The 72,089-nt window shown below is 43.9% G+C and overlaps 1 protein-coding gene across 1 annotated transcript; it reads left to right on the top strand.

Annotated features, from left to right (window-relative positions):
• The first annotated feature begins 17,036 nt into the window (after nt 1-17,036).
• FBXO32 (F-box protein 32) lies at nt 17,037-49,384 on the top strand. The gene is made up of 9 exons (XM_086966187.1): nt 17,037-17,289; nt 24,118-24,230; nt 25,912-25,961; nt 27,129-27,221; nt 37,170-37,263; nt 38,270-38,454; nt 40,361-40,543; nt 41,158-41,301; nt 43,247-49,384. Exons 1-9 carry the CDS (start codon nt 17,177-17,179, stop codon nt 43,334-43,336), a joined length of 1,065 nt encoding a protein of 354 aa, XP_086822313.1. The 5' UTR covers nt 17,037-17,176; the 3' UTR covers nt 43,337-49,384.
• Nucleotides 49,385-72,089: the final 22,705 nt, after the last annotated feature.

The raw sequence follows: 72,089 nt of genomic DNA, 5'->3' as shown, positions 1-72,089 counted from the left end.
AGGGCAGGGAAATGCACATTTTCTAAAAGTAGAATAAACCAAAATCGATGCCAGTACTGAAAATGATTTGTCAATTATTCAATCACTGGTACCATTGCTAATCAGTCAAAGGTGCCATGAAACTTTAATTTCACAGGAATTTTATTATTTTAAAGTGTTTACTTATTTTTCAATACATATATGCAAATGCAAATAGATAATATATGACACAAATAATTGGTTTCTGGTTAATTGATGAGACATTTTGTTGCTTTTGTGGGTACATGCGTACTCTCCCTGGGGGTTGTGCCATTGTTGAATAATTACGAATTATTTTGGCGTAGCCCTCTGGGGAACCTTGTGAGTGTGTAGAGCTGGTTATGCTTCAGGAATGAATGGTGAATGGATGAAAGAGAAGTTGGTATGTTTGTGGTGTCTTTTATGAGAAGTTGTGCTATGTTTGAAGAATTCAATGTTGCTTATATGTTATTTGTGTCATGTATTATCTATTTGCATTTGTATATATGTATTGAAAAATAAGTAAAAGCTTTAAAATAATAAAATTCCTGTGAAATTAAAGTTTCATGGCACCTTTGACTGATTAGCAATGGCACCAGTGATTGAATAATTGACAAATAATGTTCAGTACTGGCATCGATTTTGGTTTATTCTATATTGACTCAGCCTTACTGAGTAGAGTCAAGGCCCTTTCTTTTTCCTTAACTTTCTAAAAGTGGCATTTTCAAAACTGTATTGAAAAACCTGACTATATCATTAAAGAGGGTTTATCATTATAATTTCTGAGACACCAAATATGATATAGTTACCTGCTCACAACTGGAAATTACAGCTTATTAAATGTAATAAGGAATCCCGAATGGTATCCTATGGGAGGATAAGGCATCACAGTAGTGAAAAGAGAATTTAGGAGTTCTTGACCACCAGGACATGTAAAACATAAGTATAAATCATAACACTTTACATAACCAGCACCCTGCCCTAGGGGCTATCTAGTGCTCATCTTAACAGTGACTTATATGTAATAAAAGGGGAGGTTAGGGCTTGGAAAGGGGGTTTAATGCCAAGTTGGCATGACAGTTAAAACTACATTCAGGCTGCAGTGACAGGCCTGAGGCATGTTTTAAGGGGCTAATTAAGTAGGTGGGACAAGGTGCTGCAGGCCCACTGGTAGCATTTAATTTACAGGCTCTTGGTATATGTTATACCACTCTACAAAAGACTTACAAGTAAATTCAAAATGCTTATAAGATTTATGTCTATCAAACCATGTTTAGGGGAGTGAACATTAGCACTTTAGCACTGGTTAGAGGTGTTAAGTGCACAGAGTCCTAAGGTCAACAAATACGAATTTCTGCAAACAGTGTGAAGGGAAGTAAGCAACAAGTTTGGGGGAAGACCACCCTAAGGTTGTCAGGCGCAACAGCAAGGCATTGCCACTCTTACAATTGAATCTACGAATTTCAATTTGGAGCACATTCCCTTTCCAGAGATCATATAATCTAGGTAGAATGCTCTTACCACACGGATATTGAAGCTCTCTCTCTTTAAAGAGAGACCACTATCTCTTAACTTCCTCAAAACTTGTCTTAACACTCTGTTAAGATTTACCTGAGCCTTTCCGTACACTTCGATTTCATCTTGGAAAAATATTAAATTTAATTAAATTAAACGTATATTGCGCACTAAATTCACAAATACCAAGGAGCTGAGGCCAAAGTGCTCCAAAGCCCTTGCAGAAGGGACCCGTCAAAAAAAGAAAGTAAAGTAATGAAGAATATGAAATGAAGAGCATCTGTTTGATGAGGACATAGAAAAAAAAATACAAGTTTTAAGTGTTTTCTGAATGAGGAGAAAGAATTGATATCTGCTATGAGGACTGACTGGAATGGCATTCCATAACTTAACAGCGGCGACAGAGAAGGAGCGTGCACCCCATCTAGGCTTTTGGAATTTAGGAACAGTAACTTTCCTGCTTGAAGATGATCTTAAGTACCTGGTTGGTCTGTACCAATGAAAAGATGACCTAATGGCAAGTGAGCCCTTGAGGTGTAGGGTTAAGTAGACTCTACTAAGTATGAGATGCACAGCCGCGATTTGAACCATCTGAAGTTTGTACTGAGAAGTGCTGTTAATATTGAGACACAGAGCATTACAGTAGTCTAATTGCAACACAATAGCCACTGATTTGCGCAGTTCCTCAGGAATTAAAGGGAAGATCTTCTTAAGAGATCTAATAATGAAAAAGTGGGTGCTCGTAATACGCTTTACCTGCAAATTAAAGTTGAGGGAGTTATCAAATAAAATCCCTGGGTTCTTTACTGATTCCATGGGGGCAGGGAGTGGCCCACAGGATTCCAGCCACTACAGCTCTGACCAGAAGTATTGCTGGGCATCAAATACCATGACTTCAGCCACATCAACATTTAGCTTGAGGAAGTCATCAATCATTCAGCTACTGATGCCAAACATACAATGTTTGAATGTGTTAGCCATCTCAGGTAGATTTTCAGTGTTGGGCACACTATTTTGTGTGTCACTGGCATGGGATAGGACCGGTAATTTAAAGGATCCCACGAAGGCTGCTAAGGGAGAGACATACAAATTGAAAGTGTGGAGCTAAGACAGGAGCCATGCAGCACTCCACATGGAAAGCTGAAGGCCCTGGCCCTACACTGGCCACAGCTTCCTATTTGAAGCGTCTCGACAAGTGAAGAATGGAGCAAATCTAAAGCTGTGGCCCCCACCCTTACTTGTTGTTGCCATTGGACCATGAGTATGGGCGAGACAGTGTTGAAAGCTGCAGAGAAGTCCAATAAGATCAGGACAGCAGTCCCGCCTTGAACAACCTGCATTCTAATAGAGTCAGTTACAGCAATAAGCGCAGAATCTGTGCTATAGCCGCTCCTAAAGCAGATCAGAGATGGGTCCAGAAGGTCTTGGAAGGTGATGATCTTGACTAACTCTTGATTCAGATGTTTCTCGAGAATTTTCGAGGGGGTGGAAAGCAACGAGATCGGACAAAAGTTCTTCAGATAATCAGGATCTCTGTGGGGCTTTTTAGGGAGAGGAATATTAATAACCTTGACTTTTGTGACACCTTCCAACATGGTCATCTGTAAATAAGCAGCAGCAGAAGCTAGTCCAAACTGCATTCTGTCAAACTTGTACACACCCAACTGTGTGATCAACAGGGTGAACTGTACAGAATCTTCATGCAGTAATGTGGTATACTGAGAATAAGCCCATTGCACTAAACTGATCAGCTCCACCGAGCAAAGCGAATGCCTCAGATATGTTAGGCAAATGGCTGCCTGTCTACCCAAATGTTTTTTTCAGATCTTTCTACATCCAAATATTTCTACCATTCTTGGCTGACAGGACCACTGGTGTTAACCACTGTGAAGCTTCAATCTCTTTGACCCTCAACTACAATAATCTATCCAATTTATCCCTCAGCCATGAAACCATTAAGTTAGGCACCCTCTCGAACTTGTGGACAACAGATTTACCATCCCATTTCAAGGCAATCTTAAACACAAAATCCTTGAAAATACCCAATTTTTATTCAGATTCATCACTGAACTCCCTAAAAATTTTACCATTGTCACTAAGACTGCAACCAACATTTCATTTTCTGGCGAGTTAGGGTTCATTGCAATATCCAGCCCAAACATTTATGTTTCCCTTTCCTTGAATACTATCCACATAACAGTAAACCCAATTACATCAATTTTCATGCCACAATAGGCTCTAGGGTTGACATGTAATTTGTACTTGTAAAGTACAAATACAAATACACATAAATAGCCAAAATTGTAACCTCTTTCTTACTTTTATCAGTCTTGCACTCAGGCATGACCAGACACCCATCACCAACCTCACCATATGCCTAGATTGCATGTAAAATTATCCTCTGGACATTGCTGGTCACCTACTCCACATTCAGCACTCTACACTCTTGCATGCATGTGCACAATGCCCACCCTTTCCACACTTCCTGCATGTCGCATTTCCCACAAAGCAATTGACTCTATTGGAGATGTTGCCCAGATTGCCAAACCCAAAACACCTGTACTTAGTTTCCCTACTTCTGCCTAGCTTAATGCTGTCATTATTCACTACTTGTTTCAAAGTTTTGTCTTCCTCATTATGCCCTTGGGTAGTCATTCTACTCATGCACTCTTTCCAAACCCTCATTGTGACTAGCGTGTATTGGGAAACATTTTCCCCTAAAAAAGACAGACATAGACATAGCCCTGCCTCCATTTTGACCATCTTTCCAATAGCACTTTGATCTGCTGCACAATATATATGTTGGAACTGGCCGCCTCTGCAGGGTCACCCCCAAACATTTTGCCTTCACCCCTTTTGTTTCCATGAATTTGTTTTTCTTGGCTTTAGGACTCCATGCACTTTTCCACTACTAACTAGTGCCAAAGTGGTTGTGCTTTCCCCCCTAATACATGGTAAAATTGGCCAACACACAATTGGCACATTTCATTTACTTGTAAGCCCGTAGTAAATAGAACTCCATGTCCCCAGGGCCTGTAAATTAAATGCTATTGATGGGCCTGCAGCAATCAGTATGCCACCCACTAAAGTAGTGCTTTAAAACATGTCTCAGACTTGCCACTGTAGCCTGTAGTGCAGTTTTAAGCTGCCATCTTGACCTGACAAAATAAACCTTTTGCCAGGCCTACACATTCCTTTTCAATAGTTATAAGTCACACCTAAAGTAGTCCCTAACAGCTCTTAGGGCAGGGTGCATGGTTTTTAAAAAGTAGAACATGTATACTTAAGTTTTACATGCCCTAGCAGTGAAAAACTCCTAAAGGCTTTATTTTCACTGTGGTAAGGTCTATCTCCCACATGGCAAACACTGGCTTACCTTATATTTAAAAAGTGTAACTTTGGATTGGGAGCAGGTTTGCTGTTTAGACTCCAATGAATTGTAATTTGAAACCCTCTTTAATGGTAAAGTCAGATTTTAAGTCACAGTTCTGAAAGTGGCACTTTTAGAAAGTTGGCATTTTCTTGTCTCTATCATTTGTGTCGTCTGTCACTATCCTAGGTCACTTGACTGTGAATTGCTAGCTATTGGGGTTTGTATATTCCCCCCAGGCAGTGATACAAAGGGGACTGGATGTGCGCAGGATGAGCAATACTGCAAAGATGGATGGTGGCAGGGCTGTACCCTGCCCCACTTAACACTTCAATGGAGTTTGCCTACAGCACACACAAAGGAACTTGACACCAGGTCTGCCCTGCCTTTTATCGCCCCTTCAGACAGTTTGGAGCCTTGACCAGGGGAAGGGTAAGATCCTTCTAGACCCAGTTGTGGAGATGGGACAAGGAGACCCCACCACACAAAAGCTGGCATCAGGTATAAATATTGTGCCACCAGAGCCCCTCATCAGAACACTCCTGGGCCTGTGGACATTACAGAAGATGGACTGCCCAGCTGCTGAAGGACTGCTTTGCTGTCTGAGAAGGAAGATTTGCCCTGCGTGCCTTCATCCCAGCCTACCCAGAGTGACTCCAACGGCGGGGTCATGACGGCTCTATACAGTATACAGAACGCACTCTTCAGAAAAGAGACGGCAGGGAATTCCGTCCTACATGGACGAAGCAGCCATCCAGCCTCCCTAGTTAAGAGTATCCCCTATGGGGAACTGTTGAGGATAAAGCGCAACAGTTCCCTGGAGAAAGATTTTACAGAGGCCGCACATAGAAGCGTAAAACGCTTCGAATCCCGCGGTTATTCTGGAACTGTACTCCAACAAGCTGAAGAGAAGGCGAAAGCCATTGATAGGCAAACCCTGCTGACTGAGAAAAGGACTGAAACAACTAAAGGTGGAAGTGGCATTATTAGACTGATAACAAACTATTCGGTGGCAGCGAATAGAGTCAGAGCCATTATGTCCAAAAATTGGGGGATCCTCAAATCTGACACAATAATTGGCAAAGATTTGCAAGAACACCCCATGATAACATTCAGGAAAATAAGATCACTGAAGGACAGGCTAGTCACAAGCCATCTGTCTAGGGAAAAGCCCAAAGGAGACCTGCACGCCATGCATGCGTCATACCCATGTGGGAAATGCAAGGCCTGCAGCAACAGCCAGAGGGTACTTACCTACCAGGTGCCACATAAGGACTCCAAGATTAAGATCAACAAGTTTATTACCTGTTCGACCACATTTGTGGTGTACTGTCTAAAGTGCCCCTGCGGACTTCGGTACGCGGGGAGTACCACCAAGGCAGTCAAGATAAGAATCCTTGAGCACCAAAGGGCCATCGTGAATAAGGATGAGAACTATCCGATGGCCCGGCATTTTGCCACTCACCATAACAGTGATAGGACTCTGCTTAGCTTCTTCAGTTTGGACTGTGTCCCACAAGATATAAGAGGTGGGGATCTGAAACGGAAGCTTAGGCGGTTGGAGTCAAGGTATATCATAGATCTCCAAACGAAGTCACCGGGAGGACTCAATGCAGGGGAAGAACTATTAACGCACCTATAGTAACAGTAATTGAAAGTATACGTGTTGAACTGTGTCACTGCCTGAGAATTGACTTATCTTTACAAATGCTTTAAGAAATGTTGTTGGTAACTGGTTTTTGACCCTTTATGATGAATTTAATGCTTAGGAGTTAATTTGATAGTGTAGTGCAGGGATATTGGTGATTATGATTTGTAGTTTCACTTAGTGGACCATTTAGGCCTTAATAATTAATTAATTTATCAGGGGTCTTATTGAACACAATTTCCTTTCTGAAACCTTGTTACCAACGGATATATTGATTATTAGTGCAATGGGAATCATGTGGATTTAATTGAATTCCGGTTCTATAATTGAGAATCCTTATGAATCTAGCCCATCTAAGGGCATAAATGCTAGCATCAGACTACTTATATATTGTTAGTCGGTAGATATGTATTGCTTTATTTAACATCATGAACATTGCCTTATTTTTTTTTTTTATTGTTTGAGTTATTCACCATTCAAAGATGGCGCTCATGAATTGTAAAATTATCCGTTTTCACTTTCATTTGTAATGCCTTATTTAACTTCTGACACTGACGAAGGCAAGTGCTGAAACGCGTCTGTTGATTTATATTTTGTGTGCAATAAACCGGGAAAAAGGTTTGACCTACTGCGAGTGCTGATTCTTGCTGGTTTTCGAACTACGGAGCTTCAATATATATATATATATATACACACACATATATAGATATAGACATATATACCTATATATATATAGATATATAGATAGATATATATATAGATAGATATAGATATAGATATAAATATATATATATACATTTCAAACTTCAGTACAGGGGACCAAGTCCCCAAGTCCCATAATGGCTGCCTGCAACATTTTTCACATGTTGCTGGCAGCCAGTCAGAGTGCTCGATCCCGCTAGAGTCAACGTCCCAAGGGAGCGAATTGACACCAGGGAAAAAAAAGCTCCCTGCTCCAATCAGGATGATCCATTTTTTTTATTGAGTTTGAGGGACTCTCACAAGAGTCCCTCGAACCCAACCATCGAGATATACAAATACTTTTAAACCTTCATTTTTCAAAAACTACTGAACAGATTTACACTAAATCACAAATGGCACAATATCTGAACCAAAACGTAGCTTCCTGACATATTTGGTGTAATTCCGTTCAGCAGTCTTTGCAATAGCACTGCCTAAAGACGTCTACGAAAAATGCATGCAGATTTTGTATTTTGGGACCCCACTTTTTTCTCAGCCCCCACTTGAACGATCACCCTGAAATTTTCCATGCACAAACTAGGCAAAAGAAGAGCAATTTTTGAACTGGGCTGTGTCGTCAAAACTGTTTGGATGTGACGTACCTACATAATTAAATTTTGTCTAACTGTATAATAATGAGTTTTATCCTTTTCCGTGCTCATGACGGCTCCACGCCATCATGAATCACGGGGGGGGCGCGTGTGCTAATGACAGCGTGGAGCCGTCATGCAACTGCCGCTCTGCCCACGCGGCACTAATTCCCCGCCTGTGCGGGCGAATTAGTGAGTGGGCGGGTTCATGATAGCTCCCCGCCGTAATGAGCACACGCCGCCTGTGACTCATGACGGCGTGGAGCCGTCATAAGTACGGGAGCACCATGCCCGCCCCCTAGCCCCGTCCGGGCCACGGCAGGATTCGCACCACGGCAAAAGTGATATAGAAATGCATTGACTCTGAGTCAGTCTATTGATGTACTCAATTTTCTTATGAGGCACATAACTGATTGAATTGTGTTATTGTCCACATAGGTACCATAGATGTTTTTGCCTGGTTTGATTTTGATATATGTATGACAAGTAGTTTTAAATGAACAAGTGGGAATCACTGTTCTCCTTTCTCCCTCAGGTACCCTGATTTCCATTGGCAAAATGTGTCATTTATTCTTAGGTATACCACATAGTTCCCACGCTTTTCTGTTTTTCCTTGCATTGTCGGAAAAATATGTCTCTTCAATACCATATTCATCTGTGTTCTGAAATGTCCTTCTTTTTTTTACGGACATTGTAAGATAGCCCTTGGTTCTCAAAATCATTTTCTATAAATGTTCCTTCCTCTGAAACCAAAATGTCAAACACTAATCCTAGTTTCTTAGATGGACCCACACTGATGTATGGGCAAGCATTTCTGCCTTATTTTCTATGGTAAAAGAGAATGTCGAGTTTCAGAGAGTGAACCCCAACTATACCACAGTAAACACAAATAAAAAGGCAAAATAAAGATCTGACCCAATTGCTTGATATGAAAGCCAAAACAATGACATAAGTTACTTGTTACTGGTTCCCAAACCATGTGCAGGTTGTGCTTTTGACGATACGTCAGATGTTAATTCCAGTAAGATATTTTCCTTCCTTTGCTACAAGAGGGATGTGTTGTAACACTGTGCTTTAATTAATGAGTACCTTAGATACAGCCCTAGTTGAAATTCTGTGTATACTTCATTAAAGAGCGGTAAGTCAAAATTTACCTCATTGTGCACTTGCCAAGGTATTGGTTTGTCCGACTGTAATGATACATGCCTGATTCATGCACCTCTGCTAGTAATGCACCTCAGTTGAGATGCAGCTTCTTATCTGGAGATGTGTCCTCTTGATCAACAGAGCTTATAGGCACAATACAGCTGCCCTGTGATCAAATCACCATTTATGCTCACGTACCCAGCAGCGTAGCGTGGGTTGCCAGCGCCCGGGGCAAGCCAAGTATCCTTCCAGTTTTCCGTTAAAATGTTGCGCCCCTAAAAATGCCCCTAAGAATTTTGCACCCTGGGCACCCACCCCTGTGCCCCTCCCCATGTTACACCACTGCATGTACCTGTCACATGTCAATCACGCATGTCAGGCAATGATGTCTATACTGTCCAGGGGAAGTAAGGCGCAAGGCACTTTGATGATTGCCACTACTCGCTCTGTGGTCTCTTTCTGCGACATTAAGGGAGGGCATCATTTGCAAATGCAATGGTTACAGCTGCTCGTGTTGCAAACATGCTCGCTCTTAAAGCTAACGGTGCGAAAACATGTCTGTTTACTGCTATCACTACCTTAAGTACCTAAAATGAATCACATTTCACAGTCCATCAGTACCACCTGGTGATCTTCCTTTGGGTAAAAGGAGTCACTCAGAGGTTGGGGACATTGATAAAGGCCCTGCTCGGCTCAACCACCCTTCACCTGTGTCATGCTCTCTCTTTCCCAAACCCAAAAACTCAGCAGGACAGCAAAATGGATCAGACAGATAAACGCCACCAATAAGCAGCTGGTTCTGAGGTCAGCGCCAACTGTCCAGAACCTCAGACAACCAGCTTTCTTAAAGACACAGTATATTCCAAGAACTTATGAAATGGAAGACAGACCACAGCATCATCTCTGTATTATTCCCGGGTGGAAATTCCGATTGACCAGTTGCACATAGGAACGCATCCACAGTGTACAGCAGCAAGGGTAATTCTAGATGTTATGGAGTCTGAGTAGAGAAAAAAAGTACTTTTTTTTCCAGTCCTCCATCTCTAACGATCTCCAACATTAAGCATTCTAGAATGTGGGCCTGATGATGTCAGCTGGGGCTTTGAGATACATTGTGACATCATTCACCTGAGGGTCCCTCTAAAGAAACACTTCCTGAAAATCATAGGCACTGCTTGACAGCATTTCTGTTTCCGAGATAAAACTGGAATCCAGTGAAACATTTTTCTGTAGCAGTTTGTAATAAAGACTGGTACAGGTATCTTAGTTCATAAGGTGTTTATTCCAAGCAGGTACAAGGAATAGGTATTCCTGCAACCAGGTCCAACAGATAACTGACTTCCCCACTATTCTGGAATACATAACACCAGTGATGTAACATTGAACACTTATCAAGTGATGTAACATAGAACTCCTATAGTAACTAAGGAGACAATGATGCAGGTATGCCACACAGTTCAGAACATACCAAAAATGCATTTGCTGCCAATGGATCTACTTCAACCCATGACTAATTGCTCAGCATGTATTTCCACCTAGAAATGGTATGAAGATTTTAGGGTGTTTCTTAATTCACTGCTGGAATCTTGCCCCCCTTGCTGCGCCCCATTTCAGCCAAAGGGTCTCTATGACTTGCTTGTGGATGCTTCAGCCCTACCACTATTAATGATACTATTAGTGCATTGTGACTTATACTGGGGAACTATGGAGGAATGGCCGTTGCAAATAGAGGTGACGGTGTAGCTGACAGTGCACCAGGCATAGGACCAGTGGGGCATAAGCGTGCGAGAGGTACACTGTATCACAATTATGGCTGTATTCTTTTAGTCAGTGAATGAGGGAAATATCAGGAATGTGGGTCTTGGTGTTTCTGTTGCATCTGTTTCTTTTAGCGCTCTTATTTTCCTCTAATTTGTTCTCACTGGTCTATGTAATACTAAAGTCAAGTGAAGTTTATTCTGGTTTGTACATTAACTATTCATTTGTTACTAGTTTTATTTTTTAACAATTTGCTTTCCAGGGAACTGTAACACTATGGCAATAAATGACAGGGAATTCGAAACTCATAAATGTTTTTTTTTTCAAACTTAACAATTATTTAGAATTTTACCAATACCTATACAGTCAGTCAGTCAACAAGCTTTATTCGAATTTAGTAGAAAAATTCATAAAAGCATACAGGGTAAAAAACACAATAAAAGCAGAGATCAATTATATTCATTACAAGGTCACTATCTGTACAAGGTTAACAACAAATCATTCTACTAATAAAATCATTTTTACATACAATTCATCGTAAACAAACCCTAGCAGCTTTGTTACAAAGGGGCAGATACGTAGTCCTGGGGTAAAAGTCATGCAGTTCCCATGTTCTGATTGGGCCATCTCCCATATGTGGCTGCCAACTTCGGAGATGTTGGATGACTCGAGGGTCCCTAAAGTTGACCAAAAACCAGGTCTCCCGGTATGTCCTTGGGGATAGATCCCAACCACCCTACCCTTCTAACATTTAAGATCGTTCCATCAATATTGGGTGGTAAGGGTCTATTCTTTGTCAACCAGAAAGACACCTTGTTTGCCAGGTCTGCTGGTCTTTCAATTTTGCTATTAGTGATCTTGGGCACGCCCGAGAGGATAGACACAAAGGGTGCTGCCTCCGGTGGTAGATCTATATGTTTAGCCCTTCTTTGCATGTTACCATAGTTTTGGAACTTCCCCTTTTTTGGCGTGAGTGGTTTAAAATGCCTGTCTCTGGGTGAAAGAGTCTGGGTTATAGGGGGGTTTGATGTGACTAATGTTTTAGATGTTTTGGGGGCAAGTGCATGAGTTTGTATGATATTACTTTGTACTGGGAGAATTGGGATATCGGTAGTGACTAGGGTCTCAACTTGATTATTTCCTTCAATTCTTTTAATGATTGTTAGGTTCGCCCTGGTGGTTTCCTCTATGGAGCAGAGCTTTTCCCCTATAGCCTCGATTCTTTTTTCCAATGGGGAAATTAAAGACCTGACCAGGAGTTCAATCTGGGCCAGTAGTTCAGATGGAGTAATGATTGTAGTCGGCTCCAGGTTTGAAGATACCTCAGATGTTATAGGGGTGTTGTTAATGCCTAAAAGGGGACTTTGATGCAATCTTTGTAGTTTAGCTAATCTTCCCCTCTGTTTAGGCCCTTTACGCTTTCTGTTTGGATAGGATACCTGAACATTTACTGGCCGTTGTGTAGTGTCTGTGGGTGTTGAAAGAGAGGGAGTACCAGAATGGCTTGAGTTTAGTTGAAAAGTGGTAATAGATTGGGGGCTGGTATTTCGCAAAGCACCTGCAGAAGCATTAGTTGAGTCATTCCCGTTTTCAACATTGGTATACACAGTTTTACAGAGCAGATTTAGTTCATCCAGTAAAGAAAAATGTTTTGTTTGTGTTTGGTCTTGTGGCTCCATAACTGAGTGGTTGCTGGATGTGGATTCTATACAGAGACTCTTTTCTACTCTTTCTATACCGGACTCGATAGCCGATGTGGTCCTAATTAAGTAATTGTCCAATGTCCCTTTCTGTTGCCCCCCCTGGGGGTTGTTATTCGTGCGAAGCCCTTTGTCAGTCATAATATAGATAGCTTTGTGGGAATAAATATATGACAGGGGGCTAAGCAAAAGCACACATACACCAATAGTCTGACAACGGGGAGGTAAAAGGATAGTCCAGTTAGGGATAACGAAGAAAGTATGGTGACAGTCACTTTGATGGATTAATTAGTTTATAGAACCTCTCTTTTACCTTGAGCAAAAGGCGAAAATCGAAAGGGGGTGGCCCGTCCCGTCCTCCTCGTGCCTCTGAGGGCCACAGAGGGCCCGCCCTTTGCCCGGGCTTAGCCCGGCGCTGTCCCGCGCGCGTCCCGCGACGCGGAGAGAGCCTCCTCTATTTCAGCGCCTCCGGGCGCGCAGGACCAGGAAGTGACCCGCTCTGCCTGCTGGGAGCTGTAGTTCGCCGGCGGCCGTGTAGATGGAAGACAACGGCGGCGGGGGGAACAAGCAGCGTGTGGGCACCAGCAGCGGCGTGTGGCGTGTCCCAGGTAAGGCTGACCGCAAAAGACCCCCCGCTCCTCAGTGGGAGCCTCCTCTATTTCAGCGCCTCCGGGCGCGCAGGACCAGGAAGTGACCCGCTCGGCCTGCTGGGAGCTGTAGTTCCCCGGCGGCCGTGTAGATGGAAGACAACGGCGGCGGGGGGGAACAAGCAGCGTGTGGGCCCCAGCAGCGGCGTGTGGCGTGTCCCAGGTAAGGCTGACCTCAAAAGACCCCCCCTATACAGTAAAATGTTGAAAATACCACAGCATATTTAAATTTTAAATCTCTCATTATTAACACAAATCAATACGAAACTATAGCAAGAAAATTAAACAGAATTACTATAAACGTATGTACTCTAAGATGATAATAAAAATAACTAAGTATTACAGAGTATATTTGGTCAGAGTTATATTTTGAGTTAAAAGTGTGTCCCTCAGCTCCTCCATAAAAAAGGTTTTTGAGAGATTACAGAAAAACAGACATCACCCTTAGAATATAACTACATTGTACCCCCGGAATGGAAAATATTGGTCTCTTTAAGGGAAAAAACTTGCATGTCTATCTATTTCAAGGGAGATTATTGATTTGTTTATTGTCCATCACTAAACAGTTGTTTCAGAAAGATGCTATGAAACATAAGCAGTCAGTGTTTTGCAAGAACAATGTACGCCCTCAATTTACGGCTAACCCTAAGCGCATACATTTCATGAAATACATTTACCACCTAACAACATCCCTGTGTGGTTTAAATCATGAATGTTTTTGCATTATTTACACAGCATGTTTTTAACATCTGATAGCATGGGGTATTTTTTCAGCACAACTGCTCCTATTCGTTCGTTGAATGTTGTGCACTGTTCCCTTCTTTTAAATTCTGATGATGCTGACCTGGTTTAAAAAAGTAGTTTTTTTCTGTTTTCCACATCAATTACCACACAGCTACTTTAAGAAAAAAAAATCATGCACTCATTAGAAAATCCATTGGACTGCCTGGTCTGTGTTGGTGTTGAAAGAGGGCACTAACCAACAGTAACCCCCTGCTTTCTACATCTGTTGAGTTTCTGTTGATAGAAAGTTCCTCCATTGATTCAAAATGTGGTTCCAACAGCTTTCTTTGCTTCTTCTTGGCTAATCCCAAGGTGCTCATTATCATCCGCACAAGAGCTCATCTACCGACCTTGAGGTCCTAACGCTGGTAATAGTCTTCCTATATTATTTTTCAATTCCCCTAAGCACAAGTGGGAAAATGACTTTGGTTCATCAAGGAAAGGGAGAGGTATGGCGCAGCGGCCAGGGCGGCAGACTCCGGAGTGCAGGGCTCACAGTTAGATCCTGGTGCCGGCGGCAACTCAGCTCAGCATCATGTGACTCTGGGAAAAATGTAATTTAATCGCCTCCAGTGCCTTGATACCCTTAAGGGGTGATATGTTCATGCTTTACAAAATTATGAATTATAAGGGAAAAAAACAGATGTTAACTTATTCTCTCATATCTGACCTTTTTTCTCAGTATCATTATGTTACATGCAAGTCAAGGAACATGTGTTTTTTTAAAGATATATCAGACCATTTAAATGTGTTTCTCATAAAGTCCTTTAGGGGTTCGCAACTGTGACCTCTAGACTGCAGCTTGCGAGCCCTGACAAGTTCCTTGTGACCCCTATCTTTCAGGGCAAAACGTGATTTTATTGGTTTGCTTCTTTCCAGAGCTGAATATGTTTCTAAGATTCCGCTTGTGTTTTATTTGTATTTTTGCCTTTGCTCGGTTTTTCCTGGAAAACAATACTTTCCACACATCTGTCCTGGAATTTGCTAAGACAGATATGGAAAGTCTTAGGGAAAACTTGCACTGTTCGCTTCACCAAGCTCACACTGGAACATCACTATCTGGGGAAGGGAGGCTTGTTGAGCCTGCCATGCCCTCTGTCTGCGATTACTTGAATTGAATGAGGTCATGTCATAAGCCACTGTTCAGAGGCACACACTTCGGCACTGTGTAAGTAGCAGGGATTAACAAGGAAGGCTTGAGGAAGATGTAAATGTAAATGTAAGATTACAAATGTTTCGTTTTTCATCTGTTAATGGCTGGAGATGACCATTTATTAGGAAAATATAATATTTTTGAGTGTACATTTTTCTATCCTTTCAAAATTGCTAAATGAATGACACGTGAAGCTGTGAATTACTGAGCAAACATGAAGTTTCAATTGAAGTGAGGACTGGACTGTATTGCAGTTAAAGATAACAACGAAATAGGCGCATTTGAGTAAAAAAGACTCATAATTATTGTACAACCTGTGGTGCTGCATACCTAAAAATGACACTAAAGCCCTCACTAAGAGTTTGCAATTTAATTCCAGTGAGGCTGATAATGTTGCAACTGAAATTGCAGGATCTGCTGAGAACACCTTCATTTTAATGGAAACTTGGGCCTAGATTTACTAACACTTCACGCTGGGTGTGTTTCTTTTGGACCACGAACTTGATGTGAAGCATTGTGGTCGGATTTACTTTCCAACACAAAACATGATTTACGTTGGAAACTTGCCTGAAGTAAAGAAAGACAGCTCTCTTCACTGCTTTGCGCATCTTTGTGTCAAGGGGGCGTACCGTGGATGGTACATGGGCATTCTCAGGCAAAAACTCTCCACATTTTTCCAACTTCACATGTGCTGCTCTGTTCAGAACACATACAAAGTTGGAAAAGTATTAAACCATAGTTTTTACACTACAAGGGTCCCCTGCCAGTACAAACCCTATGGCTGACAAGAAGTACACATGCTTTTCCTATTGTACAAGGGAGTGTGCGTTGGTGCATGGCAGCCTAAAGTGTGGCAGCGCAGAGACAGGAAAACACCACCATATCTCAGTAACTATGGTGCTATCCTGCTCTCTATTTTACGCCAGGTAGCAGAGCAACTTTGGTTGCTGCAATGCGTTGCGTGAAATGTTAGTAAAGCTGCCACTTGATGTTTGCTCAGTTTTTCACAGTTTTGGGGCCATCAATAATTTGCCAATTTTGACTGAATAGAAAAATGCACATTAAATATTTGTTTTAATTATTATTCATTCTAGTTTTTTTTCTAATTCACTGTTGTTAATGTCTTCAGGATCAAAGGTCACATGATGTCCCTTCTAGTGATATCATCGGGGGTCAAAGAGCATGTGATGTCACTTACTCTAAACCTGGCTTTTTAGGGAATCGATGTCCTTCTTTATTTATTTATGCGTTTTTATATAGTGCAAACTTGACACGAAAGTATCAGAGCGCTTTACAATAGGACCAGTTACATTACATAAGGACTTCAGCATACATGAATAATATAAACTATACGAAACAAATAAACTCTAAACTCACATAAGAAAGGTAGTAAATACATATGTCTACTACAGATATTCGCGGTTAGAGTTACATATATACAAGTTGCAAATTCCCTCAAGATTACATTTTAAGAAGAGTTGAGGATTGGACAAATATATGTTACATATTTCCTGGGTGTTTCACTGGCTTTGCATGAAGGTATATCCATTTCCAGGGCTGCTTAGTTACACACAAAAAAATAGAAAATTGTAAACCAAAGAGAGAAAGAGAGAATCTCTCCAAAGGGCAGGGAGATGCGGAGTGTAGACGTTCCAAGCAGCGCAGTACCAGTGCAAACAGCAGACGCGAGAAAGAATTACGAATAATTCATCCTGCCCCCTCCTACGCCGAGGGTTGATTGGCTGCGGAGATCCGGTTGCTTCTACCTGTGCTTTGTGTCTGATCGGTTCCTGACTGGCTCCTGCTGCAGACGAGCAGCTGCTCTTGAGGTGCAGAGTCGGGTAGCAACAGCAGCAGGGACCACGTGGTACAAAGTTTCCACTGGCGGATTTTGCAACAACAGAGATTAGTGCATCAACAAAGCCACGTGCTTGAGTCGGGGGCGGGCGGAGCAGCTCACATTTCCGGCAACAAAGGCAGCTGATATAAATGCAGCTTGGGGGAGCAGTCGGGCAGAAAATCAGATCTCAGCAGAGCGGAGAGATATCCCCGAGAGGGCGAGAGCCAGGCCGGGCCGAGGAGCGCGCAGCATCCCCCTCACACTCACCTCTCATCAGCATCCCTGAAGATGCCGTTCTTAGGGCAGGACTGGAGGTCCCCGGGGCAGAACTGGGTGAAAACCGATGACGGGTGGAAACGCTTTTTGGAAGAGAAAGTCAACTACATCAATGACCTCGGCAGGTGAGTGAGAGGAGGCTAGACGCACTAAAGTCCTTCCTCAGACGGACTCTGCACCGAGGCGGATCTTTCGCAGACGGTTCTGCTTCCAGGCGCTTTATAGTGTCTGTACGATCCGAAAACAAAAATATCCTTGTATTAACATGTAAGTTTGAGCCCTCGCTTGGTCTCATGTTAGGTGAGCGTGGGTAATACGAGCCTGTGTGGATTTGTCTGTGCATGCTGGTACTTGTGGTTCCACTTCTGGGGTATTGTACATGCTGCAGTGGGCCAAGACTGGGAGAGTGAGTTACACTTGACACACAAGAACGAGACAGTGGCTCGGCAGCAACAGAGCACTCCGTTTACAGTTGGATAATGCAAGTGCCGTCGGGGTTGGTTTAGGCCTGTCATAGGTGGATTGCCCGTCGGTGCCATCTTACATCGCCACTGTCCAGAGAGACATCGGGGCCTGCAGGAGACGGGCTGTTCCAGGTTGTACTCAGAGCGGAGCCCACAGACATACAGTCGGTCTGCTCCTGCGTTTTGACCAGGAAATGACGATGTCAACTTTCCAAGTCCTTCTTTCCCTGCCCTCTGTTATTCATGTTTGCCTTTTCCGCTGCTGTGCACCGGGTGTCAGGGGCGGGCTGGCCCATAGGACAACCTGGCAGCGCAGAAGAGCTGGTCTGATGGTGGTGTGAGCTAGTTTTGTGTTTGTGTGACTGTTTCATGGTCTGATCGTTTGTATTTTACTGTTAATTTCCCTGATATCACCACAGACATTGACAGAAGCAACCACACATGCATGCTGTCTCCTATACCAAAACGTCAACACAGCGTGTCTTTACAAGTTCAGAACTGCCCCGAGTTGAAGAACGGGGGCAACTTTTTATTTAGCTTTCTGATTTGCTAATAGACCCTTTTATTTTAGATCCCAGGTCTATTTTCTATCCCAGGCCGAAGGTACCTGCAGGGCATTCACCCATACCTCCCAGTAGATGTCCATGTTTTCCGATGTACACCAGCACCAGAAATGTACACGCACGTTTGCTTTGTGTTCTTAGTTCCCTTCACGGGTGCTCTCTGTACAGCCCTCCCCCCCCCCCCCTGCATTGATGCCGCGTTGGCGAGCCTCGTTGTCTGCTCTGACGCATTTGTTATTTCTGTCTTCCCTCGTGCCCCTTGCATGTCTGATCGAACACCGAGATATCGGAGCCACAATGATGTATTCACAGATTTTTATCGCAAGCCAACCTGAAAACGACCTCTTTTGTTATAAATATGTCCGTCTGGGAGAGTGTCCATATATCATACGCGCGTGCAGAGCGCCCAGCTGGGCTGGAGAGGTTAATCCGCTCCTCAGCTCTCGCGTTCTGTTGATCCCCAGAAAGCTGCTTTGCGAGGGCGGGGGGCGGGCGGGCATAAACAGTGACTCAGCCGCTGGCGGGAGCTGGGCCGTTGCTGTGCGCGCGGAGGAGGGGGCGCGCGCAGACGCTCTGTCACAGGCATGTGATGTGCAGCTTCCCCCTTCCCTGCAGGATGTGGGCTGGTGGCTAAATTGTCAGCTGCGATGCGAGGGCACCTGAGTTATGATTCCTGCTTCCACATTTTAACCATGTAACCATGTGATCCTGGGCGAATTGCTTCAGATCCGTGCTCTTGGCGGCCAGTGGGACACCGTCTTACAAACCAGGCCTCGTGAAATGAGCTATATAAAAACGAAACCTTTACCTAACTTTGTGCAAGCAAAGAAAGGCCACCAAGACATAATGTTACAGAAGACGTCACATCACCAAGGACACACAGTCAGCACCAGTGGTGGACTGTTATCAATCATTGTTTTCAGATGTGTTACCTCAGCACCCCCAGAGTGCATCATGATGATAAACCGAAACCAAGGACAGGGGCACTTAGTCCGAGGTGAACTCATATTGTAAACAAGAACCTATTTAAACTTGTTTTGGTGAGTTATGCAAGCTTGCTCCCTCCTTACCCACAATGCTTTGAAGATTGTTACTAATCTGCTGGAAAACTATTTGAAACTCTCCAGGGGTTGTGCCAACTCCTCCTCAGGGTGACCTTGTATTATTACTGTGTCTTGTTCTCCTGATCGATATCTGCTTAGTCTCGGTACTGAGGTTGTCAGTATGAAGGATTAGAGAAAAGACACCTCAATGCAGATGCTTCTGTTCTAAATCATTTTGTACTTGGTGTTTGCAGAGGACGTGTTTCACCCTTTAGAATGCCTTGGAGAGGGGGGGGGGAGGTTCTCAAGGCTCTTTTAGAGTTCTGTAGGACCTAATATCTCCTAATTATTCAGATATATTAATTATTCAGTTATATTAAGTTATATAACTTGTGTGCACCACAAGCAGTAATAAGTCAAAGGGGCGATTATGTTTTTAGTTTTGACCTTATATATATATTTTTTTAGTATTAGCTGCTTTGCCAGACTATTGTTTTCACTCAAAAATACATAATATACATAGACGGGGCTTTTGGTCAACAGGCTTCGTCCATTGGCCTGTTTTGCTTTCACCCACCACAGCATGGGGCAGTGGTTGAGCCCACTAACTATTGGCTCCTTTCACTTTGAGAGACAGCACAAAGCCTGTGCACGTTGTTCTCATCTGCATAAAAACAGTTCATTAGACTTAAGTGACAACGCTGGTTCAAAGTGTGCTTTTTTGTTTTTGTTGATTTTTTTTAATTTTTGTATTTTAACAAGCTGAGATCCTTAGTCAAGTCATAGCGCCAAGACACCCACGGGTATACGCTGCGCTTTATAAATTTTTAAAATAAATAAAAATAAATTAAATACCGAATATGTATTTTGCTTCCACTTCAACTGCCTAGTTGGTTGGGGATTTATTTCTATCTGCTTTTTAAGTTGCTGTAAACAAGTGTTTAAATATATTGTAGCTGTCTGTGATTTGAGTGCTTGGTTAGTTTGTTATTCTTGTCTCGGCCCCAAATAATAATTCTATAAAAGATCAGGTCGCAGTATTGTTTCTTTGGTTTTTATTTGTGTGGCATATACTTGCAATGAAAAAAATTAAAAGCACTGACAGCACAAGGCCACACTTATTGGCTTTGATAGTGCTTGTTTTTGTTGGCAGAGGTTAAGATGCCACAGATGCTTACATCATGGGCTAGATCTACAGGCCCATTCACACATGCACTGAAGCTCCTCCCTTGTGAAATGGAGTTGGTGACTGTTAGTCCCTTCTCTGGAGCTGTCGTGTAACACAGCCCATCCGCCTGAACTGACACCAGCATCCTTGATTACGCGCACTCACTAGTGTGTCTCAGAATGTGAGCACTATTGTGAATGTCAATGCAGCTTGGACCAGGGATGTCTTTAAACAGCTCCACTCATTTCACTATTGCACTATTGCATGTCGCAGTACACACATGTACTTCTAGTGTACTTTTGTAATTAACAGCCCAACAAGTCACCTTCCAAAAGGTTCTGATGCAAATATGTCTCGTATAGCATCTTATTTCTTGACCGTAAGTCAAATGTGTCATATTTCTTTATACCTGTGGTCTGGTAGAACAATTGTTCATCAAAAGGCAAACCTAGGATGGTAGGGTATTTTTTTTCTACATTTGAGCGCAGCTTTTCCCCGGGGAAAAAATTGAATTGTGCTGATGTAAAATTTTGCATGATTTACGCATGCATGGTTTCCACTGTATGGAAAATCTGCATGAGTAATTTTTAATTGAATTGCAAAATTGCTTCAAATTTAGGACTGTAGTAGAATCCAGTATTGAGCCTTCCATTCATTGGGAATCCAATGCGAGCAGGAAATCTATACCATATGTAGGAGTAAACATAAGGGAGTAGACGTCTGTGTTTTAGTGGCAGACTTTTGTGAAACTGTGAGTTTGTGTATACTGGGACTACAAGATGGCCGAGGACCCAAGGAGAGCACTTCTGCACGGGTAGAGAAACTCCAAGTTTCTGATCAGTGGTAGGATTTGCAGAAGAACCTGGCAAGTCACATGTCTGCAATGTCCAGGTCAGCCTTTGTGGCAGGATCATGTGGTTAAGAACAGTGCTGAATGCCACACAGAGCTGATGCTCAGATTGCAGGCGTGGTCTGACTGTGAGGGTGTTGGGCCGAGTTCGGCGGGCCAGTAAGTGTCGTCCCTTGGGAAGCTGTTCCCAAAAATCAGCCCTTCTATCTTGTCTGTGTTTAGCCTCTGGCATTCGGTCTTCATCCAGTTGGTGGCATTCGTCGTGGCATTATAGAAGATGGTTCTAGTGATGGGGGGTCCTGCGTGAGCGAGAGGATAAGCTGGGTGTCATCTGCATATGTTGAAGTCATGGGTTCTGACGATGTCAGCCAGGGGTGTCATGTAGGTGTTGAACTGGGTCCGGTCTGAGAGACAAACCTTGAGGGACCCAGCAGATGATGCTTTTGGGCTCAGAGTCAGAGGTGAATTGCAGTAGCCGGATATTCAGGGTAGGTCCTGTGAAGGATGCGATCCATAGCGCTTCATACACCACTTCTGCCATTTCTAAACACTGCACATAACTGCTGTTTACGTAGTCGCCCTGCTGCTGAAAATGTGTGAAAAGCACTGAATGCCCACAAATGCAGAAATAGTTTGCAGCATGTGTGCCTGTTGTGGCCTTAGTATCCTTTTATACAGACCACTAGAAACAATGTAACGAGCATCGGGGAATGGGTGGGAGTGCTTCTGCCAGTGCCACCTGGTCAGAACCTGATCAGAACGCATACCTAGAACATCTCGTCTGCAGTTGAAAGCCTGAAATGGCCTACTGGGACACTTCGAGTCAGCCAACAGTGCTACAAGGTTCAAGTGATAAAGGCTTCAATTGTCTTGTGCTGCAGATAATTAGGAAGCCATATTGTGACTGCTATATTGTTTCTGTCACCATCACTTTGTTACTTCCCAAGGTGGTATGACATTGTAGGCAAGTATCAAAAGGAGTGATGGAACACTACAGATGCCCGCTGACCATGACTGTGCCAACCCACCAAATGTTTTTCAGCGAGATCTGACCCTAGGCACTAGACAGAAGTTAAGGATGTTCGGGATAGGAGTCTGGCTAGAACCGACGGCTGGCCTACCATGGGTTATCTGCTTACTCCTTGAGCTGCAATACCGCCCCCACAGGAGAATGGAAATGCTGCAGAGAGTTAAACTGCCTGGTTAGATTTCACCTGCACAGCGCTTGCGCGATACTTGCGAAATCGCCTATGAATTAAAAAAAAAAATCTTAAAACTGTTTTGGAGCCCACTCATTGGCGGGCTCCCATGTCACTCTAGTTTCCTTGCTTTTCATTTGTCACAGCCTCCTCCTCACCTCAGCTTTCTCCTGGGGCTTCCCAATTTGTTCCTGCCGTGAAGCATGGAGCAAGCACAGCTTTGTGTCTGCAGCCAGTGTCCTTTAACTTGCTGCAGGCTCCTGCAAGTAATTACAAAAAAAATCGATTTGCATGTGTCTACAGTCCCTCTTCTTCAACACTCCCGCTCTCTGTTGTGCACTTTGACAAAGTCGATAGATTTGACATAGGTGAAACCAGTTGGCTTTGCCAATGCTTGTTTTTGAAGAGTTGACAAAATGGTGCCCGATAATGTACTCCTTAAAGACCAGCAGATCCTGTGAAAGACACTACTTGGGTTAAAGTGTAGGACATATCGTACTGTACTCTGTGCTAGCGATGGCGCGTTGTCCAGAGGACAGAGGCGATGTTCTTCCTTGAAGCAAAGATAAATAAAGGCATGGAAACAAACTGTGGCAGTAAAAGCCTCCTGCAGCAGCCAAGTGATAGGTACTGTTAAGACTCCCTTTCCAGGAATACTCCCGCCCTCCCTCCCCTACGCCCCCACTCTTCTTGCCCCCACCATCCGAATTATGGTGTAAAAGATATCTAGTCTTCTCATGTTAAATCTAAACCTTTCTGCTCATCTGCTGCATGCAAACTATTTGCAGGTACCGAGAGTGGTTTACTGTTGCTGGTTGCAGTCAACCAGTATTTAAAGCTTCAGTGGTTGTCGCCAGTTAGTGCCAAGTATTTTGCTTCCAGCCGCTTCCCCCTTCATACTATTGCTTTGCAAGGCTGCCTCTCCCGGAGCCACGTGCCTCATCTTGATGGATAGATACTGTTGCACCAGCCTCTTCAGCATGTTGGGGTCTTCTCAAACCGGCACATGCAAAGCGATGACGTGTGCAACAACTGGATGGCCTCTCCTCCAGGCCGGTGATGCCTACAGGGTAATGGCTGTGAGTGGATGGTTTATCATCTAGGCCGGTGATGACTACAGAGGTAATGGCTGAGCGGATGGGTGCTCCTCCAGGCTGAGGATGGCCAGAGCGGTGATGCCTATGGGTGGCTGTCCTGCCCTGTAGAAGGGTGATGGCTACAGCAACTGAGGACTCTACTTCCCCTAGGCGCTATTGCAGCAGAATGAAACAACTAGATTTTTGGAGATTTCTGAAAATATAAATGTTGTGTTCCATTGCAAGGTATGTTAACGTATGCGATTCCACTTTGCTTAGACGAAAGAAGGATTTTTGCCTTACAAAATATCTAAAGTCTCTAATTGATGCCTACATGTGGGCACAGCTTTTGTTCAACTTGAATAGAAATGCAACAAAGAGGAATAGAAGGTGCTTGTCCCCATTGCAAAATTACAAGCCAGTTCTAGTTTTGGAGTAGTTACAAAGTTAATTTTTCACTTTTGAGAAGTCTGTGTGGGTTTTCATTTATGAAAATTGATCAGTTTTTATCCCGGAATAGGTTGTACAAGTAATATCATTTGTGTAGCTACCTTAACACTGCACTGCATTCTCTTCTTTGTCATTTGCAGTTACTGCAAGAAGGATGAATTCAATAAGGAGAACCTTTTCAACAGCAACAACTATGACGTGGGGGCTAAGAAGAGGAAGAAGGACTTATTAAATAACAAAGCGAAGATTCAACGTAAGGCTTGTTTCCACAAGGTGTTTTATCTGGTTGCTTTGGGGTCACTTGTGGCAAGCTTATCGCATATGTGCGCTATTAACAAAGACCACATCCGTGGAAGACTTCTGTCTGGTAGGACCCTAGAGCTTTTTATATTAGGAAAGTACTAAAGCAAGATTCAGGGAAAGATCTCTGAGCAGAACATAAGAGCGCGTTTAACTGGGGGCCATAGTGGCATGCTTATTGTTTATGTACATTATTCACAAAAGCAAGATTTGACATAAGATCTTTGATTAGCAGGAGACATATACGTTTATTAGGGGCCTTTTTGACATGTTTTGTTGTTTTACCTACAATATTACCAGAAGCGAGATTTTACCTTCGCGTACTAACAACGCAGTCGTTGTAATGACCGCATTGTGAAAGCACGCAATGTAACACATCGCATTGCCGGGTACCATATTCTCACTTTATAGCACTGCAGACCATGTAGGTGACCAATCCTCTTCCTGTATAAACAGCATCCAAAGATGACCAAATATCAGATCCGTCCTTCAGCGAGTCAAACTGCGACCATGGGGGACTTCTTCCCTTGTTGGAGTGCAGAAGGGTAGTCCTGATGGTTTTGTGGATGGCTGGAAAGACCTTGTTGAATGGTCATGTAAGGTGTTTAGTGGCTGACCGCTATTCATTTAGTTAGTAATCGTTGTCTGAATGAAGGCTCTAGAGCTAAAATTGAGCATCAGCTAGGGTCAATGAGGTTGACTATGAAATGCATTCAGCAGTGTGAATCCTTTTGAGCTTCCTTGACATCTGTTTGCCCAAAACAAGACTCACTTGCTAGAGTAGCTCACATGGCCTGCATTTAAATTGATGGGGTCTGTGTTGAAGGTCTTGAAGATAAGTATATTGTCACTTAAAGTGCTGATAGAAGCGCTTGGTGCAAACTGGTAATGACCGAAAACGTATTAAAATGTGTTTGAAAGGCCTCGGTGTAGAGATGTATTAGTGTCGCACCTATAGAGACGATCAATGATGGGCGGTGTTAATGATGCTGTGTAGGGTTTTTTCCCCTTTTTTGTTATACACGGTTGTGACAGTTCTGTTGATGATCTTTTATTGAGACATGCCAATGCAAGTCTGGTCAGCTGACCGATGAGTTGTTTGGGGCCTGCCTGCCTGTCTTTGCCTTGAATTGTTGTATCTCTGTGATCCTATGCTGGATTGATGCGCTACCATACCACTAGATCATGATTACAATCAAAGATCCTTTTAAAAAGGATATCTTGGACATGGTTCAAGGCTGACTTGACCAGACTTCAGTTCTGAGGCTTTGCCTTCAGGGTGCTGAAGCTAGACCTGGGTCACAGAGGCTAGGGCTCTTCAGTGGCTGCTGATGTTGCAATAGCCATCGCTCGCCGCGCTCCCTGAATGTGACCAGGAGTGGTTGGTGCGGAGATTTTGTGTGTTTCTGTGTTGCTGGCACCACCTGTAAGAACTAGTGTATTTTTCGTCTCAAGGTGCCCTAAGCGCAGTAACTGCATTACCTAAAACATTCACTTCATGGGGCAATTAACGTCCACTTACAATGTGCAATCTTACATTTGATCCTGTCTATATCGCGCCGAGTAGACAATGTCTCCATTTATAGCTCCTGAAATAATATTGCTCGGATAATGACTCCCATTGTTCTCCACAGATTTCCACCAAGAGAAATGGATCTATGTTCACAAGGGGAGCACAAAAGAAGTAAGTGTCCATCCAGTTCTTTTGCAAACGAACGGGGTGAATTGGTCCTTTATCCCCGTGCAGCTGCGCTTCGGGCTGAGACAAAGGGCGCATCACCTCAGCGGCTCTCCAGCGGGACCGCTCAGCACAGTGGAGCATCATCTCCCCCCTCCCACCCCCACCCCAGCTCACATCTCTATAGCCGGACACACAGCATGCACGATTAAATACGTGAAAAACAATGATTTTGATGCAACAATAGTCACAGCACTTTCTGACCCTCCTAGAATCCACATTTTTACTATTAAATTAAAAAACACCCCCCCCCCTCTTCCATGCTATTTATGGGGGAGGGAATATTAGAAGTACATTTAAATAATAATAAAAAATAAAAAAAACATTCCCCGCAGTACTGTTTTTGCACCAGACAAGCATTGTGTTAGTGCATTAGTTAAGATAAGAGTTTGGTTACCATCTATCAGTATGCCGCGGTCACCATCTTTTTCAAGCAACAGCAACACAGGCAGGGCAATCGGTTACCCTCTTATGGCGTGGTCGCAGGCCCCCAAAACATTAGGAGGGCACCAACGCCCTATCTATTCAGTGTCTCCACTCCTGATGGATGTATTGTACCATCTCCCCTCGTTTTGCCTATATTTTGCCCTTCTCTTTGCCGCGTCCTTCCCCTCAGCTGCAAGCCTCCCTGAGGGGGGCGACAGGACAGGAAGGGGCCTACGACGCGCATGCAGTCTGTCCTGGAGTATATAACAAAATGTCACAGTGCTCCTTCATAAATATGTCCATGGTCTATGTTTACGCAAAACTAATTGATTCAAAAATGTCTCCGTATGTTGTGCTTTTCAAGCACTATACGCGCAACGCATTTAAACAGTACATGACCGTTTTATTAATATCAGTTATTAACCGAAAATAAAAACCCGTATCTGGTGTTTATAAGAGAATATGAATCCTATATCTTCTCCGCTGCCGGGGGTTTAGAGCCATACCCCCTCTTGGTATCGCCTGATCTCAACAGGGCCGGCCTTAGCTTTGCTACATAGATTGTGTTTTTGCTTGTACTGCCCACAGCCCATTTTAAAGCAAACCACTTGAGCTCCACAACAGGATTTTAGTTTGGACTGTGTTTCCTTACTCACAGTTCTGTTTCCTTTTCCCTTCTGCTCTTAGCGGCACGGCTACTGCACCCTGGGAGAGGCATTCAACCGGCTGGACTTCTCCAGTGCTATTTTGGATTCCAGACGGTTCAACTACGTGGTGCGGGTGAGTACCTGCTAGCTGGAGCGAGTTAGTACTTTTGATGGGCCAGGGGCACTGAGCTGGGGGTTCCCTCATTGATGCGATGGATGCTGCTCTTTTCTGGCCATGGGAGTCTAAATTACCAATGGGCAACCTGCTACACCCCTCCGCATTAAGATGGTGGTACCTAAAAATAATAATCGATTGAATGGGAAGTTAATGCGCATCTCTGGTGGTTCTGGCATCGTAGCATACTGCATCATATCGCATCATGCAAAGATTGCTGAACTTTATGCCATTATGCAGTTGGAAGGAGTTCCTTTAGATCTTCTAATATACCATTTTGATTGATCCAGGACTCTGCTGCTTTGCCCTTCCAATGGTTGAGACTTCAGATGACCCCCTGCCTTCCTTCCTAGTATCCAACCTGTTTGTCTGTGCATGAACGTAGCATTCCAGGTGCTAGGGCTTCATGCCTTATCAACACGTACAGTATTTTGACATTTATTGCTAAAGGGAAAGAAAGAAGCAGACAATTCCTTTAAGAAAGGTATGAGGAATTTATGGTCGGTGCCACATTTAAACAGCTGTGGGCTTCATGGTTGTACCCAGTGACCTCTTAGATTGGGGATTGCACTTCCATGAAGGGTTGCTTTTGGTGAAAAAGCAAGCATTGCATTACCTATTTAAATCTTTGTATTTAGGTTTTAAATGTGTACTAAGCACAAGTTCATCATGCTACATCATATAATTAACATTTAGTGTAAAGCCTGGCATAACCGTCGCCATTGGAAAAAGCAGCGGAACAATTACAGGTATATTAGCTGTTGCAGACATCACCAATTTGTGAATAAACCCACCATTTGCCCCACATTTCGGTATGTTTTTTTAAAGATCCCCTCTCGCTCCATACACTGTTTCTGCTGTTCTGGCACAATTGCCCGTGCCTCTAGTTAATTTCCCTATCGCGGGAGCCTCTTCAGCGGGCCAGTGTTCAGCTAGGTCTATTTTAGCTACAAGCAACCTTATTCCAACAAACCATTCGATTACTTTATTGATTTGGTCCCAGCAGCTGACAACCCTCCATCACAACTTTGAGATCATGTCCCTTCCTACACGTAGGGTCCCTACCCGATAGATGAGAGCGCACAGGTCAGCGACTGGCTCTGCACGGTGAAGCGGTAAAACTAACTTAGTCGCAGAGAAGAAAGGTTATCAATGGCCATTCACTATGTTTTGGAGTGTTCCTCCTGCCAAGCAACTGGGTTATTTGTAGGACGGTGGGTGGCAGGGTGTTGTGAGAGCACAGTAATAATAGCAACACGCGCACCTGTTTTTAGCACGTGATAAGTGGATCCAGGACAGTTTCCCAATGTTCATCATGCGATTTCCCACCGCTGCCTCTTCATCCTAAAGTACATTATTTTCCTGTTTTGGAGCCAAACATTTGGACAGTGCGCTGCTTGTAAAGAGGACAGTTCCACGCGGCAGCTCTAGGCCTTATGGTGAACTGTTCTCTGTTTACGTTGAGCCAGCAGCTTATGAGACCGAGCAGCTGCTTTGGAGTCCACCTCTGAAGTCAAGCTTGTCCTGGCAGGTGCTGTTGCTTGCAACACCTTCGACGCCAGTCATGCAATTCAAGACCACGGCCAAGGCAGGGTCATTGAGTCTGCTCTTGCATCACGCGCCGGCGGATCCAAGTAAAGTCACGTTCAGTACATTTGGTACTTCTGCCTAGAAGTGACTGTGGCTCATCTTTAACGACCTTCGTGAAAATGCTGCCTGATGGGAGTTGGCATTGAACTGCCAGCGCCATCAGATGCTGTCGCGCAGTGCTTAATTTGTAAAATATTAAGTGCCAGGGCTCTGACCAGGAGGTCACTGCAGCTTGCACCACCCATCCCCCTTGTCATCACTGGCAAAACAACGTAAATGCGACAGTTCAGATTATTCCAGGTCCCCAAAGCTAAAGGAATGGCTGGGGAGGCAGTTATTAGATTAGATGAGCAGCACCACCATGCGGTAGGCTGTTCTAAGTATGGTGTTGACAATTAGATGCCGGTGCCGAGCACCGGAATCCAATTAAGTGCAGGGGCTCAGCACCTGAAAGCACCAGCTCAAATCAAGCACTGCTGACACGTTTGGCACGTACTGTGTTTAGAACTAGTAATGACTATTAGAAGTTTAACTCCTTTTCTGACCTGCTAGTGTGCTGAAAGAATGCTTGTCTCCTAGGAAGGAGTGTAGCGATTGCTATGGTAAGTGGAACAGCTTGTGCAAGTGGCATACCAAGATGTTCTGTCAGTGTTGATTGTATGTTGGGGACAGCGGGATATGTATGAGGGACTGTCTCTTTAAGACAGTGCAACTCCCTCGCCTCCTACTTCCACAACAAGATCGCGGACATACACAACAGCTTCAGCACTCAACCGACTCACGCCACAACCGAACCCCCGCCCCCCACCACCACCCTCCGCGCCTGGACTCCGATCAACACTGAAGACACCATCCGCACGATGAACTCCATCCACTCCGGATCTCCGACCGACCCCTGCCCTCACCACGTCTTCAACAAGGCCGACGCTGTCATCGCACCCCACCTGCGAGACATCATCAACAACTCCTTCGACACCGCTACCTTCCCGGAGAGCTGGAAGCACGCCAAACTCAGCGCCCTACTTAAGAAACCATCGGCCGACCCCACCGACCTCAAGAACTACCGCCTTATCTCGCTGCTCCCGTTTCCTGCAAAAGTCATCGAGAAGACCGTCAACAAGCAGCTGGCCGCCTTCCTCGAGACAAACGGATCCCTCGACCCCTCGCAGTCTGGCTTCCGGGCAAAACACAGCACCAAGACCGCCCTGATCGCAGCCACCGATGACATCCGAGCCCTGCTCGACAACGGAGAAACAGCGGCCCTCATCTTCCTAGACCTCTCCGCGGCCTTTGACACTGTCTGCCACCGTACCCTAGTACAGCGCCTCAGCAACGTCGGAGTCTAGGAGAAGGCACTGGAGTGGATCATCTCCTTCCTCGCCGGAAGGACACAGAGAGTCCGCCTCCCTCCGTTCAGATCGGAAGCCACCGAAGTCATCTGCGGCGTTCCTCAAGGCTCCTCGCTCAGTCCAACCCTTTTCAACGTCTCCATGGGCCCCCTCGCAGACATCTTACGCCAGCACAACCTCAACATCATTTCCTACGCCGACGACACCCAGCTGATCCTCTCCCTCACCAACGACCCCGCCACCGCCAGAAACAACCTACACGAAGGGATGAAAGAGGTAGCCGAATGGATGAAGAACAGCTGCCTGAAACTGAACTCAGACAAGACGGAAGTCCTCATCCTAGGATCCTCACCCTCCGCCTGGGACGATTCCTGGTGGCCCCCCGCCATGGGCAGCGCACCCCAACCAACAGACCACGCACGCAACCTGGGCTTCATCCTGGACTCCTCCCTCTCCATGACCAGACAAGTCAACGCCGTCTCCTCGTCGTGCTTCAACATCCTGCGCATGCTACGTAAGATCTTCCGGTGGATCCCCACCGAGACCAGGAAGACAGTCACCCAGGCCCTCGTCACCAGCCATCTGGACTACGGCAACTCCCTCTATGCCGGAACCACCGCCAAGCTCCAGAAGAGACTCCAGCGGATCCAGAACGCCTCAGCACGTCTCATCCTAGACATCCCCGGTCACAGCCACATCTCCGGACACCTGAGAGACCTGCACTGGCTCCCGGTCAACAAGAGAATCACCTTCCGACTTCTCACCCACGCACACAAAGCCCTACACAACCAAGGCCCGGGATACCTCAACAGCCGCCTCAACTTCTACGCTCCCAAACGCCAGCTTCGATCGACCGGCCACGCCCTCGCCGCCGTCCCCGGCATCCGAAGAGCCACCACAGGAGGACGGTCCTTCTCCTACCTCGCCGCCAAGACATGGAACTCCCTCCCGACCCACCTCCGACTGACCCAGGACCACCTCGCCTTCAGGAAGCAACTCAAGACCTGGCTGTTCGAGCATTAGCGTACTCCTCTTCCCTAGCGCCTTGGGACCATTTGGGTGAGTAGTGCGCTATACAAATGCTGTGATTGATTGATTGATTTTTGGTTTCAAGAACTTGCTTCTATGTAGGGGCAGTTGTATTGCCTATGAAGGTTTTCCAAGCTGGTGTGATCAGCTGTGACTATGCTCTAAATATTTATTAGCCATGCAAAGGGATTGTAGTATTCTTGGAGAAATAGTTTGACCCGCACAAGTTACCCACTGTGAAATGCTCACTTGCATAAGTAAACTAACTTTCCTGTTCAACCTCTGTACGCCGACCCAGACCTTAGCCTCAGACGACAAGGTTACCTTGCTTAGAGTTGCTCCGTGTGTATTTTTTTTTCTTGCAAAATTTGAGTGGCCTTAGTATTAAGCTGTCCTGTATAGGGCATTCAACAGATATAAGGCTAGAGGCTGGCCTCCGCGTTGTAGCTATGTATGCAGAACTACAGAGGCTTCGGCTGAAGGCCCCCTCTCGTAGTTGCTTTCTATATATATGCAGAACCTTACAGTCTCTGGCTGAAGGCTCCCCTCTCGTAGCTGAGATCAAGTTTGCGTGAGATGAGCGAAACGCGTCATGGCAGGCATTATGCCTGTATACATCTGTGGATTATAATGGAATAAATCTACACTGCATTTGCACAACATTTGAGTTTTTTGGAGCTGTTTTGGAGTTTGCTGAGGTCCGTGCCTGGGCGTTCTGCCAGGGATGGGGTGGCCAGGAGTAGGAGTTTACTATATATATATATATATATATATATATATATATATATATATATATATATATATATATATATATATATATATATTCACACACACAAAACCGTACTGACTTTGGCTGGAGGTAGGCCTCTCCGTAGTTGCTATACATGCAGAACCCTACAGCCTTTAGTTGGAGGCTGACCGGTACGTAGTTGCTATATATGCCGAACCGTACAGCCTTTGACTGGAGGCTGGCCTGTTTGTAAATGCTATATATGCAGAACCGTATAGACTTTGGCTGGAGGCTGGCTTGTTCGAAGTTGCTATATATGCAGAACCGTATTGACTTTGACTGGAGGCTGGCTTGTTCGTAGTTGCTATACATTCAGAACCGTACAGACTTTGGCTGGAAACTGGCGTCATAGTTGCAGCTATATATGCAGAACCCTACAGACTTTGGTTGGAGGCTGGCGTCATATTTGCAGCTATATATGCAGAACCCTACAGACTTTGGCTGGAGGCTGGCGGGAAACTGGCGTCATAGTTGCAGCTATATATGCAGTACCCTACAGACTTTGGCTGGAGGCTGGCGGGAAACTGGCGTCATAGTTGCAGCTATATATGCAGAACCCTACAGACTTTGGCTGGAGGCTGGCGGGAAACTGGCGTCATAGTTGCAGCTATATATGCAGAACCCTACAGACTTTGGCTGGAGGCTGGCGGGAAACTGGCGTCATAGTTGCAGCTATATATGCAGAACCCTACAGACTTTGGCTGGAGGCTGGCGGGAAACTGGCGTCATAGTTGCAGCTATATATGCAGAACCCTACAGACTTTGGCTGGAGGCTGGCGGGAAACTGGCGTCATAGTTGCAGCTATATATGCAGAACCCTACAGACTTTGGCTGGAGGCTGGCGGGAAACTGGCGTCATAGTTGCAGCTATATATGCAGAACCCTACAGACCTTGGCTGGAGACCGGCGTCATAGTTGCAGCTATATATGCAGAACCCTACAGACCTTGGCTGGAGACCGGCGTCATAGTTGCAGCTATATATGCAGAACCCTACAGACCTTGGCTGGAGACTCGCCTCTCTGTAGCTGTGCTGCGGGTGGATTTCCTTACTTCCACCAGGAAGCGCGTAGACTGGAGGGTGGAGCGAGGCTGAAGTCTGGCCTTCCTTCAGAGCCGCCCTGCAGACGTGTGCACTAAGGCTACCTGCAGAGCCTCTTTGCGTTCAGTGCTTCCAAGCAGAGGTTAACATTGCTGCAAAGGTCGTCATTCCTCAAGTGCGATGGTAGGCTCTGTACGCAGAACAAAAATCTCCATCCCACAGATCAGTCTTGGGAGCAGCTCCTTATGACGTGTCGGGGGCCATTGGTCTGATTTATGACGTCACGTGCGCCGCTGTACATTAGCTTTAAGGGGAAAAAATAAAGTAAGCCTTCTCCTAACTGCAGGGCTTTGTGAGATGACTTGGCAGGCGCCCGCCTTCGGGGAGGGGGAGGACTTGGCATTGTCTAATGAAATATTACAATCCCCAGATTCAAGCGCTTCCCTCCTCCCCCTTTCTGCTCTGGGCCATGTGGTTTGTAATAATATTTACCTGCGCCTTGGCGTATGCGTCTTATTTATGCCGTTTTAGTGGTTCTCGAGCACGTGGGGTCCTGTCTGTAACCACTCTGCCAGACAAATAATTTGTTATGTCCGTTTGGAAAACAAGGAGCTCGTGAGGACTTGGCAATCATCAACACAGAACTGCAAGGGGGCGAGTGCGACAGCTTCTGAAGTCCAAGTCGCAAAAGAAAAACAACATAAAACTCTGCATCACGGTTCCTTCAAGTCTGGATAGAGCGTGCTGTAACCCATAGATGTGCCTGTGTAGGGCGCAGTCTCCTAGAAAGGTGGCTACAGCCTGTGTATGGGCCCAGGATGGGCCACGGACATCTACCATGACTCCACGATGGGCCACGGGAGTCTGCCATCGCCCCACGATGGGCCACGGTAGTTTGCCATCGTCCCACGATGGGCCACCGGAGTCTGCCATCGCCCCACGATGGGCCACCGGAGTCTGTCATCGTCCCACAATGGGCCATCGGAATCTGCCATCACACCGAGATGGGCCACGGGAGTCTGCCATCACCCTGAGATGGGCCACGGGAGTCTGCCATCACCCCGAGATGGACCACGGGAGTCTGCCATCGCCCCACAATGGGCCACGGGAGTCTGCCATCGCCCCGAGATGGGCCACGGGAGTCTGCCATCGCCCCTCGATGGGCCACGGGAGTCTAACATCGCCCCTCGATGGGCCACGGGAGTCTAACATCGCCCCACGATGGGCCACCGGAGTCTGTCATCGTCCCACGATGGGCCATCGGAGTCTGCCATCACCCCGAGATGGGCCACGGGAGTCTGCCATCACCCCGAGATGGACCACGGGAGTCTGCCATCGCCCCACAATGGGCCACGGGAGTCTAACATCGCCCCGAGATGGGCCACGGGAGTCTGCCATCGCCCCTCGATGGGCCACGGGAGTCTAACATCGCCCCTTGATGGGCCACGGGAGTCTTACATCGCCCCACGATGGGCCACCGGAGTCTGTCATCGTCCCACGATGGGCCATCGGAGTCTGCCATCACCCCGAGATGGGCCACGGAAGTCTGCCATCACCCCGAGATGGGCCACGGGAGTCTGCCATCACCCCGAGATGGACCACTGGAGTCTGCCATCGCCCCACAATGGGCCACGGGAGTCTGCCATCGCCCCACAATGGGCCACGGGAGTCTGCCATCGCCCGAGATGGGCCACGGGAGTCTGCCATCGCCCAGAGATGGGCCACGGGAGTCTGTCATCACCCCACGATGAATTGTAGCACTTTACAAATGACATACTGATGCTTATTGCCCGTTCATCCTTGAAAGAGCCATCCGATTAATTAGGTTCCGCTAGATTTCATAACCTCAGCTGACATCATCAACATTAAGAGGTAGAAAGCAGCAGTGCACAGACCCGAAAAAGTCGACAAATAGATGACTTTAAATAAAAATAAAAAATCACAAAAGTCACCGCAACTGAAAATAAAACCGACTTGAAAAAATGTAAACAACAGAAAAATAACTTTTGTATCACAATGTAACTCCACCTAGCCCTTAGTTACACCTTCCATTTACCTGGGTAGTCAGTTGATGCCGTTTTGGGTACGTGGGTCAGAATGGCTCCATTAATGGTAACTCTCTCAGTATGCAGGTGGTGGTTTTAGATCCTCTTTTCCTCAGTGAGGAACTCAGTTTAATGTGTGGGTTCGGCTGAAGGTAGGAAAGGAGCATGAGCCTCAGCGTAGGCTCATTTTGGAATGGCAGGAGGCTCGTATGACCTTTGCGGGCCCTCTCATATTACCTTCAAGTTTACTCAGGGACAAGAATAATGAAGATGGTCCAGGAGAAGGACAACTATGATACCATCTGTGGCCTCTCACTCCTGCATAGCACCAAGTGCATCCCTGCTGTTGAGTGAATCCTCGCAAGTGTTGTAAGCCGAAGAGGGTGCAGAACTGCCAAAAGAGGGGCACTAAAATATCTTCCAGACAAAAACCTTTGAATATTCCTAGTGACCAAGGCTTGTTTTCCTTAGTTGAGTGTCCATTGTAGCTTCTTTGGCACACTTCTACATTACACTGTCAGATCAAGACGCTCCAACCAACCACAAACCGTAAGCGACCCTCGTGCCTTCATCGCCAAGATCTACACTCACCTCTGAACAACCTTGACTACAGGAGGTAACCTATTACATCAAGCTCAGGAAAATCCAATCCCCCTTTGCGGTATGCCTAACATCAAGTGGATTACCAGTTTTAAAAGAAAACCTCTATTTGAATTGATATAACTGGAACCACCAGATGAGCCAGTATTGTATTGTTTGTTCTGTTGCCCTGTTGATGAGTCATGCAAGCAAGGCGCCCTTCTCAGGCATGTTGGCACCGCAAGCCTGTTTTTCCTGTCAGCAGATGTCAAGGTTGAAGAGTTCACGTGAGATTTTAATAGAGCACTCAGTCAGAAAGCCAACTGATGTTCAAGTTATACTGCAGGGAGGTGGGTGGCGGAGGATCGGTTGGTTTGAGTCACTCCTCGCCCACACTGCAGCACTGGGCTGATAGCTGCATGTCACCTGGTTCAAAGGGAGCCTTCACCAGTGACTAAAATGCTGCTCCTTGGAGAGCATGGGCTCACAGGCGGGTGTTGATTGAGTTAGCCAGAAATTCAAGCAACACGGTATAGAGCAAAACACTATTGACTCCTGATTAGCAACTGTTTCTTTTCAACGACTGTCCTGGAAGAGTTGTCCAGATACATAACTGGACTTTACTGCGCAGCTTTCGGTTCATCTTATACCGTTAAGGCCAACTGTGAAATTTACGATCTGCAAAGTATCTACTCCTGATCATGCAGGTCTACATGTTGCACACAGTGAGTCCAGACTTATAGTTAGGTCATTCAATTATGCAGGAAGGCTAAGGGTTTTTCCTTGTGCAGTGTAGCATAAAGCTGCTTAGAGGAAGGGCTTCTGAGGGCTGCATTTGCATCATAAAAGTTAGCATACTCTGCACTTATTTCTCTTATCTTACCATAAAATTCCTGTGGAAACTGGGGATATTTTTATTTTATTCTTAGCCTGTCTTTGTTGCATGTTTGCTCAGAAAGGGCACGAAGGTGATGGAGAGGGCACCGCATTTGTGAAAGGCATGTTTGAATAACCTGTGAGTTTCATCATTAACTGCAGGAAGAAACTGTTCTGAATCCTGTTTTAAAAGTCCAGTTTTTGTTTTTGGAATGGTGGGATTCCTTCTTCTTAGGGAAACTCAAATGTGATCTCTATTTGGGGGTCTTCATATGCAGAGATTTAGGTAATCACTTAGAACTGGCATCTCTTTAGCAGGGAACTAATGGTAATGGAATGCAAATGCTGGTCTTTTGATCCGTGCAGTATTGTAACCTTCTGTTTTCTGTGACACGTTTCATTTTCCGAATGTGTTTTTAGGGCAAAAAGCTCAAATTCGCACCTGTATGTGGGATTTCAAAATAAAAGTACAGGTCGAGAATAATTCAGCAGTATTGCTATTTTTGTATGGAATGTATCCTGGTCAAAATGAACTTGAAATGCTGTTTGGACTTCTTTTTGCTGCCTCCAAAGATGACACTTTTTTTTATTTTTTATTTTTCTTCCAGCTGCTGGAGCTGATAGCAAAGTCCCAGCTCACTTCCCTAAGTGGCATCGCTCAGAAGAACTACATGAACATTTTGGAAAAGGTTGTGCAGAAAGGTAAGCGAGCTACCTCCCAAAAAGCGTACAAGACCTGTATAGAGACTCTGTCTCAGTGATAATCAGCGATACGTGAAAGCAACTGGTAATGGTTCAGTTGTCACCATGATCCTTCACACATAAGTAGTTATAGATCTTAAGAAATGCTTAACCGCATGTAGGAGCCATACCACGCCACCATTGAATAATCTTATGTATTTGAAGGAAATAACTTTCTTTAACCCCTTCACTGCGGCGGCTATTCCGCCGCAGTGCTAAGGGGGCGGGGCGGCCGCGCGGGGGCGCATGCTGGTGACGGAGCGGTTCCGTCACGGCCCGCCCGCTCAATAGAACGTTCAGCGCAGGGGCGGAATCCGCGCCACGCAGGCGTTCTGAGCGGGCCGTGACGGAACCGCTCCGTCATCAGCACAGCGCGACCGCGGCTGATGACGGATTGGTTCCGTCACCAGCAGGGGAGAAGTTAAAATGCAACCTCTGTGCATTTCCATTATATCCATGTTTTGTACTAGAAGGCCTGAGATTAAACACCTGACTTTTTTGGGAGGCGTAAGAAATAACCAACTTAGATTCCTGAGGGGTTAGGAAGAAGATCATGATGTGCGTGGAATCCTGTCCCAAATTGGGTTGGTGTTTGCAGACTGAGAAGGGCAGTGCCTTTTGAAAGCAACCAGGAGAGTTCGAATTAGCCTAGTTAATCGACATCCTCCATAGACGGTGCTAATTTAACTTTCTGAAATGATGGTAGTCTGTGGTAGTATGTCAGTGTATCCACCTTAGCATTTTAACAGCATAATGGGACATGCAGTTCATTTGCTCCTATGCTCCCGTGAGGAAACTGTATTGCGTCCAATCTCCAATGCAACTTTATGCTAAGGCTGTCTTTGGTGTTGAGTTTGAATAATCTCTAGAGAAGGCTTTTCTTTTCAGTGTTGTCAAAATGACTGTTATTTGTATGATAAAATGGTGATCTGAATGGTAACATTCAAAATGTCTTTCCTTCCCTAAGTCCTTGAAGACCAACAGAACATTCGACTTATAAAGGAATTGCTGCAGACCCTTTACACATCCCTGTGCTGCCTCGTCCAAAGGGTGGGCAAGTCTGTTCTGGTCGGAAATATCAATTTCTGGGTGTACAGAATGGAGACCATCCTTCACTGGCAGCAGCAGCTGAATAATATCCACATCACTCGGGTAAGAGGATTCCTTCTTTCTCGTTAGCTGGGTCTTCCTCTGAGATCTTCTTAATGTTCCATGCATCATGAATGGAAAAGAAATGGGACTTTGTAAATGAAACTGAATGGTCATGAATGAGAATGGAGTCTGAATGAATGGTGAATGCATTTTAATGTAAGAGAATGATCTAGACATTGTGAATAGAAACGAAATAGTCAAGGCACCTACAATTTAAACAAGATAGTATCAAAAGTTCCCATCAACTGCTTATTCCTTAGGTTTTTGCATGTATCTGTGGTGTTCTTGCCCATTTCCTGAGAAGAATGAGAGTAGGGAGTTAATTTGTGTATATGCTGCTTGCTCCTCAGTGCCTGGAAAAGTACCACTCTCTTTTGCTTGTGGGTGTTGTTAGTTAAGTTCAGGTGGTTAAAAGATGTCATGTACTTGATGGGCATGTAGCGAGTAAATTTGTTATGTAGGTCGGGAAGAATGATTCTGGAAAAGCATTTAAAAATGGGAAAGGGGATGAGAAGAAATGATTGCCTTCCGAGGGAGTTTGTATAGTTGTCTCATTTTCGAAGAACATTGGCTCATTAATGGAAATTGATTGGCAAGCATATTATTACAATAAAAGGCACGTGCAGCTTGCCTATAAATTTTCAAAGCCAGATGCACACGAGCCATAGTTAATTTTGGTGTAATTTTAGGGATTCTCCTCATCAGACTGCCTGATGCTATTTAGATTGTGGAGTAGAATTTGAACACAAAATATTGCTACTAGCAAGCGCTGACCTGCCAGGCCATCAATAAAATTCCTTGATGATGTAGATGTTGCAGAACAGAATGATCAGAAGTAAAACATAAGCCCCATTTTATCTTAAAATGCTTAATAAATCATTGCTATTCTATTATTAATATTCATCCTTGCATTCATTTTGTTTAATACGTTTTACCATAATTTATTCCTTTTCTATTTTTATACATAATTTTGATTTGGCCCAAAACCATTACTTACCTTTGTGGAGGAAAGACCTCCTTTCCCCCTTTCGACTCAACTTTTGCATTCCATTAGTTAGTCTGACATTTTGGGATAAAGTGTAAAATTCTTAGCGCAGTGGCAGTTTTACTTTAAGGTGTACGGAGTAAGGGTGCAAATAAAGCCTACACTGTTTTTGTAGAACGTTTGCCACATATGTTTATGAAAATGGGGCTATACTTACTTGGTTCACCTTCGTAAAAGGATCTAAAATGTTCTTTTGCATTAATGCCTATAATACCCTGTATAATATCCATGATGGGCATCCTAAGTTGAAAGGAGTAACACCGGCCTCTCATTCTCAGTTAATATTGTGAATATATTGCCAGAGTGGTTGTCTGATTTGATCTTCAGTTCTGTTATGAAATATGTAAAGAGGAAGTGAATTTGTCTTCCAACAGACACACAATATTTGCAGGGTTCAATAAGTATGGAGCATTCCACGTGAAAACAGACTGCAAAAGCTCAAACAATTTCGAATTTAGGTAAATCTCTGCAGAAACGTAGACGTATATCCATCATTCTTAAACCTCAGGCAAACTCCCTTCCTACATATTTGAGGACTGAGTTTATTAAATAACTATTCAAGCTCCAGTCCTAATGCATTTAACGACAGCAACTTGTTGGTGGGCATTAAGGCAGCTCAACATTTTTGTAGGGTAATATTTTAGCAGTCCAGATTTGGTAGTCTTATGTTTTGAAGTCCACATTTGAAATGGGGTTTACCAGTCTTTTTCCACTGCTGGTCATATAAACGCCCTTTAAGTATCCACTTGATTTGCTGAAGTTTTGTAATGTTTTTAATTTCTGTCAAATTGGGCCTGAAAAGATTCTTGTGCCTATTTTGTTTTGCACCTGGTCTAACTTTGAAAGATGTCTTCTTTCCAGCCTGCCCTCAAGGGAATGATCTTCACAGACTTGCCCTTGTATTTGCAACTCAACATCATGCAGCGGCTGACAGACGGCAGGGACATTGTCTGCCTAGGACAGGTGTCTTCTGAGCTGCAAGTGCTGAGCGAGGACCGACCTTTGTGGAAAAAGCTCTGCCAGTACCACTTCACAGACAGACAGGTATGATAGTTATTGATGCCTTTATTGTCCTTTCCACGTAGGACTGCATTCCCCAAAGATTTGCAAGTGTAGCACCCTGATAGTGTAGGAGCCATTTTTAAAACACAGGTTAAACTATAATTCGAGTAATAAATTTGCATTTTGACTTAGCTTGACTCTTGATTGTGAGTTGGTACATTAATGTACCATAAAGGTTTGCGTTTTTTCAACATGTAGTGGTAAACATGAAGTGACACCTGTCTAGAATAATTGGAGACTTTAATTGGACAGAGTAGATGACTCTGTATTTTATTCATTATTCTGTATGTTGCAGTATTTGTGTGTATGGATTGTTAAATCCATTTATGACATGTTGTTGTGTCTTCCAATTCATTCCCAGTCAGCAGGTTGGAACCCATGTTTGTGTCTGAACTCTGATGCTCGATAACACTTTGAATTGTATTCCTGTTGGTCACAGTAATGTCTTCTGGACAAAATATATTGCTGTAACTAGATCATTTTCACTGATGAGCCTGTCAGCGCAGGGACACCAAATAGTTAGCACTCACTTTAAAATAAAAAAAAGATATTGTGCTTAAACCAGAGTCCAAAGAAACCATTGTTCACTTTTGTAGATTCGAAAACGACTCATTCTGTCTGACAAAGGGCAGTTGGATTGGAAGAAAATGTACTTCAAGCTGGTACGATGTTACCCAAAGAAGGAACAATACTGCGACACACTCCAGCTCTGCAGACACTGCCACATATTGTCCTGGAAGGTCAGTGCACTGAGAACGACAAATATTCTATCTACATGCAAATAGTTTGTTTGTGTAACCTATCCAATTATGAAAATGTAATCCCTGGTTTAGAAGAGGATGTTAACAGACCATACTCCTAAAGAAGCCTGAGGGCAGTGAAGGGTGGGTTCCCAAGGACTAAGAAATTTCCCAGCGCATCAGTTTCTGTATATGAATTTTAAAATAGGCCCACGGCTGGAGATAACGGTACAGGACTCACTCGTGTTTGGCGTCAGGATGGAGCGGAGCCAAAGGGAGCTGTATTGAAGAAATGGAATGGGGGGGGGGGGGGGATTGGGGGGGTAGAGAGTCACTGGTGATGGGCGGAGTCACTCGCAAGAGCCATGTCAAAAAGAAGAGCAGAAGCCCTCACAAAGCTCCATTCAGCCCTAAATCCTGGCTTCTGGCTGATGGGAGTAACTTCAGGAGAAAATTCCATGCCCTGGTGAGGTACTCAACATTTGGTGATCCAGCTGGGACTGGTGTGGCAGATATGATGCACTAGGCTGCTATAGCCCTGATGCATCTGCCACACCAGTGGCTGTATGGTCAGACCACCAGACTATCCATGATCCTGTTGGGTAACTCTCCAAATGGGTAAATATGGTATGGGTTATCCACCCATTAAGGGACTACATATTGTTGGATATGCATGGCTAATCGTATTGACCATAACTTTGTGTTGCCTGCTATCTCCTCTATACAAACATCTCATATGAATTGGTATGGTGTATTTTACTATGAGCTTAATAGCCGAGGACAAGCTTGTTAATCTTGCACCACGCCTCTAGGGCCCAGCTTGGGTGCTGGACAGCATTGTGACATTTGAAAGACAATCAAGAAAGTCAGTTTATTTAATGCATGAAGTATACAGAAAATGAATCATGGATGGATCCCATTACCACCTGCAGGCATGGTAGCAATGTTTTTTTTTTCTTGAGCTTTACTTCTTCGGAATGTCTCCCCCTTAATGTAGGGAAGCCTTTCATACCCTGCAAACTTCAAAATGTATAAGTCAACATTTAAAGGTCCATTTCAATTAGATAAATCTATTTGTTAAATGAATACCAGCCATGTCACTTTGGGTTTGAAAAAACCTTGGATCTCTTACATTAAAATTACACTGAGTGAGTGACAGACCCTAGGTATTATTGAACCCCCTCCACCTTTCAAAAGGTGGATAAATTCAAGATCAAAAACATTTTATGGGCAGAAGACCTGTTTTGCCTGAGTAAATAGAACCAAAAAATGTCCACTACTCCTAACTATGTCCCAATCCAAACTACTATGTTTACCGAACCTTACCTTGTTATGTTATGTTATGTTATGTTATGTTATGTTATGTTATGTTAGTAGTTTTTATAAGGCGCGCAGCTGCCCCAGCCAAGGGGCGTCCCTATGGCCATTCAAGTTTGGGAGGGAGGCCTTATGGAGTGATTTATATTTGGGACCATACCTCATTTACTGTGCTTCCAATTGGGCCAATGAAGCAATGACTCTGTCTCTTCATGTTTGTGTGATGAATTTTTTTGGCCAGATTTTATTTCATTAAAAAAAATTGTAAATTTTTTCAGTGTTTATACTAAGATTTTAAATCCAGTATCAAAAAGATACAATTTTCGTTACTATCGACCTGCACTTTGTATTCTACAAATGTTGTCTGCTTCCGGTGTCTGTATTGCCGTTATGCGCTTTTAAAACCTGCTGTGTGACAACACTATATTAACATGTTTTTATATTAATGTGTGTGTTTGATGTATTGCGGCTTTTATGATTATATATTTATAGTCAAAGTATTTTGACTAACTTTATATTGCTTGGTAAGTGTTTACTTATGAGAGTCTTATGCTAGCTGGTAGGAAAGTTAGTCATTATAACTATGAAGAACATTGTAAATCGTCTATATAATGTGTTGTTTTTTTAGGGCACAGAGCACCCATGCACAGCCAACAATCCAGAGAGCTGTTCTGTTTCCCTGATGCCCCAGGACTTCATAAACTTGTTCAAATTCTGAAAAATGTGGAGTTACCCAGTTACTATTGACTAATGATCCATGGACAAATTCCACGACTGAGCTTTTGCATTCAGATGTAAATAGTGTCAATATATTTGATGAATGCTGATAGACTCTTGAGTTGAGTGGAAGACTGGGCAGAAGTGAACGCTAACTTAGTCACATGCAAGCAAAGAGAATCCTGTGAACCTGAAAGTTGATATGACGGGACAAAAAGGATGTGCAATGGAAATTTACATTGATTTCGGGTCGGAGTGCAAGTGTAAGACAATCTTACGCATGAAGAAAGAAGGCAATCTCTCCTATGGTAAAATGGAATGTATCCAATGGATAAATTAGAACAATGCTAAGATGATGGTGAATAAACTTGATCTGGATTTTGTTTACGGATAAACACATTTAGAAAACATTGAACTTCAAAGGCATCGTTGTGAAAAACGTGAATCACCAACTTCATCAAATTGAACCCTTTTTAAGATCTCTCGAAAAATCAGAATGTGGTTCACTGCACAGTTTAAAGGAAAAGTCGCACCTATTTTCTACCTCTACAATATCGTACAAAATGGATTTATTTTCACCAACTCTTCTTAAATATGGGTTGTGAATCCTTCGTATATTTCTTTTCAAATGATGAAACAAGAAGGGAACTGTGGATTTGTAGCCAATAACCAACTTTTATCTGTTTTTTGCGGAGCAGCCAATTTCTAGTTCTGACCCTTTGATTATTTCTTACATGTGTGTGTTTTGCATTACTCAATATTGAACGGTTTATAGCTGAGGAGTAGAAAAAAGAGTGTTTGTGAGTGTAAGCAACACAAATATGTGTATGTCTAATTGGCTCAGCACGTAAAGAGTTTGTTAAAACTATCCATTACTGCAGGGGACAAAGTCTTGCTGTGTGTATGTATGTGTATTTATAATATGATCCACTTAAGGAAGGCAGGAGTTCCCCCATGCCCAAGTCCCCAAGTCTTTCGCTTTTTGTGAAGGTCTATTTTCTTATCGTTCCAGGTTGTAATTTTCTGCCTGTTCTAATAATATAAAAGACCAATGGTGTTTCTGTAGCTCCATATGGTTCTGAATCTAAGATTCAGGAGGTCTTTTCGGATGGTTTCCCTAAAGCAAAACATTTCAACTGTGCAGATTCTATCTCTAGAAATATAGGAGATCTCATCCTGAGAAACTGAAACTGTTCATTATTTTGGGGTCCACAGTTTTTTTTAAAAACATTTTTTTTCATCATGAAAATGTTAACAGAATACAAGTACCAATTTTGAGCTATGGGGAAGGGTTAGAGGGTGAATAATTATACTGAAAGTAGTTTAGATGAGCAGAAATGATTTTAAAATTGGCCTCTTCTGTAGCTGTGGGAATAATCAGCCTTAGGTACTGCCATTGTATCTGGAAAAGTTATTGCATTTGAAAACTCAAATCATATTAATTATTGTTAGTGCGGACTGCAGTTATGCATGAGCACCTATTAAGGGCAGACTGCTCTACTGTAGGTTGCTAACTTGAGCGCTTCAGTAGCATCTGACTCCCACCCCCCCCAACACAGGTAGATTCTGTTTCACAATATCATCTCATACGTGTAAAAAGTGATAGGAACTGATTGGATTAATCTGAAACACTGGTAATTAAACTTGATGCATTTTAGCTCCTCTATGCCATTATAGACTGACTCCCTAAAGTGACATTTCAGCGAGCTGGTCCGAACTGATAAGCTATGTTCCCTCTTAACAGAAATACAAGCTCCTCTAGACCCAGTTAACCCTTATTGGGATTTTATCGGAGAGGCGCAGCATACTTGGTACCCATGTGTGGCTATACCCCTCCTACATAAAAGATCTACTTGGATGGTAAAAAAAAGTTGAAAGGAAACTTAGCCTAGCAGCTCTTTCTATACCGAACACAGTTAGTTCAGACTTAATGTTCTCATAGGGTCAAAGCCTAGATAATTTGAGTATGCAGGAGTAAAGCAATTTCCGTATAACAGAATAGAATGAGAATAGAACATTCTTATATGGTATAATAGATGCACTTCTAATATCTACAGAACATTCCAAACTACGCCATATAAGATCTGGGCTGGCACTGTCTCCATTTTGCCCTTTCTCACCATGGCCCACTGTCTTCACTGAACTAGTTCCACATGACGTTGGTCCGTGATCAAGTGTGGTTTAAAATTTCTAGTAAGCAATAGCATGTTCTTTCCAGAGACGATTTTGGTAAATTTCTTCCTTTGCAATGAGCACACTGTTACTAAGGAACAATCGTGTTACGTACACTAATAGTTGCATTTGGTTGTTGACACATCCACAAAATGAAATAACCTAAGGATGTTTCAGAACTGTGTCAAGTGGAGGCCTTGCCAAAGTGCTGTTTTCCATGGCAGCAGAACAAGGAGCTGGTTGGGGCAGGAAAAGGGCAGCATTTTGGTATGGTATGGCGTGACATATTTTCCTTTCATTCAAAACCAAGAACAAGTCTGAGGTCGGCCACTCATGATGCTTCGGATGAAGGAAGCATACATGCACCCCTATAGCAACACTTTCCCTATTTAAAGTACCTCACCTCGCTTGCAAATCAGTTGATAACAAAGTTCATGTGGTAGTACTCACTTAATACTATGTAAAGGAGTTTAATTAGAATGGGGGTTGGGAGCTCACTGCCTCACAGTCCCAGCACAGTTCGCCCCTTTGCAACTTGGTAAATGCAGTACACAGCTCAAACTTACTTCAAAATTAGCTTGAGTTTTTCATCAAAGATGGTGCAGACATTGCTGTATATCTCTAGACACTTGTTTCTGGGTTGAGCTCGTCATCAGTAGAGAGCATCAATTTAGGAGAGCAAAGAAAAACATCTGGGGTTGCTGGGAATACTGCCAAGTTCCTCTCACGTCACAGTACCACTCACACTGCGCATCTGGAGAGTAAGCGGTCTGTGTGTGGTTGAAAGCATAAAGAAGCCGATACACAAAAGGAAGCACTCTGTATGCCTGTGTATCCAGGCTTGAATATGCATATTTCAGAGCTGGGCTAAACATGATTGTGCTAATGTGTTTGGGGGGGGGGGGGGGGTGATGAGACTGAATTATATGTTCATTCCTCTTAAAAAGGCGCTTACAAAAAAAAAGTAATTCTTGGAAAAGAGAAATCGCCAAACCCCCCACTAAAATGTGGTGGCAAAAGGACTTTTTCCATCTATATCAGTTGTGGTTGAATTGCTTGTCATTTTGAATTCTTTCATAATTTAATTGTTGAAGGTGTTGCTACCTTACGAAGGGCAATATTTAATCTTTACATTTTGCAGTCCTGTCTGGTTCATGAATAAAGTGAGACTGAGGATATTTCTTGTTAAAAAAGGATCTGAGGCATAGAGATGGTGGATAACAGTGCATTTTTATCTAGCAGGACTTATGTAGTTATCAACAGCAACAACTGAACCACTAAGTAACTCAAAACGTTCATTACGTTTTAGCCTCTGCTCTAATATTTTAACTTTCCAATCAAGTAAATACATATGTTGACTCATTCCTGAAAGTTATTCTTCGCTATTTACATCCATGTTCTTCAATCTATGTCCAGTTAAATTGGATCAGTTTGAGCCTTTGAATGTCCTACAGTGTATAGGGCCACAAAGTCAAGCTCTCTACTTTGGTCCCACAGATTACAAAAGGTACAGGCACCACCAAGTGGTTCCTCATCCTAAACAGTTTCAAAATAGAGGGCTGACAAAGCGAAACTTTCTTCTTTTAGCCTTTCACAGATATGTCATATCAGATGGAAGGATCCATAAAGTGGACTCCTATCTAAAAGGGCTAGAAGGTCAAACAAATTTGCAGTGACCATAGAAGAAGGGGCTGATAAATGCAGATTTAAAACGTAACGTTCTCATCAATTAGGGTGAAGCTTAGGAAATCGATCTTAGCCAGGATGGTGAATTTTACTAGCAATGATATCTAGAGTATATTGCTGTCTTTGGGACCTGTCTCCCAACTGTCCTGTTTTTCGTATGCACTTAAAACTGTATTACTAGAGATATTGTACAACTAATGCTAACTGGTTTTTCTGCAGTCCGCGGTTGAATGGGGAAAAAAGTATCCGGCTCAACGAGACCTATGTTGAACTATGTTCAATTTCCATTAACATTTTGGGAATTAAATGTGTTGGACTCAAGGAAAAGTGGACTGTGAGAAGGATCTTGGGCATGTGTAAGGTGCTGTACAAATGGACAGAATGCTTCAGAGGTTACTTGCCTGATGGATGGGTGGACATGTAAAGGGTGGGTGGCATGAACAGTGCTTGAAAATTGGAAAGTATCTTGCCTCCTTCTGAAAAAGAAAGGGTACTGCTGAACCAAAACTAGTGTGGTTATCCACTATTTTGCTAGCCAATTAGAAGGGCTGGATGCTCCTTAGCCAGAAGATAGTAAAAGTGAACAATACATTAAAGGGATGTGGATGTGACTGTTGCCCAGGGATCCATGGTCCCTCCTTTGAAAGATAACTTTGTACTAGATTAGGCGTATGTGTTACATGTGTAATGCGAAGCCTCATCAAATCTTGAAGCACACATTGGATCAAGAAGCAGATAATTACCTTCCCAAGGGTGATGACCCTTTTCACTGGATAATACTGAATGCAAACCTATAATTCGGTTAAGATTTGTAGTGCATACAATATGCACCTTTAAGATGATATTTGTATAGATTTATATTGTATTAAATATGTGATATGTTGTGTACTGTTTTTTAATGGTATTTGTTTTTTACATTGCTTTGACTTTAAAAAACAGTCCATAAATGACTGAACACGGTTCTTTTTGATCATAATTTGCACATAATCTGTATAACTATATGTATACATGTTGTATATTTAAAGCTTTAAGAATGGTTCTAATTTTGTGCAATACTGATTAAATAACTTCAGGTGTGTCTGCTTTTTCCTTGCACAAGCGATTTCACAATTTTATTAAATATGCACAAGTTGCTTGATTATTTTTTTCTGTGAGTCTACCACACACATGCTTTGTCCCCCACCTGATAAGAACCAGAAACTCCTTATTTTGCTTTTATCACTAGTTCACAAGTTATGTTCCATATAGCTTTCTATGTTCTGCACTTTTGAGCACCTTACGTAAAGCAAAAACATTTTTTGTTGTGTGTGACTTTTTTTTTTAAAGCACTGGACTGTTGAATAATTTACAGTATAAGGTCTGAACCCCTAATGTGTTAGTAACTCTTTTACATAGGATTATACCAACTATATGCTGCCGTTTTATCAGGGCATGGTAGCATTGATTACATATAACCCTTGAAGGATCTGACCATCTGTGGCCTAATAATGTCTCTTAAGATGAGTTGGCTTAGGACAATTGATTTCTATGTCAATTATTATTGTCTGGTTTTTTTTTAGGAAATGAAAGTTGGGATAATGGAATCATATAATATGCTAACTTCCGTTTGTCATTTAATCTTAAGGCCTTACCGAATTCTGGGCATGTGCAAAGTAGTTTTTCAGTACATGCCCCTTTCCAAGAATCTGTAATTTGCCCATAAAATGATGTAAGAACACACTTTTGCAGAATAGGATATTTGCCACCTTGCATTATGAATGATACCTTAAAGTATAAAGAGCAAAGCTTAGATTGTGTTGCGAATTTAAAATGTAGAAGGCAGGCATTGCCTTGGGGTGTGCAGGTTTGGGGAAGATTAGGTTATTTAAGTTGATCGGACTCCCTCTACCTTACATTTAGAACAATATATCCTAATCCTCACATTTAATATTCGAATTATTGGTCGAGACCATTAAATGTCCAATTAGGTAGCGTCACTGAAAAAGCTTTCTCACTTTTAAAAGTTGGTTAGGTGCTGATGTTGTGATGGTCAGATATTTTTAAAAGTTGTCAATTCATAAAACTAAGCACAGACCTTCTGCATGTGTTACTCCAAACTTAATGGAACGTTTTGTACATGACTGTGATATATTTCAGGATATTTTATAAAATGTTTTTGACACCAATTTGCAATAAATAGCACTTTTTCAAATTATCTTCTCTGCTGTGTTTATGTTCCCATGGAATGATTGTGAAAGTTGTGCGGTTGCTACACACAACTGCAGTTTCCCAGCATCTGGACCATTTCATTGCCACCGCAGAACACCTCAAGTAAAACGAAGGGAGCTTGTAATGACAACACAGGAAGTGCTATTACTCCACCTTTCACCCTCGTGACAAGTGACAAGATGGAAGAGAAGAGGAAACGTGAAGTTGAAGTGTAACACCAATAAAATAACTTTCGAATTTCACCACAGCAGGTGCAGATACTCCAAAATCCATTTACCTCCAATTCCACTTAAAATATTCTCAAATATGGTCCCAAATTGTTTTCTTAGATACAATGCGAGAATAATATAAGACCCAAAATTATTGTCCTAAAGAAGCTGGAAAAAAACAATTTTTCCCATTTGTAAAAAAACAAACCAAAAAAAAGGTGCCAGAAGCAATCCCAGTAGTTATGGGCCTATCAGTTTGGTGGACAACCTGGAGCAGGTTTTAGGAAAGCTCAAGCAATCGATGAGTAAGACTAAGATCTAGTACAACAGACCAAGTCTTTAGATTAGTCTTTATCTTGTGGAAATAGTAAATACTAAGTTAAATAAAGAACATCTATTATGTTATGTTACTGTTTGTCTTATAGAGGGCTCAGCTGCTCCAAAGAGCGTCCCGGCGCTAAAGATCATCACACCTAATACCAGCAGCAAACAAACAGCCATAACGGAAAAAAAATAACCAGAATTAACCATAGCAGCATTACAAAGCAAACAGATGAGTTTTAAGTCCCTTCCTAAAAACCGAGAGATTGGTGCACGTCCGCAACGTCAAGGGCAGTGTGTTCCAAAGACGGGGTGCAAGGTAACTAAAGGAGCGACCTCCACAGCGAGCACGCTTCACTGTTGGGACGATAGCCTTGGCCTGGGCAGCAGATCTCAGAGTTCTAGATGGGAGATAGAAATTGACCCTTCTCTGCAGATATTCAGCGCCGAAATTGTGAAGCGCCCTAAAAGCTGTAGTTAGGGTCTTGAAGAAGATGCGCTTACGAATCGGCAACCAATGCAGAGAGACAAGGAGATTGCTGGCCCTAGATCTTCTAGTTAGACCGAAGATTGCCCTGGCTGCAGAATTTTGAACCATCTGCAGACGAGTCAGCAGATATTCAGGAAGACCTAAGTAAAGGATGTTGGCGTAGTCCAGGCGCGAGCCTACTAGTGCTTGCACCGTGATTTTCCTATGCTCCAAAGATAAATAGGGCAAAAACTTACGCAACATCCTTAAGATGGCAAAGCACTTCCCAGTCAAGCCAGCAACCTGGGCTTTGAAGGAAAGAGTGTTGTCAACCATACCCAGGTTCTTAGCTGTGACCGAATCGCTGGCAGGGGGAAACAGGGCCGAAGGCCACCATTGCTTCCATCTTGGGTCTGCAGGACATCCAAAGAACAATATCTCGGATTTGTCGGAGTTGCATTTGAGGCCACTTTTCCCGAACCAGTCAAACACAAACTCCAAACACTTCTGAATGGCTGCTCCATCGAAGTCACAGCCCCTGTCACAAGTGAACAGGAGCTGTGTGTCATCCGCATAGGATATGATCTGGGCCCCTAGCTCCTCCACCCGTGCCGCAAGAGGTGTAAGGAAGATATTAAAGAGGGAGGGACTAAGAATGGAGCCCTGCGGGACCCCTACCTCAAGCTGCGGCATCAGGGCGGAGAAAGGGGGAGCCCAGATCGTTTGTCTCCGATCGGCCAAAAAAGACTGAAACCATGCGAACACCGTTCCCCGCAGCCCAATCTCCCAGAGTCTAATTAGGAGGAGGTCGTGGGGGACGGTGTCGAAGGCCGCCGACAAATCAAGCATGATAAGCAGGGCCTTTCCACCCCTGTCAAGGGTCTCCTTCACAGTCTCAGTTACCTCAAGTAGAGCGGTTTCGGTGCTCAGGTTAGATCTAAAACCAGACTGTGACTGATGTAATAGGGAGTTACCCTCTACAAAGTTGGTAAGGGTGGTATGAACATACTTTTCAGTGACCTTGGCCAGAGCAGGAAGCAGCGAGATTGGCCTATAGTTGGAATGTAGTTTGGCATCTGCATTCGGTTTTTTAATGAGGGGAAGAACTAGGGCCTGTTTCCAAGAGGAGGGGACTTTGCCCGACTTCAGAGATGCATTAATGAGAGGGTTGATGATCGGGTTGAGGGCAGGTGCCAGGGTCGCAAGACACATAGCGGGACAAGGGTCCAGTGGAGAGCCAGATTTCAGGCTAGACAGAAGGTCCAGCGAGGCCTGAGGCTCTAATGAGGGAAAACCGTGCAGGGTAGGGCCCACAGAGTCCATATGCATAGCTGGTGGGCATAACCAGGGGATGGAAAGGCCGTCGACCGCTGAACCCGTACTCACAATGTTCTGGGTTCCTTGCAAAGCTGACTGGATAGTACGTATTTTATTAGTAAAAAATACTGCAAGCTCCATGATCCAAGGTTCCGAAAAAGCAGACGCAGGAGTACATCTTTATGTGGCATTTGCAGACTTGAAGGCTGCTTTTGAACTCGCCTCTCTGGGCATTCCAAAAAGGTTGCTCCATATGATAGTAGGGCTTTGCAAGTATAATTAGGCCCAAGTGCAATGGGGCAAGCTGAGGGAGATAACCAATAGAATATCATGAGAGGCATATGTCCAGGATTCACTCTCACGCCTACGCTCTTCTCATTATAACTGAATGCCGTATTTAGTGATCTATCTGTCTCTATTCACAACTCCCACACTCAATGGCACACCCATCCCAGGCCTGCTTTTCAAGGATGATAATTATGTCAAGAACTTTAGTAGGGATATAAAATCTGCTGAATAGGTTCAAAGTTTTCTAAAATGAAATCAACACTAAAACACGAAGTTTATGGCAAATGGACCCTATATCACCTTTCATATTAACTTAAGAATGGAAGGGGTTTTGGGGGGGGGGGGGGCTATCGTTCTGGAAGTCAACCGCCTTGATTACTTGGGCATTAGGATTGACAATGAATTACCTTGGTCTCCCCATATTGAGAAGAGCAGAGTGACAATTCCTCATAGAGCCATTACCTTAGTGGAATTGTATAGATCGACAAAATCTATATCAGTATCTTCAGCACTAGAGGTTTATAGAGCAACAGCTCATTCAGCAGTTCTCTGTGGGGCATAGATCTGGGGGATGAGCGACGTCAATTTGCTCACCAGCAGGGAAAACCATTTTGTTAGATCCCCACTTAATTTACCACAGAGCACTCCTGTTCATCGACTTCATTTTGACGACTCTCTTAAAACAATAGACAATCTGGCAGTTCTAAGACCATTATTGCACTGCACTTGGCTGTGGACAAATACAGAGTTAGAATCTTATATGAACGGATTGAAGGAAATTGTAAGTCCAGATGGGAATCATAAACTGCATTGGCTGCACAATATAAAGTCCTAATTTTGTGTTTTAGGGCTGGAAATAATGTGTTCTGCATCCACTTTTATTAACCAGGCTGCAAAGGATATCATAAAGCCTAGTGGATCTATGCTGTAGAAAAATAGCAAACACAAAAAACGGTAGCCTCTTGAATACATTTTGAGACTTAAATTAACCCCATCTTTTGAAACCTATTTAGACAAAATAGTTCCCCACACGGCTAAAACGTTATACATTAAGTTCAGACTTGGAACACATTCCTCAGTAGTTTTACTTGCAGGTGGGAGAATGGAATGGCCAGCAATGAATGCGATAATGCAAAGGAGGACCTTGAACATTTCTTGTTCTTTTGTCCCTTTTTTAACAGCTAGAAGGAAATGGATATGTCCCATATATCGTTATATGGGGTTTAGACTCTATGAGCTAGCTTTGTGAACACTCAGGTCTGACACAGTACAGAAATTGTGTCTAGACTTGGCAAATTCTTATTCTCCATGTGAATACATTGGAAATGTTTGGAGCTACCTTTTTAATTGACAATTTGCCCTTTATGTAAATCAGCTGGAATGTCACATATTTTCCAAATTGTATATAATTGTTAAATGAATTGGATGTATTTTATGAATTGTGTTTTATCATATGTAATAAACATATTTCACCTATAAATATTCTAACACCTGTCTTCCATTAACCTCCTATGTTTACCACGTTGTCTGTCTCTCTTTCAGCCACTAATGCATGCCTTTCGTCGTCTACTTCCCACGTAACCCGTGTCTCCAAATGAACCTATGTATGTCCCCACTCTTGCTCCCAATGCCTTCCCTTTGGTGCCTCCCTTATCAACCTTTTGATTTAATCACTTATTTTTTATTCTGATTTAAACAAATCATTTAATAAGTTCATTACATACATATACAAGCTGCTTATATCCATTCTGTAAGACTATTTCCCTCAAGATATGTAGGGAAGAGTCTATTAGTGTTTGAGCACTACAACAGGTGCCATAAGCTAAGGACCACTCGGGTAAGCATGGGCGAATTTTGCGAATCTCGCGTTCGCGAATTTTGCGGATTTGCGAACTCGCAATCCGCAAAATCCGCGAATTTGCGGATTTTTTTTTTTTGTGTGTTTGCGCGTGTTTCTGCCAGTTTGCGAGGGTTTTTACAATTTCGCAATTTGCGAACTTACCTGTCGGGTCGCAAATTTTGCGAACTTGTTGTTTCTACGTGTCCAGCCTGTTTGGGACACTCTTCTTCATCACTGCCACTCTCTGTCACCACTGCCACTCTCTGACTACTCATGCCACCCTCTGGCCCACCCATGCCACCCTCTGTTTCATCACCACACCCTCTGGTTGTCCAGTGTACATTATTTTCGGCAAAGCAAAGCACACCTTCCCTGCCTCAAGTGACCTGAATTAATTTGGGGCTGATTAATGTGTCACAGAATATTTTTTTAGCTGGCACCTGCTTCCTTAGTGCTTCCTGATTAGTGATCTTTTGCACTTGCTAAGTGCTTTCATTGTTGCAAAATTAGTTACAACACCTGCCCTGCCCCAACTGACAATAATGAATTAGGGGCTGATTAATGGATTTTAACTTCCAGCCTGGCTCCTGCTTGTCTCCCTTAGCTGTAATTCAGGACCTTTGTGGCATATGTGTAACTATTCTGAGGTTCAGAGCAGGGTCACATAATAGTTGCAACTGGCAACTGAACTCTGGAGGGGCCCCTCAGGAAGCACTACAGGAAATGGCTACTAATGATGAGCCTGAACTTTTGAACCTGGTAAGTAGTTTCAGTTTTGCTAAGATCGTATTTCTGCAATTTAGCACTTACTCGCGGGGTGCGAAGTTGTACTGGCAAGCCGCGAACTCACGCGAACAGTGCGAGCAAGCCATAAAATCCGCTGCTCGCGGATTTGCGGATTTTGCGGGAGATTCGCGGATCTCGCGGATTGCGAATTTACCGAAAATCCGCAAAATCCGCGAGCGAAACGGATTTTCCGCCCATGCTTACACTCGGGCTTGTTTTGGGGCCTGAAAGGAGCTATGCAATGCTTCTACTCCAGGAATGGACGATGATATAATATATATATTTTTTTATATTCCTAAAGCTCTTTCCACCCAAAGGTATCCAAGTGAAGTGCCCAGTGAATATTGGTGCAAACTAAATGTGCTCAGTGCTCTCTTTAGTGATACACTCAAGTGAGATAGATTATAAAAGGTAGTGCAATTGCTAAAGAAGCGAGCTGCTGGTGACAAGCCTCAGGTACAGGTGTTGCGGAATGCGCTTGGGAACTGAGGGGCATATTACCAAGCAATAGCGATAATTATCGCTATTGCTTGGTTAGAGACAAAAATTTACCGCAGAGGTGCGGCGATTTTTATCGCAAATAAACCTTGGTATTACCAAGGTTTATCGCAAATGCGATAAAAATCTGCCACAATGCATGTATATCGCTGAAAAGTCAGCGATATTCATGCATTACCGACAGAGACGGCTCGTGGAGGGAGTTACGGTGGGGCAGGAGGGCGGGGAGGGGGAGGGGCAGGGCGGAGGTGGCTAAAAACCGGCATATGGATAATTGCAGGTAAGTAAACAATTTAATTAATAAAACGAATTTCGTAGTGCGCCTTGCATCGCAAAATGCAATGCAGTGCGAGCTACGAAATTCGTTTTATTAATTAAATTGTTTACTTACCTGCATTTATCCATATGCCGGTTTTTAGCAACCTCCGCCCTGCCCCTCCCCCTCCCCGCCCTCCTGCCCCACCGTAACTCCCTCCACGAGCCGTCGCTGATTACCGAGCTAATGCTCTTAGCCATGTTATCCACCTCCCATTGGATAACATGGCTAAGAACTGCTCAGGGCAGGTGTTAGCTTTTGGAGATATTCGCGCTTAGCGCGAATATCTCCAAAAGTTGGTCATAGGAGATAGCGATTTTAGCGACTGTTTCCAGTCGCTAACATCTTGGCACGCCCACTTTGCATGTCATTAGTGATAAATATCACTGGCATGCAAAGTGGGGCCCAAGATGGTCGCTATCTCCTACTAGCTGTCGCTAACTGGTGTTAGCGACAGCTAGGTAATAGGGAGATCATTTTATCTCCGCTTTCTTGGCTTTTAAAGCCAAAAGAGTGGAGATAAACCCACTTGATAATATGCCCCTGATTGTCTTGAAAGGCATCCATGCTGCTAGGCAGCGCTAACAGCGAATTTCCAATTTTGGGCTGAATCGAGCCCAATAAAGGAAAAGGGCACTCAACCTTGAGACCCAAAACTTGTGCGTGCTTTCTACTGCATTCTGATTGTAGCCACCTATGGGTGTCCATCAAGTTTCCAGCTCAGGCCATTCCCCTTATATCCCCCTGTGTCCTGATGATGCCACCATTTTTATTGGGATTGAAAGAACATCAACTTTAAAAACACAGATTCTATATGATTGTTGAGAGTTGCTGTAAAGGGACATGCTGTTCCTGTGTTTGTTGATACACTTGTTAATCACAATCACTTGAGTGTATCACCTCTAAGGAGAGCGCCAAGCACATTTATTCTGCAACGAAATTCACTGGGCCGCTATGTGTCTTGAAATTGTTTTTCATAAACTCCTTTCAATACATTTTGTTTGCCATTTGCTTCTTCGCATCTAAGTATTGTTACTAGGGACCTGTGTGTTTTTTCGTTATAGTTATTTCCCTAGGTCCCCAGTGATTTTTGGGTTTCCCCTGTTGAAATATTATTTACATTTAATAAAAAGTCACCCAAGGTGTCGCAAATAGCCCCTTGTTTAGCTTTGTGCAAATTACTGAAGACTTAGTGCAAGGCATCACAAGGACAATGCAAAGGCTTCATAAATCTGGGCCTTTAGTTTTATCTTGTCACATTAGTTATGTGTTCAAAGACAGAGGTCAAATGTCAGGTTATGTCTTCTTACAAAGTGCTGCTTATTCATTTAGCATGGAGATTGGTGTTTACTTTTCTTTGACTGCAAAGTGAGAGGATTTTGTTAAGTCAATTATGTGACAATCTTACTGGGGTATACGGATAAACGGAAAGGCTGTAAGATGTCATTTGTTTCTAACCCATAACTAAATTTAAATATCTGTAAACAACCTGTACAAATATTTCAAAATATAACAGTGGTTCGGAAAGTGCAAATGAAGCACGTTTTTAATTCTGAATTGTAACTGAAATAAAGATTTTTTAGGATCTAAACAAATCAATAACTTTTTACTTGGTGATGCGCAAATGATAAATATTCACTGAAATCTGTTTTCCACACAGTATTGTTTATTTACTATATAGTTTTCCAAATAAAATTGTATAGCTGTGCAGATTTACTGCCAATTTCAATAGAAAGGTGCATGTTTGTAAATAACAGTGCGCTACCACATAATGCTTTAGTAATATATTTGCTAAGTGGGAGTGGCTCATTTGGTACACTTGTTCTTTGTGTAACGTTTACATTTTTCACAATCCCTATGACTTATCCGTTATAACATTGATATCAGCACCACCACATTGAAAATTGTTCCGGCATCACTGTTTTTCACCCACTCAAAAATCCCTGTTGTACCAGGGACCATAAGAGCCTAGTCTTTAGAATCGGTCTCAAACTATACACTATATTACTGCCAAACCTCGGCATGCATTTAGTTGAAAAATCACATAGCCCGGGGGCGTGGCTTGGATGGCAATGGGGAGAGTTGCCTAAGTCCAGAGCTCCGCTACACCCAGGAAAAACAACAAGACCTCAGAGCGATTCCGGTTAGCCAAATGAAGCTGCAAGCAAACCAGAAGAAATCGGAAACCCTGGGGAGCAGATGGGCACCGACCGCATAGGGCAACAACTACGACCTAACTGAAAAAATCGGATTTAAGAAAATGAACTCCGGCAGAGGAGAAAACCAAAATGGCGGCGATGGAGTAAGAAGAAGAGCAAGTCGGCGATACGAGTGCACTGGTCTAAAGATCTTACCCGATCGGAGAATCACCACCGCGAGGTCAGTGCTCATATCCCCTTCTCCCTAGGCGGTATACCACCACTTCTCAGACTCCGGCAAGAGCCAAACCGAGGACACTATCAGCACGCAGAAAGCGAAACTAAACGGAACTGCAGGGCGCAGCCATCTTGGGGAGGTTGGGAAGCCAGACAGCCATTACGCACCCAAGAGGTTATAGGCGCAATTCAGCTGCCCGGACAGCCCAAACTCGCCTTACAGCAGCTACTACCTGCTCGACCTACAACAAGGAGAATACATTAGAATTAGCCACAGCAATAGCGCTCAGCCCAGACCAGCGGAGGGTGAAACCGAAAGTAACTAAGGGCGCCGCCATCTTGAGCAGACCCACCCAATGAAGAGCAGCGTGAGCGTGGGCGAAACAAACATCCACAAAAGCGCTCGCTAAGACATACCAGCAGCCGCTAACTGCGCGACTAAAGCAAGTAGGAAACAACATAAACATCCACGGTGGTAGCGCTCAGCCCATTTCTGTGGAGGGGGAAACCGAAAGTAATGAGAAGAAGCCGCCATCTTGAGCAGACCCGCCCAGTGAGGAGCAGCGCTAGCGTGGACGAAACAAACACCAGCAAGGCGCTAGCAAAGCCATACCATCAGCCATTACCAGCGTGACAAAAACAGGGCGATACCTATAGGGACACTCACGGCGATAAAGCGCAACCCATACCAGCGTAGAGCGAAACCGAAAGTGACAAAAGGGCGCTGCCATCTTGAGCAGACCTGTCCAGGGAGGAACATCGCAAATGTGAATGAAACAAATCAAACCACAAAGCCACTCGCAAAGACGAAAACAATAAGAGCAGTCTTGGCTGTAAAGCTCATCCCAGGTCAGTGGTGGGTGAAACGGAAAGCAATAAAAGGACGCCGCCATCCTGAACTGACCCGCCCAGTAAGCGCAAACGAGGACGAAACAAACTACCACAAAGTCATCAGAGAAAAACAAATCCCAAGGGGAAAGCAAAAACAAAGTGGGGCCCGATAACACCGCAACCTCGGGCGCTAACACAACACGAAAGGAAGGGAACAAGAATCACAAACTCTAAGTCTACCCTGGACGAGACAACAGGCCAGCGCAACCACAGAAGCACCCACGAACGAGGCAGAGAGTGCACACAATAGGGCAAACGAACTAGAGAGACGAGAGCTAAGAAACTCCAAGCGGGGGCCCCCACAACTGAATTCACATACAAGAGCAAACACACAGAAGAGCAACAACCCACAAAACGTTTGCACACAGAGAAATAAAGTTCTTTCAACTCCACAATGAGGCGGTAAGAGATTCGAAAGCCTACTAACAAAAAGGGGCGTAGCTAAAATGACCGGCAATGATGGGAAACAACTGCCGAAAAAGAAAAAACCGGAAGGAGTCTCTGAATCACCAATAAAACAAAAATCGGACATCAGCAGCATTCTCAAAAAAATTCTGAAGTCCATGACCTAGCAAAGACTACCAAAAAACTACAGACGCGATCCAGCTCGAACAGGCAGCCGTCAGAGCAGACATTCACACAGCGAACAGCTGGCTCTCCGAAGTCGAACAGAGAGCCAGTGATATAGAAAACAGATCACAGCTCCCTGGAAAGGCCATCAGCAACATAGCTGAAGCTACCACAGACCTCCGCAAACAAGCAGCGGAGTTCGAGGACAGAAGCGGAAAAGGTAATATAAGAATTCTGGGAGTGCCAGAGGGTGAAGAAGACAAGGCAGGCTTGTGCGTGTCACTCCTACAAAACCTCATTCCCAAGCTGACTAACCTCAAGTTCGATAACCCATTAGAACTAGACAAAGCATACAGAGTCCCGGATCTTTGGACTGGGTAAGAGTGGTCTGCTTAATTCAGACACTCTGTTCATCACCACCCCCTTTTCTGAATCATTTTTGTCCACCATAAGCGTGGAAGGGTATACTCAGATGTGAGTCCCTAGCTCATTGCACCATCAGGATTCAAGCAAGCCGGGCTGAAGACGGCTGAAATGCCAGAAACCGGTCCCCGGTAGCTTGTTTCCTTCCCAGTATAAGAATTGGCTTGGTAGTTTGGTCTGCCCTGTTCCCATGATGCACTGGGCCAGGGTCAGACTAATTTGCATATAGCCAAGTTCTGAGCTGGGATGGTGCAGTGAGCTAAAAAACGGTGATGGATAAAGCCCTGATCTTTGGACTGGGTAAGAGTGGTCTGCTTAATTCAGACACTCTGTTCATCACCACCCCCTTTTCTGAATCATTTTTGTCCACCATAAGAGTGGAAGGGTATACTCAGATGTGAGTCCCTAGCTCATTGCACCATCAGGATTCAAGCAAGCCGGGCCGAAGACGGCTGAAATGCCAGAAACCGGTCCCCGGTAGCTTGTTTCCTTCCCAGTATAAGAATTGGCTTGGTAGTTTGGTCTGCCCTGTTCCCATGATGCACTGGGCCAGGGTCAGACTAATTTGCATATAGCCAAGTTCTGAGCTGGGATGGTGCAGTGAGCTAAAAAACGGTGATGGATAAAGCCCTGATCTTTGGACTGGGTAAGAGTGGTCTGCTTAATTCAGACACTCTGTTCATCACCACCCCCTTTTCTGAATCATTTTTGTCCACCATAAGCGTGGAAGGGTATACTCAGATGTGAATCCCTAGCTCATTGCACCATCAGGATTCAAGCAAGCCGGGCCGAAGACGGCTGAAATGCCAGAAACCGGTCCCCGGTAGCTTGTTTCCTTCCCAGTATAAGAATTGGCTTGGTAGTTTGGTCTGCCCTGTTCCCATGATGCACTGGGCCAGGGTCAGACTAATTTGCATATAGCCAAGTTCTGAGCTGGTATGGTGCAGTGAGCTAAAAAATGGTGATGGATAAAGCCCTGATCTTTGGACTGGGTAAGAGTGGTCTGCTTAATTCAGACACTCTGTTCATCACCACCCCCTTTTCTGAATCACATCAAACAGAAGCCATTTTTGGAGTAGCAAGGAAGAATCACAACCTACAGTGGAACGGAAACAAAATAATCCTCACACAGGACTACTCAAAAACCACTGTCGATATCAGAAAGGGCTTCCTAGCCCAAAGAGAGAGGCTAAAGAAAGAGAGCATCACCTTTTCATTCGCCGGCCCGACAAGATTCAGAATAAGCAACAAAGGAGTCACACTAACCTTCGAAGACCCTATGGAACTGGCTCGCTATCTAGAGGGCCCAACCACACAGGTAATGGAGACATCAACACCCACTACCAATAGGAGTGCCTCACCAGACCACTCTGCAGACTAAACAGACACACAAGATGCCATTTGTCTGTTTCGCGGAAATTAACCAAATCACAAGAACCAAGGGCCCGATGTAGGTGCCCTAATACCGGTCGGAAACAGCCGAATTCGTCCGTTTCCGACCGGTATTACGGTTTCCAGATGTAGGGCATGCATTTACAGAATCGGTATTTTACCGATTCTGTATTTACCGATTCGGTAAAATTACCGAATCGGTAAATACCGATTCTGTAATGACCATTGATTCCTATGGGCTGCAATGCCCATAGGAATCAATGGGCTTTACCGATTCGGTATTTACAGAATCGGTAAATACCGAATCCTAACGATTCGGTATTTACCGAATCTGAAATACCTACATTTCCCCACTTCTAATTTACCACTTCTTAAATACCGAATCGGTATGATTCGGTATTTTAGAAGTGGTAATTTAGAATTACCTACATCAGGCCCCATGATCCCAAAACTCACACGGAATACATGTGCACACGATAAGACTACTTGACTTTACCAGAAATCTACCTCATGAATGCACCAAGACTCCTTTGCACAGCAGAAACTACCTCACGAAAGGCCCGCTAATGACATGGCAGAGCACAGACCTACACACCATCGCACAAGGAGTGAATAGACGAGCAATATCGATCATAGGAATGCCTATATCCTTTAACTTTCATACGGTGGGTCACTGTAGAGACAACTATCACTGGAGTGACAACTTTAATAGACATACCTCCTATCCCCTAAAGTCGCACAGCCAATGTTATGCGCAGTACAAAGGCGCACTCTGACTATCCTGGGGAAAGTAGCGGGCGGGAGGGACCTTGCTGTCGCATGTCTACTGTATGACAGAGTTGCAGGGAGGGGGAGGGGTCTAGGGAGAGGAGGGGGGATTCAGTGTACATAATGTTCGTCCTGTCCGTACCGTCGTTTTGTTTTGTCTTGTCCACGTCCTTGTCTTTGTCAATACCAAATGCCCAGTTAGATCACACGAAGCAAAACAACCACCACAACAAACAGGTCCGACGTATAACACACACAACAATATTCACCAGGGCCTAGTAAATCATGACACCGAATAACAACAATGCTCTGCAGGCTGACCTGAAGATGGTCTCCCTCAACGTCAAGGGTCTAAATCACCCGTTTAAGAGGAAGAAAATACTGGACTACCTAGCTAAGACGAAAGGGGACATCATCCTCTTACAAGAAACCAAACTAGCCAGAGAAGAAGCAAGCAAGCTCAGAGCAAGATGGATAGGTCAGGTAGCCTGCTCCCCGGCAATAGGGAAAAAAAGGGGCATCATCACCCTGATAAATAGCAGATCCAAGATAACTATTGAGAAAGAATAGTGTGACAACCAGGGGAGACTACTGACCACCCAACTAAAAAGAGGAGATGAAACCAAACTGATAACCAGCACCTACGCACCTAACACAGACAACACTATTTACTGGGAAGGGGTAATGAGGCAAATAGAAGCTCACCAGCCGTGCGACATGAATGTGCTGGCAGGCGATTTCAACCTAGCCCTGGACCACACCCTAGACAGACAATCAGGTTCACAAACCCGACCCCGGCGTCCCTCAATATTCTAAAAAACATATGCATTAAGTTTAATCTAGAGGATCCACGGCGCCTTCAACACCCCGACATCAGAGATTACATCTTCTACTCTAACCCACACAACTCCTACAGTAGAATAGACTACATCCTCATCTCAGCCTCACACACACACCTGATAGAACACACAGACATCGCGGCTAGAACAATCTCAGATCACTCGTGCATCAGCCTACAGCTCACGGGCAGACACAACGAGCACATCACACGGAGATGGAGATTTAACAACATAACCATGGCAAAAAAGGAAGACAAAGACAGAATAGAGAAAGCCATAAAGGACTATATCGCTGAAAACGACGTACCTGACACAGACCTAAAGTGCCTGTGGGACGCCCTTAAGGCAACCATCCGGGGGACGCTGATAGAAATCAAGGCGAGGAGAAACAGAGAAACAAAAGCGCAGCTAAACCAGCTAGAACAGGACATCAAAGAACTAGAAAAGAAACACTTGGGGACACCTCGAACACAGCTGCACTGGTAGAACTCACAGGGAAAAAATATGAATTCAACAGAATTCTGAGCGAACAGGCGGGATATTGGATCAGGAAATACAAACAAATCAACCTATGCGAGGCTAATAAAGCGGGTAAAACACTTGCGTCATACCTCAAATACAAACAAAGGCAACAATGTATCTCTACAATCACGGATACAAACAACAAGCCACACACAAGGAACAAGGAAATCCTACACACATTCATGGAATTCTTCAAAGAACTCTACAGAAAAGATGACAACCTAGACCTGGAGGGCTGCTCAGCCTACCTAGACAGCCTTAATCTACCCAAGATAACAGAAGAGGAAGCCAAGGCTTTAGGTCAGGACATAAAAGCTAGCGAGATCATTACAGCCATCAAGGCACTAAAAGATGGCAAAGCCCCGGGACAAGACGGTTGTATTGCGCCCTTTTACAAAACCTTCCAAGACCAACTACTACTGGTCTTGGAAAAAGTCTTTAACCACTGTGGAAAAGAGGGGGCAGTGACAAAATCCATGTCACATGCCAACATAATTGTCATACCTAAGGAAGGCAAAGACCCACGAAGGCCAAAAAACGACTGCCCTATATCACTCATAAACTTAGATTGCAAGCTATACCCCCAAAATCCTAGCCACAAGATAAAACAAAGTGCTCCCACAGCTAATCAGAAATACACAGGTAGGCTAACTAAAAACTTGCATGTCACATGACAACACAAGACTCCTCTGCCAGGTCATAGAACACTCCTCTAAAACATTTAACACAACAGTAGCCATCACGCTAGATGCAGAAAAGGCCTTTGACAGAGTATCCTGGCATTTCTTAGAGAAAAGCATGCAGGCGCATAGCCTGGGCAAGAGCTTCACGCAGAAAGTCATGGCACTATACAAATCCCCCAAAGCCCAGATAGCGATTAGCGGGCGACTTCAGACCAATTTAATCTCGAAAGGGGGACGAGACAAGGATGTCCACTATCCCCTCTGCTGGTCCTTCTAGCCCTCGAACCCCATATCAGAAATATCCTATCCAACAGCAGTATAGCGAGCGTAAACATTAACAGCACCACAGCCAAACTTGCAGCCTATACAGACGACTTACTCATAATAACGGAGGAGCCCGCTCACTCCATACCAGAACTCATGCACACTATTGAACTATACAACAAGCACTCAGGCTACAAACTCAACAGAGACAAATCGAAATGTATGCCCCTCAACAAACACACAACTAGAGAAGTAATGGGCTCCTCCGGGCTGGCCTGGCAACCAGGTTTTGTCAAAAACCTAGGTATCCATTTTGGTAGAACCCTAAGATCGACTCTGGAACAGAATGAGAAAAACACTCTAGAAAAGATAAATGGACTGCTAGATACCTGGTCGCCCAAGTTCATCACATGGTGGGGCAGAATAGACACTGTTAAGATGATGATCACTCCCATAGTAAACTACCTTGCTGGTATGCTCCCCCTGGCTCTCACAGACAAATTCCATAAAAAGATTGACCGAATGCTAAACAAATTTATATGGCGTGACAAAAAATCCAGAATTAGCCTCTAAAAAATTAGACTAGGTAAAAAGCTGGGGGGCCTGAATGTGGCGGACCTGAGAACCTTCCAGACAGCCTTCATAGCCAGACAAGGAATGCACTGGGTACTGACTAAACAGCCTTACACACCAACCTGGCTCTCTATAGAGAAAGCCATCCTAAAGAATGCAGACCCTCTAACTCTCCTCACAGTCAACAAGCAAGCACATAAGAACAACCCGATCTTCAAGATCACAAGGCAGGCGCTGCTCAAAGTAGACCGGAAGCTCAAATTCAGCATCAATAACTCGCTCTGGGAAACACTTTGGGATAACCCCAAGATTAAATACAGAGGGAAGACCCTCGACATGCACACATGGAAAAAACTAGGACTCTCATATCCAGCTCAGCTGGAGGCGGAAGGGTCGCCCCACACTTTCAATAGCCTGAGAACTCGACACGACCTCCCCGACTTGGAACTTTACAACTTCTTAGCTATCAAGACAGCCCTAACAAAATCTAAACTAACCAAACACAAGCCCTCAATCTTCCAGAACATGGAAAACATAAACAGGGCAGGTCACCAGGTCTCACACTTGTACAAGCTCCTCCGCCCAGTATCCTCCAAACTAAACGCAAAGAACAGCAGCTACTGGGTAACACAACTTGGCTCCAATCTCACAGAACAAGAACTACAAACCTTCTGGGCAGCCCCATCAAAAAACATGATATCCCCAGTCTAGCACAAACTAAATTCTGGCTTTTACACCAAGCATTCTCGACACCAGCTCGCCTAGCATCATTAGGCCTGAAAGATAACGACAGCTGCTGGAATTGTGGCGCAGTAGAGGAGATCTCGCACACCTCATCTTCCACTGTAGTAAGGTCAGCAAATTCTGGGGGAAGGTGTTCAGCTTCATCAACGAAGCCCTAGGATGTACTCTAGAACAGTCATTTGCCACAACAACCACCGCTCATATCACAACAGATCTAGCCACACAACAAGACAGAAACCTCCTGGACTTCCTCCTGATGACAGCAGTCAAAACAGTACTAACCAAATGGAAGAACACCACCAATGCCACATTCAAGGGGTGGCTAAATTGGGTCAAATTCCTCAGAGGGGCAGACATCACTGCATTAAGACAGACACCAGGGAGAAACCCCAACCGAGGAATGTGGTCAACATTAGACAAATTCCTCAGTTCATGCAAACCTCCATAAAACAACTGTATAAGCCTGAACAGCTGCTAGCAACCCAGTGAAGAGGGTGAGATCTAACACTAAACCGCTGCCAAACACATCTATGTTTTGTCTTTACGTCGTATGCTCAACTGTGGCACGCGCCCAGACACAAAAAACTATATGTTCAATGTTAAATGTTTAATGTTTTTTTATAGAAACGAGGGGCAAACACAAGTGTAAATCGTGTATCCGTACTGGCATGCCCGTGAAACCTCCTATTCGTTATATGCCACAACGTTTCTATTTTTGTATTGTGTAAAATACCAATAAAAATATAAAAAAAAAAAAAAGAAAAATCACATAGCCCTAAAAATAATTTTTACTTCTCTCCATTTATAGGCGGAAGCTAACTTCTTTTTATTCACAGGTGGATTGCCTTGAGTAATCAAAGAGATTAGGTTGGGAAGAGAATAGTTCACAAAAATTCACATCACATTTATCTCTAATTTGGGATGTCTCTGCCTCATCTACAATGCTCAATACACCCCACGGCATCATGGGAAACTTTATCCTAGCCCAAAAAAATCAGGTCACCTTCAAATGTGGCAAACCTTTCAGATATTTGAATAACTTGGAAACGATCCTTTCAAAAATAGAATCTGTCAAAGCTGATCCAAACGGCATTCTTAAATTGTAGTGTAACCTATCAGGCGTAACAAATGCTGGAAATGCTGTAAAATGCTGGCAATCTTCGACTAATTTGGTCTGGAGGTCCATGAAACCAGGGCCGGACTGGCGGTACCAGGCATCTGGTGTGTCCCTGGGAGGCTGGAAGGGTGGAGGGCAGTTTTGAAGCAGTGATTCAATATCGGTCAAACAAACAATGAAAAGCAGTAAGGATCAAAGGTTGCACTACCCTAATATGTACACAAGAGTCAAAGCAAAATCTTATTTGCCATGGTTGCCCACCTCTTAGGTCTACTGCTAGAGAACGCTAATTATACAAGAAAAAAGAGAACAGAGAGGCAACAAGTAAAGTACAGTACATCAACAAAGTTTTTTCCAAGAAGAATGTTCATTTGCGTTCACAAAAGAGTAGTGGTCCTTCAAGATGTTCTTCAAATATTTTTATTGCAGTCTTCATACAATATCTTGAAAGCAATCACAGCTTGAACGGATATGAACATTCTTCTTGGAAAAAACTTTGTTGATGTACTGTACTTTACTTGTTGCCTCTCTGTTCTCTTTTTTCTTATTCAATATCGGCCCCAGTAACAAAAGTAGCAAGCGTTTCCTGCCTCCCGGAGCCAAGCAGTTCTTCCTCCGGGGCTGGTCCGAGAAAATTGCCAGGGCTGATTTAGGTTCCAAGTCCGGCCCTGCATGAAACGTACGTCAAGTTTAGAAAGCAAAATAGCTATAGGTAGCTTGTTCAGAAAGTCTTTAAGCAAGGTAATTGAATTTTTTTTACCCATATTGCTTGATTAAATGCTCTAAATTCAATACACAAATGTAGAACACCTTTCTCCTAGCAATGCGAACAGCCACAACAAAAAGTTAATTGGTTTGATTATGCCCTCCTCACACATTAACTGTAAGGCCAAGTATTGCTAAAAGCTGTTGAGCTGTACTGCGCTTTAAGATCAATTTAAAGTTTCACTGATGTTAAGTCCCAAAATGTCAATTTCCTTTTCAGCAATATACACTTTTCTTTGTACTTTTCTGTTTTGGAACTGCATTTCTATAACAAAGATGTTGAACGCTTGAACCCCTTTTAGAATGAGATGTACATCACTTGAAAAAAATTAATTCCTCTAAGCCACCTACAGTAAAAAGAAGCATTTGAAATTATAGTTATTTTAATTTCAGGATGCATTAACAAGTTGAAGTCTTCCCCATCCACAGTGACATTGATATAGGGAGTGTTATACAGAATTTCTTTATTGTTCATATCTGCGAGGACCGCTGTAAGGTGGGTTGTTGCCGTTTGTTTTAGAACTGTGCGAATCTGAAGTGGATATGTCCAAAGTATCTATATGTTCAGGTAACTAATATAGTTCTTCTTTGTCTTTGATCAAATTCACCATGTTCTTTTTGGTGCTCCTATATACACAAGGAGGGGATCCCTCTGCCAACATATTTTGCATCCTGCCTACAAAAGCATACAAACACAATTAGATGATGGACGGAGCACTGAAGCTTTTCAGACTCTCACCCCTAGTCACTATTAGATCTGGGTTGAATCCATCATTGTTCTTTTGCTCATTGTGTCACCCCAGATCAGACACAGCCATATGCAAATCAGTCTTGACCCTGTTACTCAAGGGAACAGTCCAGCCCAAACTGCCAAACTGCCAAGCCAAGTCTTCCCTGTACCGAAAAAAAGATCCTGGGATCAAAAGCAGGGCATTTGTTTGCTAATTGTGAAATGCTACTGCCTCTAAAGTATGACTCCTTTCTCTTGTTAGAACTCACTATAACAGTTGGCTTCATCTGTGATGTTTCACAACATTAACATTGCTCAAGGGAGATGCAGCAGGTTCTACTGGGGATCTCAATTATTGTGGCGACGATTGAGAACATTTTACATTTTTGGTCTTGTCAGTGGCTTATGAGAATGATGGATTGTTTGACCCTAAAAGTTTCTCCTCTACTCTTTTATCAAAATGCTTTGTTGTGAATTGGTCTTGGATGAGCTGGTCCATGAAGTTTTCAAACTCACAAACTGTTGCAAGTATGCGAAGAATTGAAATATAAGTATCAATTCTCTTGTTAGGTTGCTTTCCTTTCGAAAGTAAATTAATGTATATCTGTTGTTACAAGGCTGGGCTGCATATGGAATTGAGTTTCTCTTTGTTTGATAGCTTTATGAAAACAGTGATGGTTATCATCACCTGAACCTTCTTCTAGTAGAAGTGTTAAAAAAATGTATTGTTCTTCGAATCCTAAATGGTGAACCAACAATTTTGTTCCTTACTCGTTTAAATCTTAGTCCATCAATGGCCAAATATTAATTAAATGCACTTCATTATATATTCCACTTACTTGGAGGTTTTCTTCGTCCAGCTAGAAAGGGTGGGCAAGGTTAACATGTCTTTGCATGTTGTAGCAGCTTGATCAGTGGTGATCAAAATGGACTCTCTTGGACCAAATCAAACGTTATGTGCATAACTCTCACTCACAATCGTTCAGATATCAACTACACTCACAATTGTTCAGATATCAACTATACAGTAATACTTGTACTGCAAACAATACTTGACATGAACCCGAAAAACAATTGTATGGACATATATCTATAGCACAATCAAATAAAAAGCATGCTTATTATTTATTGTAAACACTTTCTTGATCAAGTTAAAAACAACTGTATCGAATTTATACAGCAAATACATATACAAAAACATAAGAATTGGGAGAGACAATTGGCATGTGACACATTAAAAACATCATCAATCGGTTATTCCATCCGGAATCAATCACTAAGGTCCACGGTACACTAGTTAAGTTGGACCATACGAGTTCCCTGGATATAACCTCGATAAATATGGCCTTGCCGCGTTTCAGTGGTAACAAACTGATTATACAACCACCTTCATCAGGACACGATTGATACGTTGTCTCTCTTAACACCTTGGCGTGGTGTGACTCAAGCTGTTGAGTTGATAAAAGTACAGCAAGGTTTGAGTATGCGGAAAAAAAATGTACATCCCTTTTTTAGGTCTCGCGCTGCAGTGTGCAGCAGTGCTCGCGCAGCACCAGACTTCTTGTAGGGGGTTTTATTACTAGGGTAGGAATCGCACACGCACTAGCGTGTGCTTTTCCTTTTGGCCCACGTTATTGGCCTTTGCGTGTGTCTTTTTAATAAAGACAGCACGCAATTGGCCAAAGGCGGGCACATTGCTCCGCCCATGGCCTATTGGTGTCTATTACGCACACCGCTGCTATGTGGTTTAAATGATGGTGCCCAGACACGGGCGCGATAATTGAAACCACATGTCTCGCTGTGGCGCGTGCGCACGCACCACTCGCAGGCTTGTTTGTTTGACATAGCGATCGCTTTCGCGATCGCTATGAACGCGTGCAGTGACTCACTCCCACCCCTCACTCCCGCCGGGCTCGAGAACATCAAGACTCACTCGCAGCGTGTCCAGGCAGGGAGCGGGTGAGCAACGATCCACTCCCTGGCCCTGGTCGGGAACAACCCTCAATCTCTGGTTTCTCTACTCTGTTCCTCCGCACCAGTCTCTTTGTGCCCCTGCTCCTCGCTGCTGTAGACATCGTCGGTCTGTGTTTGGGCTGTCGCTGGGGTGCCCGAGCTGGGTCACCGCTTGTTGTTAGTTTAGTCCCCACTCTGCTTCCCTGACCTCCCCTACACACCCGACCCCCTTCTTCCTCACGTTTTCTCGCTTTGGGTGAGGGCAACAAGTGGCAGAATGCAAAACGGAGCGAGCCTGGGCATATATGCCCACCTCCTCGCTCCCAGGGGCTCTCCAGTTCCATGAGAGGAGCTATCCAGCCGTACTTAACTCGAGTAGGAGGCACCGCAAATGGATTGTTTGAGACTAATCGGGGTGGGTGGTGTGTGGACGCCCGCCCCCACCGTGCCTTATAAGTACCAGGCCTCTTATTGGTGATCGATAACGTGTTAATTGTAGTTGTGAGCCTTCAAGCGAGCTTCTGGTGCTCGAAGTGAGATTCCACTGCTTTGTAATTATATATTCGGTTTGCAATCAAACCACTCCTGATTCGATTAACACATGAAACGCTAGAAATGTTGTCAGAAGTCTATGCGGGCTATATGAATTATTGTACTGTTGCTTCATTTTATTCATTGAGGGGGTGTTGTAGCACACTAGAAAGCGTGGCTCTGCATTGCATCAGAGCCTCCTGGCATACGAAATAGTGATGCCTTGTGTTTAGTTTTTTGCCCATCGTCTCATCACAGCAATGATCTCGACCCTCTTCTTCCAAAACCTCACCAGCGTCAATTAAAAATGTCAACTAATGTCTGAGGCCTAGTCCTCTTTACTACACCAATACCCCACCCACCAACAGCCGAGAGAAGCTTTACCGCCTGTCTGCATAGTAGGCCCACTCTTGACTCGACACACGTCACATCCACTGTATGCGGCACCCACGCTTTAACTTTAAACATTTTAAGCTAAAGCACGGGTGCCACAATTACTTCCAAAGTAAATAAAAAAATGTAAATGCAGCCACACAGCTTTTTTCCTATTTCTTTACTTTTGTTACAATCGCGGCACTCGCGCTTTATCTTTAAATCGTGGGTGCCGATATTGCTTTAATAGTAAAGAAATAGAAAAACAAGCAGTTGCAACACAATAGGTCTCGCATGACTAAAAGTCTGAGCTGTTGGTGTTGCGTTACTTTTTAGCAACACCAATAGCTTAAACTTTCAGTAATGGGAGACCTATTGCATTGCAAATGCTTGCTTTAAAAAGTTGTACGATTTGAAAGACTATGCTATGATGAAGTCTTTTTTTCACTCTTCAAAATTGGTATAGGGCATCCATGGTAGAATAGCCAAATTCCCTAAAGCAAGCATTCAAATCCTTCAGTAGGACCTCAAGTTAAATATAAAGGGACTTAACCTCCAGTGTAGTTTTAATAGTCTTCGGATATTAAAATGACGCACGAGGACAAGTTGATTTTTTAAAACGGTCGTCAATGGAATTTGCATTTCTTTAATTTGGAAAATGACGCCTAATCCACAGCGTAGTCCTCCCTATGCCCGTCCTGAACGTGCACTCAGTGTTCCCGGACCTTTCTTCCTTTCTCTTGTATGCCAGTTGCAGCATAAGGAACAAAGAGGACTCCTCCTGTACCTGTACGTGCTTCATGTACTACTGTGAGAACGGAGGAACTCCGTTCGCATATTGCTGCCATGGTTGCTGGGCCAGGTTTGCCCCTTTGCTGATATCTCCAATTTTGTCTGCTATTAATCACCAAAACTAGAGAGTGAAGCAGGATTGACCAGAAGGCAGATTTCACGCTTAAAACTTTAAAAAACTCCTACCGGGTGCTGCAAGCAAATCCCTCACAGCTTCTATGGCATAGTCGGTCCTCTTTAGTTTGTTTAAACACCTCTTTCTTGCAGTTGGTGAGACTGCAGGAGGCTCAGTCTCTTTATGTGGTCACAGCCTTTGCTCTGACGGCATACCCTTCCATGG

This window comes from Lissotriton vulgaris, chromosome 4_1 (genome assembly GCF_964263255.1).
Source record: "Lissotriton vulgaris chromosome 4_1, aLisVul1.2, whole genome shotgun sequence".
In the NCBI taxonomy this organism is placed as follows: Eukaryota; Metazoa; Chordata; class Amphibia; order Caudata; family Salamandridae; genus Lissotriton; species Lissotriton vulgaris.
Note: the sequence above shows the minus strand (reverse complement) of the source record. Positions and strands in the feature narration are given on the sequence as shown.

Bases quoted from the DNA above. Each gene is read 5' to 3' on its own strand.
- FBXO32 (XM_086966187.1), top strand. From the start codon at position 17,177: ATGCCGTTCTTAGGGCAGGACTGGAGGTCCCCGGGGCAGAACTGGGTG. The intron at 25,962-27,128 runs GTAAGTGTCCAT...TTCTGCTCTTAG, and splicing joins ACAAGGGGAGCACAAAAGAA to CGGCACGGCTACTGCACCCT. The intron at 40,544-41,157 runs GTATGATAGTTA...TCACTTTTGTAG, and splicing joins ACCACTTCACAGACAGACAG to ATTCGAAAACGACTCATTCT.